This window comes from Lathyrus oleraceus, chromosome 5 (assembly GCF_024323335.1).
Source record: "Lathyrus oleraceus cultivar Zhongwan6 chromosome 5, CAAS_Psat_ZW6_1.0, whole genome shotgun sequence".
Lineage (NCBI taxonomy): Eukaryota > Viridiplantae > Streptophyta > Magnoliopsida > Fabales > Fabaceae > Lathyrus > Lathyrus oleraceus.
Genome location: NC_066583.1, coordinates 100,026,451 through 100,098,539, shown reverse-complemented (window position 1 = coordinate 100,098,539; position 72,089 = coordinate 100,026,451). Strand labels below are relative to the sequence as shown.

General features: G+C 36.4%; 3 protein-coding genes across 4 annotated transcripts; 1 reads left to right on the top strand and 2 right to left on the bottom strand.

Annotated features, from left to right (window-relative positions):
* Positions 1-3,202: 3,202 nt before the first annotated feature.
* On the bottom strand, positions 3,203-10,745 carry LOC127087926 (ATP-dependent zinc metalloprotease FTSH 4, mitochondrial). Of its 2 annotated transcripts, XM_051028845.1 has the most exons (8): positions 10,616-10,744; positions 10,425-10,497; positions 9,977-10,064; positions 9,485-9,748; positions 7,592-7,834; positions 7,358-7,482; positions 4,655-5,131; positions 3,203-4,363 (listed from the first exon to the last, which is right to left on the bottom strand). In XM_051028845.1, the coding sequence occupies exons 2-8, from the start codon at positions 10,449-10,451 to the stop codon at positions 3,467-3,469; spliced, it is 2,121 nt and encodes a 706-aa protein (XP_050884802.1). In that variant the 5' UTR covers positions 10,452-10,497; positions 10,616-10,744; the 3' UTR covers positions 3,203-3,466. The 2 variants fall into 2 exon arrangements, with proteins under 2 accessions (XP_050884802.1, XP_050884801.1); XM_051028844.1 differs by having other exon boundaries at positions 10,425-10,745.
* A 27,135-nt stretch (positions 10,746-37,880) lies between these two features.
* On the top strand, positions 37,881-52,321 carry LOC127078994 (uncharacterized). The gene is made up of 5 exons (XM_051019412.1): positions 37,881-38,179; positions 38,297-38,479; positions 38,556-38,666; positions 38,739-38,788; positions 51,870-52,321. Exons 1-5 carry the CDS (start codon positions 38,028-38,030, stop codon positions 52,319-52,321), a joined length of 948 nt encoding a protein of 315 aa, XP_050875369.1. The 5' UTR covers positions 37,881-38,027.
* Positions 52,322-53,273: 952 nt separating this feature from the next.
* On the bottom strand, positions 53,274-65,731 carry LOC127078993 (uncharacterized). Its single transcript, XM_051019411.1, has 2 exons — positions 64,805-65,731; positions 53,274-53,375 (listed from the first exon to the last, which is right to left on the bottom strand). The coding sequence occupies exons 1-2, from the start codon at positions 65,729-65,731 to the stop codon at positions 53,274-53,276; spliced, it is 1,029 nt and encodes a 342-aa protein (XP_050875368.1).
* Between the last annotated feature and the right edge of the window lie 6,358 nt (positions 65,732-72,089).

Sequence of the window (72,089 nt, the reverse complement as noted above, 5' to 3'; positions counted from 1 at the left end):
CGCTCCTAACATTATGGTCTCGCATCTCTATATAGTATGTGTGATTTAAAGGTTATATATCACATTATTATTCTTGTCTAAATCCCTAGTAATCATCATTCTAGAAGAAGAAAGGGACATGGGAAAAGGAGAAATTCAATTCCTTTGTTGATTCACGTTGATGACATGTCAAAGATGATAAATATGAACTTGTAAGGAAAGTTTCAAAGAAGGTTACTCAGAAAAAGAAGAAAGTGTGAAGAAATGGGGACGAGTGAGTGAGATTTGGCTATTTGTGAAGCAAAGTTCCTATGTCATGTAGGTTATCATTTCCTGACAATAAATTCATGTTTATTGGCAATAGGCAGGGCATTTATGGTCTATAATCAACATATTCACTTTATATAAGGGCTCATAATGTATGTGTCATCCAAAGACATGCTCATCATGACAAGGCATTTAATGTTTCATGTGTTTCCCGTGTTTGACGCTTGAGGGACTCTCCCTCCAAGTCTCGCTTGAGGGACTAGCCCTTCAAGCCTTTCTTAATGGAATCTACCTCCAAGCCTTGCTTTATGGACTCGTACTTCAAGCTTCGCTTTAGGAACTCATCCTTCAAGCCTCGCCTGAGATTCAATTCCCTAAACTTCATTTAAAAGGGACTTTAATTCGTCCAAGTTGATCATTTCTCCCTTCCCAAAACTCATACTTAAGGGGTTATGGACTCGAATAATTGCATTAGGCCTTAGAGGATAACACTCCATAATTTGATCAGCCTAAGGAAGTTATGAAAGGATCATAAGGGGAAACTAGTGAGGGAAGACTTGGTTCTCCCGACTACAACCTAAGTTTTCCTACTAGAGCTTGGGCCGCCTGATATCCATGTTCATTGCTAGTCAACTGCTCCCAAACATGGCAGATGAGGTGTCCACAACAGGTCTGATTTTATCAAAGTTGCAAAGGATCAAACCACTTCTTCAATCCAGAAGGAAGAAAATGTCTCCCTATTAGAAGCTAAGGGGAAATTGTTTCTTTCCATGATTTGGTCCATAGATCGTATTTATAAATAACCCAACCCTTAGGGTTGGGAGGATCATTCAGGAACTTCACAAATTGAGGTACATGACTCTTTTAATGTCTCTTATGTAATAGGATTATGTCACCTTATTGTATTTCCTGTAAGAACATAAAGAAATAGAGGTTCTTGATTGATATCTTCTCCAAATATAAAGAATCAAACACTTGAATCATATGAATATTATCTATAAAAAAAAAGCAACACATAGTATCTTTTTAAAGGTCGAATAATGCAAGAAGAAGGAAAATTTTCGATATTGTTCGCTCAAATATATGTGCAGCATTTGAATGGTCCATTAGTTGTGCTAAATACTATGTTACCTTCATTGAAGATCACTCTAGAAAGGTGTGGTGTATCTGTTAAATGAAAAAAGTTTTTAAAGTTTTCAAAGAGTTTCCTACTTTTGTTGAATGAGCATCGGAAAGAAAGTTGAAATGTTTGATAGATTATAATGGTACAAACTACATGGATCCATTTGAGGATTATTGTAATACCCATAGACTTATACATGATAAAGTACCTCCCAAAATTCCTCTTATGAATACTTTATCTAAACGGATGAATAAAACAATTGCAGAAAAAGGTAAAAGCGTGATTTCTCATTCTAACTCCTAAAGTTATTTTAGGGTGAGCTAATAATAATTGTATTTGATTTGATCAATTTTTCTCCATCAAGACCTTTAAATAGAGATGTACTATAATAAGTACGGTTTGAAAGGAAAACCTCTTACGGTCACTTAAGAGTCTTTGGGCGAAAGGCATTTGCCCATATTCCAAAATATGAAAGAGTGAAGCTTTATGTTAAGTTAAAAGACTCATATACAGTGGTCCACTAAGAGATAAACTTGGATTTCGACTATGAAATATGGTTTGAAACAAATTCTAAGATAATGGTATAGAAAGTTTGATCTATAAACATAAGTTAACAAAGAAGTCAACTTACTACCGTGTGTTTTTGAAGAATTATGAAAATGATATCATACTTTTGTTTTATGTTGATAATATGATGATTGTTGGAAGAAAAAAAAAGATAGATGAACTTAAGAAAGGTTTAAGCAAATATTTTGCTAAAAAAGATCTGGGTGTCGTGAAGAAGATTCTATAATATTATTAGAGATCATCTTAGAATGTTGTGGATGTCATAAGAAACGGTCTGAATTAGACCAGATATTATATGTTGTTAGAATTATGAGTATAGTCCTATCAAACACATGACAAGAGCAATGAAATATTCTACTCCCTATCAAATGAGAGGAAGAATCAAAAAGTGCTTGTGTTTTGGCATTGGAAATGCATTGCTCAGCAGGTATGCAGATTTATTTTAGTGGGGTTGTTTTCATGGCAATCAAAATTTTAGAAGTGTGTTGCATTGTCAAATCAAATTGAATCAAATATAAGTATTAGTTTGATTTTTAAAACTACTTTCACAAATTCAATTTATTTTTCAAAAACATATTTATGTTTGGATCGATTTGGTTAACAGTTTGCACTAAAAATCAGTTTTTGTTTCGACCAATTTTAAAATCAAATTTCCCTCAAACTTGTTTCAACTAAAAATTTTCCTCAAACTTGTTTCGACTAAAACTCAGTTTTCAATCCAACAACTTCTTAACCGTTTTTGAAATCAATAACTATTCGTCGACGACAAATACTTGAATTTCGACAGACATTTCCTAAAATTACATAGCTCAACAAAGCTGAATTGAATTAATAAGTAACAATTATGAAACATTAATGCTAAAAAAATGTAAAATAAGTTTCAAATTTCAATATGCAAAGTCAAAATTGAGTAATTGCATAATATGTATTCATTGTAAACATGTTGTGAATTGTGACAACCAAAACACCATCCATGTAGCTGAGAACTTCATGTTTCAATTAAATTTGTAATTAACTAAAGTTAATGTGACCATCTAAATCAAATGGGTGATTCCGAAATTAACAAAATAACACAATTAGTGTCCTGTAGATAAAGAAAAAGGAAGAGAGGAATATAAAAAAGAATGGTTGGTTCTAACCAAGTAAATTAGTTCTGAAAATTATTATCTTATCTAAAGCATTTATACTGACCGCAAATTAGTTCTGAAAATCTTAAACATGTGTCCTTCATTATCCCTCACACGAGAATAAATATGAGAAAAATAGTAACGTGAAAGTTTGAGAAAGATAAAAATATAATTGCAGTTTTGACGGAAAATTCTATATAAAAGTAAACAAGACAATTATTAAAAACATTAATGGGAACTCCTACGAGATATTTCAACTCACTAAAATATGGGGTCAGCCTGTGACCCTGAATACACAAGTTGAGTTCCATGGACTGAAGTGGAACCCACAAAAACACCGAATAAATTACTATCTGCACATATTAATCCGGTAGTGATTATTTAGCATCGCCAGTCTTCTGCGCTAAGATCCTACTGGGGCAACTCCTTGAGCCTTTGCAGCAGCAGAAGCTGCAGCTGCAGCGGCCGCGGCAGCCGCAGCAGCTGCTGGATTGGGCCGTGAATTTCCCTGAGCTTCAACTACGCGTGACTGCGGTTGTTGCTTCTGGGATTTGACCTTTGCAAGTAATTCATTTATCTGACTTCCTGTAAGTGTCTCCTGCTCCAGAAGAGCATTTGCAAGTGCGTGAAGCTCCTTTTCGTGGGTGGTTAGGATAGTTTTTGCATTGTTGTAAGCTCTTTCCAGTAAGTTCTTCACTTCTTTCTCAATAAGCAGCCTAGTTTCTGAGCTCATACTTCTCCCATTATCATAGTAATTGTGAGTGACAGGACCAACTTCAGTACTCATGCCATATTTTGTAACCATTTCCCTGGCCAAAGAAGTTGCCTGTGAAAGATCTGAGGAGGCACCAGAAGTAACTTCACTTTCTCCAAATATTAGCTCTTCGGCAACCCGGCCTCCCATACAAACATCAAGCCTAGCAAGCATCTGTTTACGAGAGTGACTAGTCTGATCCTTGTCCGGCAGTTGAGAAACCATGCCAAGAGCCATCCCGCGAGGAACTATAGTTGCCTTGTGAACAGGAAGCGCACCATCAGTGTGAACTGCTACCAAGGCATGGCCACCCTCATGAAAAGCAGTAGTCTTTCTTGACTCCTCAGATATAACAGCTGACTTACGTTCACTTCCCATCATGATCTTGTCCCGTGCAAACTCTAAATCATGCATGCTCACGGCTTTGGAGCCATTCATTGCAGCCCTGAGGGCAGCAACATTAACCAAATTTGCAAGGTCAGCACCAGAGAAACCAGGTGTACACCGAGCAATGATCATCAGATCAACATCATCCGCTTTCAGAACCTGCATCGTATTGGTAAAGAATCACACAAGCACACCCGTTAGAAGTTGCCTTCTAAGTTCTAAGTAGTCCATATTTGACGCAGCCTTACTATATTTCACAATTGTCCCCATAAGTAAATTTAAAAAAACTCAATAAAAATGGACATAATTGAAAAAGTATCACAGATTGTCATGGCTTAAGGAAATCATACTACACAATTTTTTGCACCAATATAGTGCACGGCTGCACACACTGCACATATGCCTCAAAATTCTTAAGACATGTGAGATTCCAGAAGAGCAAAAGCATACCTTTGACATGTGAGATTCCATAATCTGTCGCCGTCCTTCTACATCTGGATTGGGAACAACGACATGGCGATCAAAACGCCCAGGTCTCACCAGAGCCTTATCGAGTGACTCAGGAAAATTAGTAGCACCAATTACAATTATGCCTTCGTTTTGTTTGAATCCATCTAACTCAACAAGCATTTGATTTAAAGTCATCTTCATGTACATTTGGTCCTTTGGATTTCGACTTCCGCCAATAGCATCAATCTCATCAATAAAGATTATACAAGGCGACCTCTTTTTCGCAGCAGTAAAAAGATCTCTCACCCTTCGTGCACCAACACCAACAAACATCTCTTCAAATTCACTTCCACTGCATGAGAAGAAAGGAACCCCAGCCTCTCCAGCAATGGCTCTTGCCAACATTGTTTTTCCAGTGCCAGGCGGGCCAACAAGCAAAACACCTTTTGGGAGTTTGCCACCAAGACGAGTAAAGCGCTGTGCCAACGGAAAAGAGTTATCTAAATACAGTACAGAATAGTACAGGCTAGAATGTGACCAAGAAAAAAGTATATATAATATCACTCAAAAAGAAAATGAGATGTGATATCAAGAGAGTCACACAAAATTTAAGTTCTACATAGAGCACTGACAATTTTAAGCATTATGTTAAACATCTCACGCGAACTTTTTGTCAAATTCTAATGATAAAAATATTGGCCACCAATGTAAACAGCAGGAACTGAACCAGATGAGAAACAGAGAATAAGTGTCTGCTGAAGTAAATCTCAAACCCACTATTTCAGTTTGTTCCACGACATACTATGTCAAGTAGCCGGTTAAAACACCAGCAGGAACTGCATATAATAGTGTTAGAAAAACAGAGAATAATTTTCCAATGACAACTACAATTAGGCAGATCCTCAAGGGTCTGCACGCCTTCCAGCCAAAGGCACTTGATTCTCTACCTAATAGTGCTACTTATGGCAAACCGCAGATTATGTTATAAACATGGTAAATGGCATTGCAACCAATGGCAAAAGCATGTAAGATAGAATAAGTAAATGCACACAAATTTGGACAAAAATGCAACAGAAGAAAAAGACTAAGTAACATGCTAGAACTGGTAGAAAATTATAGGGCAGAAAAAAATGCAAACCAACTAAACATAAGAATGAAAGAGGATAAAAACAGAATTGATTTCGAAGATGATTACCATACAGAATTAGGAAAAGAGAGAAAATGACAGCATAAAAAAGAAAAAAGAGAACAGAAAGAATTAATGTAAAAAAGATATAAACAAGAACTAAAAGAAAAGAGAGCAGGAATACATAAGGTGAAACAAACAAGTATATAATTAATTAGCATACTACGAGGGAAGAAAGCGACAGCAGCATCATTTGAGAGTTTGGTAGAGTTAATTTCAGGGTTGAGTTTTAACCACTGGGGCCTGGGTTTCTAGGTCAGGATATGTGACCCAATCCCCTTCTCTCTTTTTTTTATCCACAGCCACCGCTTGGGGTGAACAAATGGTCGGGAACCAGTCGAATCCAGCTAAAAATTCCTAACCCAAAGCAAACCATGGAACGAATTTAGCATCCATTTCCATCCAATGAAGTGAATGGGTAAGGAGGGTAGTGGTTTGGACAGAGTGCAGGTTTGACGGGTGGGTAGCATTATCAGTTTACGATATAAAAGGAAGAGGAAAAATAAAGCAGTACAAGTTTGAAGGTTAAAAAGGAGGTTGTCTCAAGTGGCTATATGACTGTGCACCAATTGCTTGAAGTCCCAGTTTGTTGCGGTGGTGCTATTTTCTAGCTGAAAGAGTATAAAAAAACATGGCTTAACAATGAAGAGTCGAGGAGGAAGATGATGCTCGTGACAGTGGTTGATGAATGACGACTTGAAGTGCATGGAAGGTGGATAGTTGGACTGGAGTTCTGTTTGAAAATGGAAGATTCTTCAAAATCAAAGATCATCGAAATGATAAATTTATAAGAGTATCTATTTTTGTTACTAATTCCCAACTCCCAAAATGAATGGGTTACAGGCTGTATTTTTCAACTACAGTGAAACACTTTTCGTATATTTTCTAATTTGTAATGCTTGACACAGTACACCGACTGTGTTTCTGCCATGACAAACGATCCACCTGTTAAGATAGTTTTTTTACTCTGTTTTCACGGTTATTGGGCTGTGTCCTATTTTTGTCCAGTTCAAGCCACCACCAACCTCTCATATTTATTGGCAACAAGCTATATTTCTGCTAACTAACTCAGTTTGACTAATCTAACAGTCACACACCAACAGCTACCACACTATATTAGGCATATTTCAATATTGAGTTAGAATATTGAAAGTTACAAACCAAGTAATTAATGAAAAATGACCAGGAAGCACATCAAAAACTTAAGGCAAAGAGTATATTCAATTTGTTGAGAAATTATTATCCAGAGCAATAGAACTGATTTCTCAGCAAATTTTACTATTTACCGCTTGTATTAAAATGGCATATTTCTCATCGACAAAAGCATTAGCACTATTTCATAACATTGCATCAACATCTTCACGCCCCAAAGAACAACAAATTTCATGTGGCGTCATATAAAAGTAACCAACAAGATTGAAATAGCTTAGGACACATCTCAATCAAATAACTATTTCATGCTCAAGTGCGAGAAACGCATGCAAGAGAGAACATGGATTTGTGCCAGAAAACTCTACCTTAGGATCTCTTAGATAATGAACAATTTCTTCAAGTTCAGCCTTTGCCTCATCCACACCTTTCACATCGCTAAATTTAGTACTTGTCTCCACACTGGGCTGCACTTCTTCATTCATACCAAGACCTAAAAAAATGAAAAGTATTATAGAAAAAATAGAGAATGTGCCCATCAAATTCAGATTGAACATTGAATTAAACTGAGAGGTTTGTAAGTTACAATGACACAGCAATACCTTTACTAATTCCTTTATCCTCAATGAGAGCTCCTACACCAGAAATCAAGAGGAAGGCCACGGCAACAGATCTAATTGTACGCCATAGCTGTTCCTTGAAATTTCCACCTTCTGATGCAGCAACCATATGAATAGGAGCAGTTGCAGTTCCAAGAATTCCATCTTTTGTAGTTTTACCCACATTTCTAAGAGCAGCAAGGCCACCTATACTACTTTCTTCCTCTCTCACGGAATTGGAAATACCTGAAAATTTAGATACCACGGGTTATAACATGTAGTCTGTAAAATATGCAAAAGAAAGGAATGTTCAAATAGCTGATTGAAAAGAATAAGAATAACAAATTTCGACAAATGCACAATAGTAATGCCAACTTTTGAATTCTGCAGACCCCAACATAGATCTATATAAGATTTTGGATTCCGTCCATCCATCATTTATTTATCCCATCCATGAAAAGCAAGTTTTATGAAATTATCCTTGTTGCTATCACTATATGAAAGGTGAAAAGAGGTACCATGATTGCGACTGAAGGTTTGCAGCATTAGAACAAAGACAAAAGTATGACTCTCTTGTTCATAATGACTAATAGAGTAGGATATTAATCAAACATCATAATTCCCAACAAAAGGTTATGATCAATGCTACAATGGCTTGTTGCCATTGGGCAATAAGCAAATGAAACAACTTTACCATATACACAATGACTTTCACTGGTTTTGGGGGAAAACAAGATCTAGGACCAAAACATATATCAATTAGTTTACTATTGCTCCATAAGTCCCTTACTATATTAGTACTCATTGAAAAAAAATTGTCCATCAATAAAATTCTCATTTTAAATTACTAGATGCATTTTTTAAACATAACCCTAATTAATATTTACTAATATGAAAATTCAATATTGAATTCAATAAGTACTCATTGGAAAAAAATTGTCCATATATAAAATTCTCATTTTAAATTACTAGATGCATTTTTTAAACATAACCCTAATTAATACACTAATATGAAAAGTCAATATTGAATACGTATATACTCAAAGAACAGTTGGAATATGAAAAGTCAATATTATACCAAAAGGACAATTTAGTAATACTCCCGCATAACATGGACGCAATAACTAGACTACCAATTTTTCTTAATATATGTGAAATTTGTATTGGGGCTTGTTATTAGGGACGGAGGGAGTATTTCAAAAAAATATTGATGTCATAATTTTATCCAAAAATTTGTGCTAACATGATTCCCTCAAAATATAAATCACCAGAAAGTTAGCAGCAAATGAGAGAAGAAAGTTAAGTAGTAATATTCAAATCATTAAAAAGATGATTGCCAAGTGAATTTTTTTAGCAATGTTTAACTTCAAATCATGACACTCAGCAAGTTTAGTTTGTATTTTGTGGCACAACCGTGATTAGACAGAGTAGCAATTAACTCAGCTTTCCAATCAAATTATAAACACTTCAAGCATTTGTTTGATTTATTGGTCGAGAGAAAATTAGAAACTTGCTAAAAAGTCCATTAAATCCCATTTTTAAACAACCAATTGAAATTAGAAATCATTTGAATACCGCAAGATTTCTTTTAAGTTGAAAACAGTCTTCATTGAATACCCCACAAGATTTCTGTACTCAATTTTAAAAGTCTAGAAAATAATAATTGAATAACGTTGACCTACTATAAATTAAACAAAAGTCTTGAATGAATGAATGAATACCACTAGACGTTTTCATTATAAAACTGTTTTAAAATCCTTCCAAGTCTTAATTGGATACACCCCTTTAATTCCCTGAACAAGGATAGAAGGCCCGCAAAATATTGGTCAAACAGAGAAAAGGCAAAGCATGGTCACATGATAACGCACTCAAGTGAAATGAGAACCAAAAAGTCACCTCTTCGCAAAGTCTTGAGTAATTCACTTTCATCCAGCCTATCAACTTTTACCAATGCTTTAACATATTCAGCAAGTGCCGACGAATTTGTATGCAGAGATGGCTGACTTTCAAATGCTCTAATCACGGATTCAGGATCATTTCTACGGTAAAGTTCTTTTAGATAAGAGGCTTCCTCGGCTTCAGATGAATCACGCAGTCGTCGGGCCAGATTTCCAAGATAGCTGGATCGGGATCTTTCCTGGGAGAAGAAAAGCCCATTCCCTACATAAATTTGAAAGTGAGTGCAACAAACAATAGCTAAAGCCGATAATACTTTCCTATTTACTTAAAACCCAATTGCAAACAGCAAGTATAACTAATTCAAATAATTATTTTAGCTAAACCACAAAGTGAGTCAATTCAGAAAAACAAGAGTGTCTGTAAACAAGAGAAACATAAACAGAAACTTATATTTTAGAAACATAAGATGAGGGAACAAAAGCTTCTTACTTGAACATCCATCAAACTTATTACGAGATAAATAGCTTCTACTCAATATATCTTTGACCTTTCCAAATTCTGATTGACGCCTATCAACCTGCAAAAATAAATCATATGACACATAAAAGTAATACGAGAAAAACCAAAACCTTTAGCACACTTTCAATTCAAAACAAAACAAGCCTAAACCTAAATGCTCAGATAGCCTGATTAGCATACATGTAATCTTAACCCTAAGCAATCTTATATATAGGGTACGTTTGAATTGGATTATTGAAACTTATCTACAGCTTATAACTTAAACAAAAACAATTATCTCCAGCTATAGAAATAATTTATACATATGCTAAAAACTGCAAATTAAATTGTTTATCCAAACTGCAAATTAGGGTTTCCCAAACGATAAGAAAGGGAAAATTGATTGTATGAATCGAAATTGATTGATTGAACAACTGACCTGTGTTATCAAACGCCTCCAAGCCATGTGACCTTAATAACAGGTTAAAAGAATCGAATCTGTTGCGATGAATCTGTGGAGCAGAGCAAAACGACTGGGATTAACGGCGTTTTGGATATGAAATGAAAGATCAAACGAATTATCTTCGTTCTCAGCACCGAAACAACATTGTTAGCGTTAACAGGTTAAACCTTGTGAAGCTTTTGTTCTTGTTTTCTGCACTCGCTCGCTCGTTCGGTTTCGCACTTTTCTTGTTTTCTTGCGAGATTGGTGTTTCAGTAAAACATGGTCAGAATTTAGAGACCTACGCGGAAATGGATTGTGTAAGGTATACATATTTTCAACTATTCTAGTCGTTGGATCAATCTCACCATTCACAAAATGCCACGTGTTTTTTATTCAAGAGAAATAATATATTTTAATTTAATTAAATAAATAAATAATTCTTTCCATATACAAGCACTAAACTTTATTTTTTTCTTTTTTGAAATTTTGACTTAATCGTAAAATCATGTGCATAGTTGTTATTGTAGGAGAATAGCCATCCAAGGCGCAGCGGAATTTAAAATTTTTCTCCATTAGTGATCCTTACGAATGAGCATGATCAGTGATAGAATCGTTACCTCTTGTGGCGATTCAAACCTTTGGTGCAGATCTCTGATAATGATTGAATCCTTTGAAGCAAATCCACGGGGCGATCACGAACGTTGAATGGCGATCACGAACGTTGAATGATGACAACGTCTCTACTCAGTCCACACGAACGGATTCCTTCAATCGCAGTGCTAGCGGTTTGTGAATGAAGGCTTTGAGTGAGGGAAAGAGAGATACGAAATTCCAACTCTTCAGTTGTGTTGTATTCCCTTACAAAGCTTCTGCACAAGAGCTCTATTTATAGAACCACTTGTGTGGGCTTCAAGCCAAAAAGCCCACTTAAGTGCATTTTGGCCTATATCTCATAATATGCCAAAATCACTTAAGTATTTGGTACCTTACCATATTTCGTATTCAGCTTAAGTACACCGTACCTTACGATGTTCCTTAATTATTCTATCTCTCATCAATCCGTCCTTTGTGTGTGACCCTATAGGTTTTCGCGACGCTGGCAATTATATTAAATCACGCATTTAACATAATAAACAGTGAGCGGTATCTAGCAACACATCACTGCTACCCAAGTCACGAAAATGTCATGTGATCTGACAAAACCTCCTGTGATAATAATTATGTGTATAATTACCCATTTGCCCTTATGTCTATATTGAACACAAGGTATATACCATGTCACCCTTGTCCAGTTCAATATTAGGCCCATAGACATTTATCCTGTTAAGCAGGATTGGCAAATTCCATCTAGGACACTCATGTCCCTCAGCATGCTTCGTGGAGTACCCATCAACTGTCTTTATGGTTATCCAGTTACGGACAACGTTGGATCAGCAATAAAGCACTCGACTCTACATCTAGGATCCATAGTGGTTTCAGGTCGAAGAGTGGTATACACTATTATCACCATGAGAATAACTTATGACACTTTGCATAACTTTCTATATAGTATTCTCATAGCGGGTCAATCCAGTATGAATATTACTCTTAATATTCATACCTATGTTTAAGACTTGATAACTCTTTATCCATGATCCATGAGACGTGATCATCAGTCTACAAACATAATAGTCTCCATGCTTTAATGTTATCCCATTTCATAATAAAGCTTGACTACGGACACTTTAAGAATAGTGTCCTTATGTTTAATGTGATCTCATGATTAAGTCATACTTGATACATTAAATGGACTATTTATTCCAGGGACTTTATTAAACAAACATAATAAAGAAAAATGCATTTTATTATTAATAAATAATTCGATACAAGTACCAAAAGTATTGGCCTCTAGGGCATACACCAACAATCTCCCACTAGCACTAGAGCCAATTAGACATATCCCTAATGCCCATAGATCTAGTATGGCCATCATGCTTCTGCTGCGCAAGAGGCTTTGTCAGTGGGTCAGCAATATTGTCGAGTGTAGGTACTCTACATATTTTCACATCTCCTCTATCTATTATCTCTCGAATGAGGTGATAACGCCTAAGTATGTGTTTGGATCGTTGGTGAGATCTAGGCTCCTTAGCTTGTGCGATAGCACCATTGTTATCACAATAGAGACCAATGGGATCCACAATGCTAGGAACTATGTCAAGTTCACTAACGAACTTTTTGATCCAAACAGCTTCCTTTGCTGCACTTGAGGCAGCAATATACTCGGCCTCGGTTGTAGAATCAGCAACTGTATCTTGCTTTGAACTTTTCCAGCTCACAGCGCCACCGTTTAAGCAAAACACATAACCAGATTGCGATCTAAAGTCATCCTTGTCTGTCTGGAAGCTAGCATCGGTGTAACCAATTACAGCCAATTCTTCCTGACCTCCATATATCAAGAATGAGTCCTTAGTCCTTCTCAAGTACTTAAGGATATTCTTAACAGCTACCCAATGGGCATCACCAGGATCAGATTGGTATTTACTCGTTGCACTTAAAGCATACGAGACATCTGGTCGAGTACATAACATGGCATACATGATAGATCCTATTGCAGATGCATATGGAATCTTATTCATGCGTTCCCTTTCTTCCTTAGTTGAAGGGGATTGTGTTTTTGATAGACACATGCCATGTTGCATAGGTATGAATCCTTTCTTGGAATCATGCATATTAAAGCGTCTCAACACTTTGTCTATGTATGTACTCTGACTTAGGCCAAGCAATTTTTGTGATCTATCTCTATAGATTCTGATTCCTAATATATAGGCTGCTTCACCTAGGTCCTTCATAGAAAAGCATTTCCCCAACCAAGTCTTTACTTGTTGCAGGGTAGGGACATCGTTTCCAATGAGTAATATGTCATCTACATATAATACCAGGAACACGATCATGCTCCCACTAACCTTCTTGTAGACACGAGGCTCATCTTCGTTCTTAATGAATCCATATTGTTTTACCGTTTCATCAAAACGAAGATTCCAGCTTCTGGAAGCTTGCTTCAATCCATAGATTGATCTTTGTAGCTTACATATCTTATGGGCTTCTTCTGGTATGTCAAATCCTTCAGGCTGTGTCATGTACACATCCTCAAGAAGATTCCCATTAAGGAAAGCAGTTTTGACATCCATTTGCCATATTTCATAATCATGATATGCAGCGATAGCAAGTAAAATTCGAATAGATTTAAGCATTGCAACTGGTGAAAAGGTTTCATCATAGTCAACACCATGAATTTGTTTATATCCTTTTGCAACCAGTCTTGCCTTATAGGTATGTACCTTACCATCCATGTCAGTCTTCTTTTTGAAGACCCACTTGCATCCTATAGGATTAACTCCTACAGGAGGCTCTACCAAGTTCCAAACTTGGTTCGTGTACATGGAATCTATTTCGGATTTCATGGCCTCTAGCCACTTCTCAGACTCAGGACCAGTTATGGCCTCTTGGTAGGTCACAGGCTCATCTTGATCCATGAGTAATACATCACCTTGATCTGTTATGAGATATCCATATCTTTCAGGTAGGTGACGTATCCTGCTTGACCTACGCTGGTCTTGTTCTACTTGAGCAGGTTGTTCTTCCACAACTACTTGTGTTTCCTGCTCTAATTCCTCCATAGGTGTATCAATGCTTTGCGATTCTTGAATTTCTTCAAGCTCTACTTTCCTCCCACTGGTTCCTTTGGAAATAAAATCCTTTTCTAGGAAAACTCCAGTTCGAGCGACAAACACTTTGCCCTCAGAAGGATTGTAGAAGTAATATCCTCTTGTTTCTTTAGGATACCCCATAAATAAGCATTGGTCAGATTTGGGCTCAAGCTTAGTTGAAATTTGTCGTTTCACATAAACTTCGCAACCCCAAATCTTCATGTAAGACATATGTGGTCTCTTACCACTCCATATCTCATATGGTGTTTTATCAACCTTTTTGGATGGAACACGGTTAAGTGTGTAAGCTGCTGTCAATAGCGCATGTCCCCAAAGGAGTTTGGAAGATCGGCGTGACTCATCATGGATCGGACCATGTCCAACAGGGTTCGATTTCTTCTCTCAGATACACCATTCCATTGGGGTGTTCCAGGAGGAGTAAGTTGGGATAGTATCCCACACTCTTTTAGATGGTCATCAAACTCTAGGCTTAAATACTCACCACCTCGATCTGATCGAAGAGTTTTAATATTTTTACCTAGTTGGTTTTGTACTTCATTCTTGAATTCCTTGAACTTTTCAAAGGACTCTGATTTGTGTTTCATTAAATACACATAACCATATCTACTGAAATCATCAGTAAATGTGATGAAGTATTGAAAACCTCCTCTGGCTGGTATGTTCAGTGGTCCGCATACATCAGTATGTATGAGGGCCAAAAGATCATTAGCTCTTTCACCTTGATCTGTGAATGGGGACTTTGTCATCTTTCCAATTAAACAAGATCTGCATGTCTCATATGATTCATAATCAAAAGAGTCCAAGAGTCCATCTTTATGGAGTTTGGAAATGCGTTTCTCATTTATGTGGCCTAACCGACAATGCCAAAGGTAAGTTGGATTTAACTCATTTGGTTTCATCCTTTTAGTATTAATGTTATAAATAGGCATTTCAAGATCAAGGACATATAGTCCATTGTTCATCTGTGCAGTAGCATAGAATATATCATTCAAATAAATTGAGCAACAATTATTCTTTATTATAAATGAAAAACCAAACTTGTCCAAACAAGAAACGGAAATAATATTCCTGCTAATTGCAGGTACATAATAACAGTTCTCTAACTGAATTATTAAACCACTAGGTAAAGTCAATCCATAAGTTCCTACGGCTAAAGCAGCAACCTTTGCTCCATTGCCAACTCGTAGGTCGACTTCACCTTTTGCCAATTTTCTACTCCTTTTTAGTCCCTGCACATTTGTACAAATGTGAGAACCACATCCAGTATCTAATACCCATGTCACAGAAGTAGATAAATTAATTTCAATAACAAAAATACCTGAAGTTGAAGTCTCTACTCCATTCTTCTTATCTTCCAGGTACTTTGGGCAGTTTCTCTTCCAGTGTCCGGTTTTACCGCAATGGAAGCAGGTGCCTGCTTTTGCTATGCCTCCACTAGGCTTCAAAGTAGCAACGGTGGGTTTGGGTTTGACAACTTCCTTGCCTTTCCCTTTATCACCCTGCTTGATGGGCCTTTTATTCTGTCTCTTTCCATTTCCGATCATCAGAATGGACTTCCCTTTTGACTTCAGATTCTGCTCAGCCGTTCTTAACATGGCTAGCAGCTCAGGAAGCGATTTGTCCATATCATTCATATTGAAATTTAGGACAAACTGACTGAATCTATCTGGCAACGATTGCAAGATCAAATCAGTCGCAAGTTCCTTTCCGAGGGGAAAACCCAGTCTGTCAAGGTTTTCCACATACCCAATCATCTTGAGTACATGGGGACCTATAGAGGCTCCCTCAGCTAACTTGCCTTGAAAAAGGGCTTTTGAAACTTCAAACCTCTCATGTCTTGCTTGCTCTTGATAGAGCAGCTTCAGGTGTTCGATCATATCGAATGCTGACATGTTCTCATGTTGCTTTTGCAATTCTGAGTTCATGGTAGCTAGCATGAGACAAGCAGTTTCATTGGCATCATCGACATGCTTCTTATAAGCATCTCTTTCTGCCTTAGGTGCAGAACTAGGAGGTTCCTCTTCAGGAACAGGTGTCTCCAAGACATACAGCTTTTTATCATGTTTGAGGATAATCCTCAGGTTTCGGTGCCAATCCAGAAAATTTGTCCCAGACAATTTTTCCTTGTCAAGGATCGATCGCAAAATGTTGTTAGAGGTGTTTGTTGTCATGGTAATCTACATAAGAAATAATGAAAATATAAGTATCATTGGCATATTTAATTAGGCCTTTAATTAAACATGCTCCCACTATTTTACTCAAAACAAATGACCCTCATCATCTGATTCGGAAAATCCCGTTGGAAGATTTTCTAGTGGGTTGAGATCCATATTTCACTTCGTTCTAAGTCCGCGTAGGCGGATTACACAAAACTAGGTTATTTAGGTAGGAACTCCTTCCAATTGTATCTCATACAACTCTCGAAAATTTCAATTGGGTGAATAACTCCTTATTCCAATCCATCATATGGATTATTCCCAACTCTTGCTTCTAAACATATATATAATCTTATTATAATTTGTTTAGTTAAGTTTGACCCATTGTTTTAACAGTTGGATATTACAATTATCCCATTGCACCTTACTAATATATAGATCATGCACCTCGCGTAGGCGAAACCTACATTATCCATTACTAGTCTTGATGAGTGTTAAAACTTGGAAAGCATAAACTTAATATTTAATTTGAGGGAATTGCAATTTTTCTGATCTCACCGGCTTGTTTATCATATAAACCGTCTCTCACATGCATCAACATACATTCACATGCATCAACATACATACAAACAAAAATGAAACAGTTATGGCCCCTAGCGCAATTGTTCTCCCAAGCCAATGAGAGAACCTAAGCTAACCTACAACGATCTAAGCTTCTCCAAGCAAGATCTTCAAGGTTGTCCTCCTTTGGCACTGACTTCTTTGCTTTCTTCATATCATTACATTACATGAAAGAAACTCGTTTTACATACGAGGGAGTGAGATGAGAAAAGAAGTTACATTTGGGAGATTAAGAGAGAGGCACGACACGCAGGTCGTATTTTAAAATCCAAAACAAAATAAAGGAAAACTAAGGCCATAACCGATCACCACAAGACAATAATAAACACTTTATTATTATTATTAATTCCTTTAATTAATAAAATCAAATTAAATTTCGACGACCGATCACACTACGCAGAGTTAGCGGGGGGTCCGCTGCCCGGTCAGTGGACGGTGGTTCCGCTGACCGTTCAGCGGACAGGGGTCAAGGGGGCAGCGCCCCTTGCGGGGTCGAAGGGGCAGCGCCCCTGCTCGAAAATTTTAATGAACAATTCATTTAAAATTGACGTCGTTTTTCGTATCAACACTTGATACTTCAAAACACTTTTTCTAGCCGAACGGGTGAATTTTTCCTTGCGTTAACCGGTTAACCATATGCGTTAACCGGTTAACACTGTTTGAAAACATTTAGAAAACTCTTTTCTGCCTTGCGTTAACCGGTTAACCAAATGCGTTAACCGGTTAACACTGTTTGAAAATCTCAAAAATTTTATTTCGCATTCCGTTAACCGGTTAACCATATGCGTTAACCGGTTAACACTGTTCCAAAAATTAAAAAAAAAAATTATTTCGTATTACGTTAACCGGTTAACCATACGCGTTAACCGGTTAACACTGTTCGGAAAAGTGTTTAGGACGCACAACTCTTGTGCAATCAAACCCCAATCGCATAACTCTCTAACAACACAACCCTTGTGTCATCACTAACCCTGATGCACCAATTTCAGACCGTCAAACACATCTCGATTGTTAATTCAGTATGATTGATCAACATGTCATTGCTTCACCATACTAATGTCGGATCAAGAAGCAAATGACCATTGATCGCTCAAAGGAAAACAATCATCGAGGGTTTGAATGAATGAAACAAGAACACTATATCATATATAATGTATTTTGCATCAGGATTACATATATCACATATATGTAACTTGATCGATCTCAATTTAACCTTTGATTCATTCTGTCTTTAATCATATTATTACAGAACAAAAACAGTTATCAGATTCATGGTTTCGTAAGTGGCTCTGATACCACTGTAGGAGAATAGCCATCCAAGGCGCAGCGGAATTTAAAATTTTTCTCTATTAGTGATCCTTACGAATGAGCATGATCAGTGATAGAATCGTTACCTCTTGTGGCGATTCAAACCTTTGGTGCAGATCTCTGATAATGATCGAATCCTTTGAAGCAAATCCACGGGGCGATCACGAACGTTGAATGATGACAACGTCTCTACTCAGTCCACACGAACGGATTCCTTCAATCGCAGTGCTAGCTGTTTGTGAATGAAGGCTTTGAGTGAGGGAAAGAGAGATACGAAATTCCAACTCTTCAGTTGTGTTGTATTCCCTTACAAAGCTTCTGCACAAGAGCTCTATTTATAGAACCACTTGTGTGGGCTTCAAGCCAAAAAGCCCACTTAAGTGCATTTTGGCCTATATCTCATAATATGCCAAAATCACTTAAGTATTTGGTACCTTACCATATTTCGTATTCAGCTTAAGTACACCGTACCTTACGATGTTCCTTAATTATTCTATCTCTCATCAATCCGTCCTTTGTGTGTGACCCTATAGGTTTTCGCGACGCTGGCAATTATATTAAATCACGCATTTAACATAATAAACAGTGAGCGGTATCTAGCAACACATCACTGCTACCCAAGTCACGAAAATGTCATGTGATCTGACAAAACCTCATGTGATAATAATTATGTGTATAATTACCCCTTTGCCCTTATGTCTATATTGAACACAAGGTATAGACCATGTCACCCTTGTCCAGTTCAATATTGGGCCCATAGACATTTATCCTGTTAAGCAAGATTGACAAATTCCATCTAGGACACTCATGTCCCTCAGCATGCTTCGTGGAGTACCCATCAACTGTCTTTATGGTTATCCAGTTACGGACAACGTTGGATAAGCAATAAAGCACTCGACTCTACATCTAGGATCCATAGTGGTTTCAGGTCGAAGAGTGGTATACACTATTATCACCATGAGAATAACTTATGACACTTTGCATAACTTTCTATATAGTATTCTCATAGCGGGTCAATCCAGTATGAATATTACTCTTAATATTCATACCTATGTTTAAGACTTGATAACTCTTTATCCATGATCCATGAGACGTGATCATCAGTCTACAAACATAATAGTCTCCATGCTTTAATGTTATCCCATTTCATAATAAAGCTTGACTACGGACACTTTAAGAATAGTGTCCTTATGTTTAATGTGATCTCATGATTAAGTCATACTTGATACATTAAATGGACTATCTATTCCAGGGACTTTATTAAACAAACATAATAAAGAAAAATGCCTTTTATTATTAATAAATAATTCGATACAAGTACCAAAAGTATTGGCCTCTAGGGCTTACACCAACAGTTATCATAAAATTAGTTTTAAATTTTAATTATAAATACGTAATGTAGGACTTAGAGAATTGAGGCATACATCCTTAAAATAGTTGTTATGATTAAATTATCAATAATCTTAGAACTACATAACGAACGAATATAAAAAATTGAGACGGACGATCCAGACCACTAAGTATCACGAGAGCCTTATAGTCTCGTGAGAGGTCTTATTCGGCTCGATTATGGAGCATTGACGTATTAAAATGAAGAGTACATTGAATTATCTCGCGGTCGCTGACCACGTATCATATGAGACGTAACATATTCTCACACACTCCGAAGACACTCACCATCCATATTTGACTTATGGGGATAACACCTTGGGCATTATCATCATCGTCGTAGACATACCTCGCCCCTCTTCTTCATATGATGGCTTTAAGGGCGACGAATATACTCCTTTTAGAAACTTCTTAAGTGGAAGAATAAACAAGTACCCACATTTACAAAGAGCTCCATAAACTATTGGAGATAGAGACTTACAGTGGAATAACATATCCAAATGAACATGTGGAACTCGTATATTTCCTATTGAATTTTAGAGGGGGGAAAGGCTCAAAGAAGTGTAAAATATTTGTTTTTACCTTCAAGTTCGATATCATGGCATGGTTATGGGGTTTGAGAAACAAAGCCATTAACACATGGGAGAACTCTACATGTGGTTCACTGCACATTTCATAAAATATGAAGGCATCCAAAATCACTAGAGAGCTTAGGCTAAATAAGGCACAAAAAGGGCAAACATTTGCGGTTATATATATATATATATATATATATATATATATATATATATATATATATATGGAGAGAGATATTTAACCAAGAAATCATTTTTGTTAAGAGCGTCGATGACGAGATGAAGAAATATCTGCTAAGACTTAGGGCTTCAATTTGGATCTAAGTTCGTCAAAAGCATCAGGATTAGGGGCCTAAAAACCTTTAATAGACTGCTAGCAATGACATGAAAGTGTATAAAGTATGAAGAAAAGTTGGTCGCAAGCAAGGAATTTTATGAAGAAGTATCAAAAGGGATGAGGTTATCAATAAAGCAATTGAAGAACCAACACGAAACATAAAACGGACAAGCAAATGGGAGAGGATAAAGGATAATTGATTCGGTTGCGAAAAATAGAGGTAGTAGATTGCTCCTTTATAAGTATCAAGATTACACACTCTTTAATACTTGTAGGGAACATATTCAACATGAATGCATCAATGTTGAATTCCACAAAGAAGAAGTGAAGAGTCCCAAACAGATCCATGAATATCCCAACATTGAAAAGTACATATGTTGTTATTTCCACTTGAGAAACAACCACAACACCGAGGGTTGTGCAACTAGGTTTTATAATAAATTTTAGGGCATGTTTAGGGACATAATGTTATGAGAAGGAAGCCCACAGAAGAAAATAGGAGAAGTGATCCACATGGCCAATGAAGATAAACAATTTGACAACAAAGAAAAAAAACAGAATTGTTGGTGGTATATACTGTAGTTTGAGGATTTTTTACTTAAAGGAAAACTCTACATATAACGACAAACATCTAGGAAAACGTATTCCAATATGGGGAAGACCTTCCCATCAATATGGGGATGCATCTAAAAGGGACGACAGGGCGCGGACAAAGCAAAAATACATGTGAAGACCAATGACAAAGGGAATGGGCCTTGGCTCCTCAAAGAATAACATAATTCAGATAAGGGAAAGTTCAAGAACAAAGATAATGGGCAATTACTTCTCAAAGAAAAAGTAAAATTCGAGGAAAAGGCATCAAACACATTAGCGTTAACCTGAAAAATGTATGGCTTGAGCTTAAAACTGAGGTAGGTGGGTCAAAAGGACGTCGTAAGATCAAGGATGACGATTGTAAGATGGAGAAGTAATTAGGTTCTAACATTAAATAATACTTGTTTTCTAGATTTTGACTTTGCATTTATGTTTCAGTTCAATCACACATTTCTTTATGGATGATAAGGGGTATATATATCGCTTATTATGTGTTTTTATCAATAGGAATTATGCTTTATTTCTTTGTTTTATTCCTCTTTTACAACTTTTTGATATGGTTTTATATTTTCAACTAATAAGGAGTGTCAAGAGTCGAAGCGGAACAAAAAAGGGACAGAAAAATGCAAGAAGAGGAGTCCCATAATACATAAAACCCAAGACCAACACAGTTGGGTTGTGTAAGCTGACATAGGTCGTGTTGGCACCAGTTCCCTTCCCATATGAAAAAGTCGAGCACAACACGGGAAAATCGTGTTCCCTGATAAGGTGGTCGTGCAAGGATGTAGCAACAACAAGTGAATTGAAGCGGCATTGTTGGTGACTTGATCAAGCTTTGGTCAAGGTTTTTGGAGGTTCTATAGTCAATAATAAACATAGGGTTTATGGGATTTGATTTATCATCTCTTGTATTAATACTTTTGCAAAGTAATATTTATTATATTAATATCTGAACTCGAATTCGAATTGAGGGCAGACGTACCCATGATGAGGTCGATTGGGGAACTGCCTAAACAAATCCTTGCGTACTCGTTCTCTCTCTCTCTCTCTCTCTCTCTCTCTCTTATTGGTGACTTGATCAAGCTTTGGTCAAGGTTTTTGGAGGTTCTATAGTCAATAATAAACATAGGGTTTGTGGGATTTAATTTATCATCTCTTGTATTGATACTTTTGCAAAGTAATATTTATTATATTAATATCTCAACTCGAATTCGAATTGAGGACAGACGTACCCATGATGAGGTCGATTGAGGAACTGCCTAAATAAATCCTTACGTACTCGCTCTCTCTCTCTCTCTCTCTCTCTCTCTCTCTCTCTCCATCTCTATCTATCTATCTATCTATCTATCTATCTATCTATCTATTTATCTATCTATCTCGTTTATTTTTCGATTCATAAATTGTTAATTACTTTGATCTCTTGATCAACATTGTTTGGATAATAACTTTTGAAATCTTTGATAAATTGTGTTGGTGTAGTAATCACTTACCATTTGGCAGTGATTGGTTATTAAGAACTATAAACACTATACTAATATCCAAACTTTGTTGATTGCACGCAAAGTGTTTGATGAATTATGGCAACTAGTCTTTTGTGTGTTGTTGACATTGGAGATAGATAGTTACTATAATAGAGTATTCAAATTAGTGCTTGAAGTATTGATAAATAAACTTGTGGATTATTATCATACCATTGGTACTCATACGTATATCTGAGTTTTTCATAGAAGGTTCGGTTAGACAATTTTGGATCCCGAAAATATTTTAAACTTGCTTTCACATCATAAATTTTTCTAAATCAAAGTTTTGAATAAAATTTTAATTTGGGATCTATTCACCCCCCCCCCCCCCCTTCCCCCTCTAGATATAGGTATATCGTCTAACATTATTCTGATAGGATACGAAGATGCATCTTCGTAAACCCTATACGGAGATGCATCTCCGGAATAATAAACATGTAAAATGCCTCAAGAGTGGTATGTATGGTGTATGTTTAAAAATATTACGGAGATGCATCCCTGGATCCGTTAATGTTTTGATTTTAGATAAGGTGCGTTCGAAGATGCATGTCTGAAATCTGAGGGGCATTTTGGATTTTCCATAGGATGTTTTTCCATCCCATATGGGTGGGATAAGAAATTCCCTTTAATAACATCCCCAATCACCGATGTGTTTCCTTTTCGTAACATCTGTCAACAACAACAACAACAACAACAACAATATCAACAAGGTCGATACCTCTCAATTGAACCAAACAGACCCATAAAATAAATATTTTTAGTGGAAATTTGCTTCAGATGAATTAGGGTTTTGTCCTCTCCCTCTATAAAGTAAATCATACTTGTCATTACTAGAGATTTCTTTGTTTCAAAATAAATTGTTTAACCAAACCACAATTCATTACTTTTGGATTTCAACGGAAGATTGGTTAGCAAGCGATAGATTTCGATTTCAACACAAAGATAGGGTTAGCAAGCCATCAATGATTTCGACGGAATATAGCTTTAGTAAGTCGTCAATTTCAATGGTTTCAATGCAATATAATAGGGTTACCAAGCGATTGATTTCGATGATTTCAACAGAAGATAGGGTTAGAAAGCGATCGATGATTTCAATAGAAGATAGGTTTAGCGACATTCCTAACTCAATTCTATGTCACATACTCTCTTTTCTCCCAACCAAAATAGCCGCCCGCACAAGCATCCTCTCAAAGAGGTGGAAACCAATATGGCTTTCTGAAGGAGAATTGCGATCCAAAACGCAGGGAAAATTAAAAATTTCTCCTTTAGTGATCCTTATGAATGAGCATGATCAGTGGTAAAAATCGTTACCTCTTGTGGCGATTGAAACCTTTGATGCAGATATAAGGAGTGATCACGAACGTTGAATGGTGACAACGCCTCTACTCAATCCACACAAACAAATTCCTTCAATCTCAGTGTTAGCTGCTACGAATAAAGGCTTTGAGTGTGTGTGTGTGTGTGTGTGTGTGTGTGTGTGTGTGTGTGTGTGTGTATGTGTGTGTGTGAGAGAGAGAGAGAAACGAAATTTCATCTAATCAAATGCTTCTGCACAAGGGTTCTATTTATAGAACCACTTGTGTGGGTTGCAATATAAAAATCTCACTTAAGTGTATGTGGCCTATATCTTATGATATAACAAAATCACTTAAGTGCGTGGTACTTTACCATATTTCGTATTCTACTTAAGTGCATCGTACCTTACAATGTTATACAATTCACTTAAGTGCATCGTACCTTACGATGTTCCTTATTTACTCTATCTCTCATCAATCCGTCCTTTTGTGTGTGACCCTGTAGGTTTTCGCGACATTGGTAATTATATTAAATCACGTATTTAACATAATAAATAATGAACAATATATAGCAACACATCACTATTACCCAAGACACGAAAATATCATGTGATCTGACAAATCCTTTTGTGATAATACTTATGTGTATAATTATACTTTTGTCCTTATGTCTATATTGAAAAAAAGGCATAAACCATGTCATCCTTGTCCAATTTAATATTGGGTCCTTAGACATTCATCCTGTTACGCAAGATGAGCAAATTCCATTTAGGTCACTCATGTCACTTAGTATGCTTCGTGGAGTACCCATCAACTGTCTTTATGGTCATCCAGTTACAGATAATGTTTGATCAGCAATAAGGCACTCGAATCTACATCTAGGGTCCATAATGGTTTCAGGTCGAAGGGCGGTATCACCATGAGAATAACTTATGACACTTTGCATAACATTCTATATAGTATTCTCATAGCGGGTCAATCCAGTATAAATATTACTCATAATATTCATACCTATGTTTAAGACTTGATAACTCCTTATCCATGATCCATGAGATGTGATCATCAGTCTATATACATAATAGTCTTAATGCTTTAATATTATCCCACTTCACAACAAAACTCGACTACAGATACTTTAAGAACAGTGTACTTATGTTTAATGGGATCTCATGATTAAGTCACACTTGATACATTAAATGGACTAGCTATTTTATGGACTTTATTAAATAAGCATAATAAAGAAAATTGTATTTTATTATTAATAAATAATTCTATACAAGTACCAAAAGTATTGGCCTCTAGGGCTTACACCAACACTTTCTGTCACTAGTTTGGATTTCATTCCGAGAATCACCCCTGAACCATATTATATAATTCGTCATTCTATCTCATGACATCAAGTTGCCAATACTATCATTTCGTCTAAGTTGTGATTTTGATTACAAACCTAACAAACCTGAAGTTTTAGACTCGGTTATTATGGCAACAATACAAAAAAGAGTTTAAACCCTAGAACTTAACATGTTGCGTTGCCGTTTAGAGATGAAATTGGTTTCTAACATTTTCAGTTCTAACACTCTTACTGCTCTCGAGCTTAAAAACCTATATATTGTGAAAGACCTTAGATGATATCATTTTCCATTGTCATAACTATATGATCAACTTTTTCTTAGCCCTTCCCATTTTAGAGGAATTGAAAACAAATGATATAAATGTGTACGATAAGGCACAACCATGAGGACTGGATACTAAAAGTGCTTTAACATACTCCCAAACTTCAGTATTTAATCATTCATAATCACTCATGAGGTTGGTTTCATTATTTTATTTTATTTTTTTAAATCTACTATACATATCTTAGTTGACTTTGTTTTTACTTCAACATTGTCTAGGAAATAGAAAATAATAAGGGAATTGATGAGAAGAATTGGGAGGACACAAAGATGGTTCCAAAATGTCTTTCATCTCAACTCGAAACTTGTTTGTTTGGATATTGGATAGGCAAAAAGTGTGAGCTTCAATTTGTTGAATATATCATGTGAAATTCAAAAGTATTAAGTACCATGACAATCCAATGCTCGTCTTCATTAGATTTAAATGTAAAGTATCAAATATTATAAAAATTATCTCTATGTCCAAAGGACTGTAAACTTATATTTGATTGATTCATGTCCAAGAACTCTTACCTTATTTTGTCCTCTATGTGGATTACATTTATTATATAGACTTTTTTATATGCAATTTAAATTCATTTTACTTCCTCACATTTCTTACTTTTTATTTTTTATATTTATTATTTTCATCCCTATCATTTTCTTGCAATTGTTTTAAGTTTGTTGTAACTGGTGCTATTTTGTTAGATACTTCGATAAAGGTGAGAAAATGCCCTAGTTTTTCGGCAAAGGTGAGAGAATGCCCTAGTTTTCCTTGTCTATGTAATGGACCAAACAACCATATAATAAAAATATCTCACTTGATTCTAAGCTACAATACATTCACATTCACTTGCATGCCCTCCTTTATATTAATGGAGAAGACAAATAAAGCTTTCTAATGGGACAAAACCAATGTCTAATGGAATGAGATCCCCTTATTTGATAATTTTAGGGTACAATTACACTCTTTTGTCTCTCGAATTAATTGTACCAAATTTAAATTGGTGTAATAAAAATGAAAAAGGATAAATGTGCATTCATAAAAAATAAAAATAAAAATAATGTTTTTTTTAATAAAATAAAATAATTGCTTGTTTAATTTTCTTTTGACATAAGTGATTATGTTTTAGATTTCCATTTATTCATTCAAGATTTAGAGTTTATGGCCATAATTCTTAAGCTTCAATTGTGTGAATTATATTTTCATGTACTACTAGTTCTTGGACTCGTGCGATGTACATAAAGTTAGTTATTAATGATTAATATTTTTAAGAATTAATTACAACTTTGATCTTCTATTTTACTTTTTTTTTAGATTTTGATCCCCATTTTAAAAAAACACTTGTTTGGTCACTCTTTTAAGTTTTTGTGTTGGATTTTAGTTCCATAAAAATCAAAATCCAACACAAAACTTATAAAGGATCAAAATGATGATTTTTAAAATGGAGGATCAAAACAAAACAAAAAAGACAAACTAAATGATCAAAATTCAACACAAAACTTAAAAAGGACAAAAATTGTAATTTTTAAAATAGGGGATCAAAACCAAAACAAAAACAAAATATGGATCAAAACCAAAACAAAAACAAAATATGGATCAAAATTATAATTAAGCTTTTAATTTATGCATCAATTTATGTAGAATTCATAATTATGAAACCATGTTAAGATTTTTTTGATTTCCAAGGCTGATTTTAATCTCTTAAAACCTCCAAATTATGTGTCTTAACTCTTCTATTTTTTACTTTATTATCATCACATGCAATTGAAATTCAAAAATGATTTTTTTCTTCTAACAAAAAAATTTATTACATACGAAGCCACTCACTCATATGAGTGTGTGGGTAAGTGCCTCCACTAAAAATTTAAGACTCTCAAAAATAGTATTTTATAATATATTATTATAATACTTAAATATTCTATAGTAAATAAATATTATAAATTAATCCTTAAATTTTGTTTTCACTTCACCATCACGATATCTAAATATAATATATTTAAAACAATATAATATATATATGACTTATGTTGATACTAATCTAATACTCTATGTTGCAATAGACTATGAGTTTATTTATATTTTATAATATGCTAAATTTATTTTTTCAAAAAATATGTTATCATATTTATTTATTTAGGTAATAAATATTTTATATTAAAGAGTAGTTTATTATATTTAAATATATAATTATAGATTGTTGGTAATTTTTAAAAAATATTATAACAAAGTGACATAATGATGAGAATTAATTTACTAAACATAAAATTATTTTTACACTAAAAACACGTATACTTTAAAGTGAATACTTCTCTTAGAACTTTATTGAATTTTGGTACCTTCCTCTAATAAAATAATAAAATTTAATGATATATTATATTATATTTTATTTTATTTTATTTTATTTTAAAAAATGATATTGAAAAAAAATTACACTAAAAATATCGATCCATAACCAAAATTCATGGGTATCAAAGAATTTATCTATCTTAAATATATATTTATTATTATATTACCCCCTGCATAATAGATAGTTAGAACTTAAAATCAATCCTTAATCATTGCTGAAAGGATCTCTAGTTTCCCTTTATTACTTTTTTGACCGTATATTCTTGTATATTGTTTCACGTAACCATTTTTTGATGTTGTCGGGAACTGCAATGATGTTAATTAAATTTTTCAATTATCTACTAGTCAAATTTGTTTTTTAAAATTATTAGCAATTTGTGTGTCTAATATATGTAAAACGTATATGCAAGTCACGTTCATTACCATATTTTCCACATCAGCTTGAGATAGAAAGAATTCTCATAAGGAAAAAAAAACGTATAAGGGATCTAAAACACAATCCTCTATTTCTTACCTAATTATTACAATTACACCATAAGGATTAGGGATTTGAAATATACTTTTGAGAGATCTATTACCAAATATCACTAGTATATCAATACTAAAGGAAGAATAATTAGAGAATATGTTGTTTTTCACCATGATGCTTTATGTGTAAGCATTGTTAGAATAAATCTCAAAGAAACTCAGATTGGATCCAAACTCGTTATGTTATAAAGGCTATAAGCAACTAGCTAATTTAATGGATTCCCATATAAAGATCTTCACTTGCACATAATTTTTTTTTGAAATTAAAATCAATTTCAAAATTCATGGACTACCAAAGGATGATTTCATACCAAAATTATTGTCTTACTCATTGAAAGTTAAATTTACTAGGTTGAGTTATTTGAAATCCAAGTCATTTAAAACATGGCAAGATAATTCTTGATGACAATTTGACACTCAAACTTGATTTTCCAAGCTTAGCTTATAATACTCTCAATCAACTATAAATGAATTATATTGTGTATCTTAATTCAAATATTCCTACCTTATTAGTTTTGGGTCAACATGATCAACATGGCCCATCAGCTTCCTCAACCCAACCTTGTTTTGTCGGAAGAGTTATAATTCAGAGTGCGCTCTATCGGATTTGGGTTATAACCCGATCTACTCTTGATGACCCGACCCAATAGATGGTACGTCTACACAACTCCTTAAACATGAGTCGTGTATGGGGGAAATATTTTCTTAAGACCTGCCAAGAGATCAAAGATGTTCAAGAACTTTAAGGTCAATGAATCTTTTTTTCACTACATACACGTAAGGAATAATCAATATCATTCTATTTACTCGTGTTTCTAAAAAACGAACGAAAGATTAGTTTTGCGCTTAAGTATTGCAACTAAGGATGTTCAAAACCAAACCAACCCAATAGAAAACCGCAAACCAAACCAAACCAAACCGAAACCGCAAAAAACCGCATTTGGTTCGGATTCGTTTGGGTCATTTTTTTAACAAAACCGCACGGTTTGGTTTGGTTTGCGGTTTGTATTTTGCAAACCGAACTAAACCAAACCAAATCGCATTATGTTACAGCCCAAATTTTACTTATCTCACATCCAACCAAAACATCAAACCTAGTATGCCTTAACCTTACAATTACAAACGATTTTCTCTTACTCACGCTTAGGGTTTCAATTTTAACCTTCTTAAATCTCTCATAATAGTATCACACATTCTTCTCGTCTTCTTTTCCATGTAGGTTTCGCCTATTCTACTCTAATAAGTCATCTCTTATGTTATTTCTTTTTCATCTTTTATGTTACTATTTTCTCTTTTAATTACATTTTTATCGCACCTTCACTACAACAAACAAGACCTTAGACAGCGCTTTTTTTAGCCTTAGACAGCGCTTTAAAGCGCTGTCTAAACCTCTGCTGCTAAAGGTTTAGACAGCGCTTTTTTAAATCTTAAAAGCGCTGTCTAAGCCCCCCCCCCCCCTTAGACAGCGCTTTGGCCAAAAACGCTTTATAAGACCCTCTTATTTTAAATTTTTTAGGTATACCTTAGACAGCGCTTTTGAAAAGCGCTGTCTAAGCCCCACCCCTTAGACAGCGCTTTGGCCAAAAGCGCTTTCTAAGACCCTCCTATTTTAATTTTTTAGGTATACCTTAGACAGCGCTTTTCAAAAAGCGCTGTCTAAGCCCCCCCGTAGACAGCGCTTTTCCCTAAAGCGCTTTCTAATCCCCCCCTTAGACAGCGCTTTTTACAAAAGCGCTGTCTAAGGTATACGAAATGTTTTGAAGCTTTTGTTTTAAACCACATTTTTTCCAGGTTTATAAACCAGAATTTCTACCTGTTTTCAACCAGATTTTGACAGACAATTATCACATTTTATATATGTCATTTTGGCCTTTTTTCTACCAATTTTTGGCATCTCTTATGTTCTTTTTTTCATCTTCTCTAATCTCTCATCTCATATATTTTTTATGTTTTATTAGAATGTCTTCGATATTATTTTATGCTACTATTTATATATGTTTTTTATTCCACTTTTGTCTAATCTAATTTTTTGTATATTGAATGAAATATTTTTGTCTAAATATGATGAGTTTTGATGTTATTTAGTCATGTATGAATGACTAAATATAAAGTTATGTTGTTCTCTTTAGGTGTATGTATGACACAATAAAAATATTATAAAAAACCGAACCAACCCAAACCGCATTGGTTTGGTTTGGTTTGGTTTTATTTCTAAAAGTCAACTGAACCAAACCAAACCACATGTTTTTTTCTCTTGCGGTTCGGATGATTTTTATCGCCAAAACCGCCCAAACCGCACCGCGAACACCCCTTTGCAACATTCAAAAATACCACTGAATAACTTAGCATTTAAAAAATACCAAATTATCTTAACGAATTAAATCTTAACTTAGTGTTATTTTACTTGTTTTAATTTTTATTTTCTCTTGTCATATGAATATTATTGATAACTCTTTGCACTCACTAATTAACTTAATTGAATGCATAATTTATGAAAAAATAAACAAAATCAATCTTTGTGAGAATGTTATATATTTATCACTTTATTACTTGTTTCGCTAAGGGGAAATGCATGATAGCTTGTTGATTACTTGACCATAAAATATGTTATTTATTTTAATTTTTCATTGATGTTTGCTTACTTGACACTCTAAGTTGCTTGAAAATAAAGAATGCTACTCAAATAAGCAACCACAAAAATATATTGCTTACCACTAAAATATTATTTTTCCTGAAAAAGTAAATTCATTTTGACACATAAAGTTATTATTTTTCTTTAGAATTAATATTTAAAATTTAATCAAAATTTAAAGTAAATAAAATAATATAATTTGACGGGATCAATTTTGGATTGCTTATTTATAATCATCATTAGAGTAAAAGTATTTGAAATTGCTTATAAACTTTAATACAATATGACAATTTGGACCCACAAAATTTGACTCAAGCAACAAAAGACAATTCTTTTGTTAGAGATTAAGTGTACTTGCACATACACATCAATTTTAAGCATCATTGCGAGAGTTTGATAGATGGGAAATTGACCCCCTACAGTCAATATTTGGCTGCAATCACATAGTTAAAATATTTATAGTTGGTTGATCTTAATTACACGGTTCATAAAAATAAATTTATTTTTTATTTATAATTTAAAGTTAAATTAGAACCGTTAGATTTTGGTCAGATGGTCAAAGATGATTGACTGCAGGGTCTATTGACCGTAGCAAATAACAGTTTAGCGTTTATTATTATTTTTTTATATTTAATATTTTAGTTAATTGAGATTTTTTTTCTTTCTTGCTTTTTTTTTTATGTTTTTAAAATCTAAAATTGTTGTTGTGTTGTGCGTTCTACATTTGTAGTAGTTTGTTAATAACTTTCTTAGTATTATTGATTGTATTTATTGTTTTGTTAAATATAACAATCTATTTCTTATCTTTGAATATTATTATTTTGATTCAACGCAAGCGTTCAAATACAATCTTTATGAAGGTAAATATTAAAGGGGTTGTTATGTGAAAAATGAGTTTCAGAGAATTTTAGAGAATTTCAAAAAGATGAGAAATGATAGTGGGAGGTAACTTTTATCTAATATTGCTCGAATGTTGGATCTTTTATGTTGTTTTTGTTTTTAGTTACCTAATGAAGTCAATGAAGTTGTAACGATGATAAGTTTCAGAGAATTTGTAGGCAGCGATGGTAATAAATAACAACATTAGATCCACCACCAAAAAGAAATTTAAATAAGAAAATATCCAAGAAAAATCAGTTAAAAGAAGGTGTTATAACACATGTTCCATAGTAAGAAGTAGGGTATGACCCAGAGCACGAACATGATCAATTGCAAAAAGAAACTCTATTTTAGGTTATATTTAGTTATTTAGTATTTGGAGATTAATTAATGAAACTCTATGAGAATCACACATTTAATGATTAATAAAGCTTATTAAGTTGAATTACTTACTCAATGAAGGATTGTTATGATGACATTTAGTTCTATGTTACTTTAAAAGACATATTTGATCTAGAGTCAATAAAGATTTGATATATGAGCATGTTTGACGAAGAGTTTCATGGAGGCTAGTGTTCGCTTCTTAATTTCATGTGGAAGGTTGATATAAAATAAGCAAAAACATGATTTAAAACTCTAAAAAACTAATGAATTTGTGCATGTCTCATATGCAAGCTTAATCCATCTGAGCTCAACAAAAATTAATACTCTTACTCAAATTTTGCTCGCATGTGCAAGCTTACCATGTCTGATATGTGAGTTGAGTATATTGAGATATTAGATATAATTCAAGTTGAGTTGTGTGGTTCAAGTCCAAAGTTTATTAGGATTTAAGATTTCTTACTTAGTTTGCTATTTTACTTAGTAGTCAAATCACTTAGATGTATATAAATAAACACTTTATAATTCAGTTTTATCATTCAATTAAATAATGCATGCCTTATTTCCTTATTCTCTCTTTCTCTCCTCACTAAAAGTGTCTCACGCACTAATAAATTGACATCTAGAGCCCTGGTTAGATTCTTGATTGTGTTTTCAAGAATTCCACGTCAGAGATCATGTTTTCAGGATCGTGGGTTATTGTTGATCAATCGATGCTAAGATGAATGGTAGCATAAATTTACCAAACTCTCTTCAAACTCTTGACGACAAGAATTGGCTTCAATGGAGAAAACATATGCAATCTCTATTTGGTTTTCATGAAACCCCCTAAGGGGTTACTAATGGTGTTCTTGCAGTTGGTGAAGATGCAACGACGCACATATAACTTCTCATAAGGATGCCAAGAAGAGGATTCACTACGCCAAAAATGACTTTTAACAGCGCATCTTAGACAACGCTTTTAAAAGAAAGCGCCGTCTAAGGTTAAAATTAAAATAAAACACGGAAAATGTTCCAAAAAAATAATGAAAGCGCTGTCTAAGGGGGGGGGGGGGGTCTTAGACAGCGCTTTCTAAAAGCGCTGTCTAAGACCCCCCCTTAGACAGCGCTTTTAGAAAGCGCTTTTAAATATAGACCTTAGTCAGCGCTTTTGATAAAGCGCTGTCTAAAGTCTTTAAATTAAAAAAAATATTAAAACCAAAAGCGCTGTCTAAGGGGGGGTTTAGAAAGCGCTTTTGGAAAGCGCTGTCTAAGGCATACCTTAGAAAGCGCTTTCCACAAAAGCGTTGTCTAAGGTCTAATTAAAATAAAATTTCAGACTCCATCAGTTCCTCATCTCTGTTCTTTTGTTTTCCCTCCTGCGAAACCCTATCAGTTCCTCTTCTCTAGCTAAACCACAAAACGCCATAAATTCCTCTTGAAACCTAACCCTAAGCTCCAATCAAGCCAAACTGTTGAAGCTCGTGCACGTTGAATCGAAGGTTGCAGCGCAAGGAGATCACTTGAATACGGTACGTTCTGCTCTAATGCTCTTCCTCTTCTTCCATCTTTTGAACTTGTTGTGATGAATGGGGGATTGGTTTTAGGAACATCATTGGCACACATATTGAAGATGTTTCCTGTTGGGATATTGGGTGTGTTGCTTTTGTTTGCTGGTATTGAACTTGCTATGTGTGCTAGAGATATGAATAGTAAAGAAGATTCATTTGTGGCACTTATTTGTACTGCTGTTTCATTGGTTGGATCAAGTGCTGCTCTTGGATTTTTGGTTGGAATGATTGTTTATGGGATGCTTAAGCTAAGGAATTGGAGTAATGATAAACCACTTTCTACCATTTGGAATCAGAAAAGTCCAAACTAAATTTGAAGAAAAAATTAAGTGTTTATTTATGTGTGTGTACAGATTCTTAGTGCAAGTGAGCTAGTGTGTATGGTTTTCATAATAGGTTGATTTCTTGAAATTTGTTTCTCTTTGTTGTTATGTGAGAAACTTTAGGGGTTCTAGTTGTAGGACTCTTTATTTGTATCTGTAAAAAGTGTTTAGAGCAGTAGGAACTTTATGGTTGGCATTTGCTCTATGTAGCTTATGTATGCTATCGCATACCTAATGTTTATACTCTATAATAATATAAAGAATTTGATTTAGTTGATAGAAGATTTTACATTTTTTTGTTGTTGAATGGATGTTTCTTTGGTCCAAGAAATCAGTGTCACTCAACATGATATAATGAATGTAATGGTTAATGAATGTAATAGTTAGTAATTTTTAACTATTAGTGATTTGGAGGTTATTAGTTCAATTAAAAGTTAGGAAAGTTTGGTTATTTATGCTTGAATTGGTAGTTAGCATTGTTAACTAAGTTGTTAGAAATTTGAACTGTTTGATATGTTAATTGGATGGCTAACTTATTAGATAACTCGAATTAGTGTAGGTTAATTGTTATTTAAAAAGTTAACAAAATAAGAGTTACGCCTTTTGTTGCTAGTTGTTAGTTAAAGTTTGAACTTAGTTAGTGTTACTCATTAGGGATCATGTTAGTTTTGTGAGTTAAATAGTTAGTAGGAAGTTGGTTTGGTTTTATGTTGAAGTGTCATGCTAGTAGATGCTTAAACTATTGTGAAACATGCTAGTTAGCTCAAATGTGTTGAAAATGTAATGGAATAATTAACAGTTTGTGCCTTGATTCAATTAGAAGCGCCATGCTAGCAGTGTTGATGATAATATGCCATTGGTGTTTTTATTGGTGGTGGTAATTGCTAGGTAGAAATGCTTGACTATTGTTAGCAATACTAAGTTAGTTTCATTCTAAAGGAACAAGATTTCTCCCATAAAATGATTGAACGAACTCTAATATAGTTATAGGTATAGTTATAGGTATATTGTAATAGAAAAAGTTTGATTCTTGTAATATAAAAAGTTTGATACTACCTTAGTTATGTATTTTCGTCTGGATTAATTGTTTACTTTAATAAGTAGGAAAACCATGGATAAAACATGGATCTGTGCCGATCGAATGACCAAAGAGTACGAGAGTGGGGTTTTGGAATTCGTTAAGTATGCTGTTCAACACGCTGAAAGTCCGGATTTTTGCAAGTTGATCTTACTAGGGTGGGGTACAAAGATGAACCTTTTATTCTAGCATCTCAAGCTAAACAAGTGTTCTATGTGAATGACCCGAAGAGTACAAAATGGTCTATAGTGCTTTTCTCTAACAAAGTGACTGATGATAGCGGTGTCGATCAATGTGATATTGATGTTGAGAATGAGTCATGCATTAGACGGAATGAGTTGAATAGAAATGATGAAGTTGAGGATCTTATACCGGATGAGTCATATATAAGAAACGATCATAATGAGGGAATTTGGATCAATTCATCCGTACGCATTGCTAAGAAACAAGTGATTAATATTCCAACAAAGAAAAGAAAGAGATGTTAGTGACTTAGGTAAATTATCCATGGTTTCTTTATTTATTTTTTTCAATTGTTTTGATTATAAGTTATATGTGATAATGCATGATTTCATTATATTTTTGTTTTCAATTGCTTTGATTATAAGTTATATCTGATAATGCATGATTTCTTTATTTTTTTGTTTTCAATTGCTTTGATTATAAGTTATATTTGATATTTGATGGTTTCCTTGGTTTATTACAGGTTAGACATGGCTGATGACCAACATGAGGAAGTTAGTAAAAAAGTATCCGCGGAAGAAGAAATTCGAAGAGGCATCACAGTAATGAGAAGGGTGGTCCAAGGAAGATCTCGAGGCATCATACTAGATGTCTATTGGAACAACCAGGGACAGCTTATAGAACCTAATGGGCATACCTTAACTAGTTTTATCGGTGCACTAGTAAGGAATGAAATTCCCATTACATGTGATGATTGGAGAAACAAAGAGCTGAATGAGTCCAAAGAAAAAATTTGGAGTGAGATAAAGGTACAATCATTTGGCCCTTAATTATACGGTATCAATTATGTTTTTTCAATTACCGATACTAACTATCAATCTGTATGTTTTTCTTAGCGATGTTTTAACATCGAAGAAGAAAGAAGAGGTTTTTGTATGAAATTGGCCGGAAAGCTTCTAAGAGGGTTTCAGACATTTTTATCATCCAAGTTCCTTAAGGATGCGGATGGTAATTTTGTGGATGCGGAGCTTCCTAAAAAATATGAAAGTTTGATATCGGCTGAAGAATGGGAAGCTTTCAAATCCAAAAGACAAGACCCGGTTTTTCAAAGAATAAGTGCTACAAATCGGGAAAGAGCATCAAGTCCCGCATATCCGTACCGAAAAGGACGTGTCGGATATGGACGCTTAGAACAATCCATGGTAAGTATTTATAAATTGCGATAACAAATTTGTTCATCATATATTAGTTTTATCTGATCAAATTGTATGACTTAATGTGTAGCTGCAGAAGGAGGAAAGTTCAGAAACATCTCTTCCTGCACATGTTTTGTGGAAGGAAGCCCGTGTGGGCAAATCTGGAGTTCCTCAAGAAGAAGTTTTACACGTATACCAGAAATGTGTAAGTATAACATTTTTTCATTAATTGAATAACATTTTTATACACAAATATTTGACAAGTATACGGTATTCATCTGATTTTTCAGGAGGAGCTATCTCAGTCTTTATCTCCCGATGATACTAAGGGCATACTTAGTCGGGCATTAGATGTCCCTGAGTATTCTGGTCGGGTGAGGGGTAAGGGATTTGGAGTCACTCCGACCTCCCTGAGTATTAAAAAGGAAAGGCTCCTAGTAATCGGGAGCTTCATGCAAGATTGGAAGCCATGCAAGCTGAGCTTGATGCATTGAGGAGAGAAAGAGAGGCTAGCGCCTCAACAGTATACAGAGATGCTTCGGACAAAAACAGTATCAACTGTACCTTTCAGCCGAACATTCCAGAGGTAATTACATATAATTGTCTTAAATTGAACTATTTGCTTAAATTATGTATTTGACATATATACACATTAACGATTTCTTGTTATTATTGGTTTTAGGGCATTTCCCATTGTCAGCTGTATTTGTCGTCACCATACTATCGGATGGTTGGCAAGGGAAAAGTGCATAACGTTAGCGGAGTATTACTCCACACTAGAGAGCTCCCTGCTGGATGTTTGAAGGTATCAGTTGATATTGCAGTTGAGCCGAATACAGCATTACCATATCCTAGCGATGATTCGGATGCAACAACGGTGCACGAAGCAGTAGGTTCGTTTGTTGCATGGCCGACAAACCTCATATGCGTAGGATATGAGGTATGCTTAAAACTTATGTTAACTTTAATGTTTATATTCAAAGTTTAAAATTTATGCTTAAAATTTTACTTACATATTTTCCTTGGTTATGTTAAATAGACTCCCACAAAATCCAAATCAAAAGATAATGCGATTCCACGGTATACCGAGTCCACGGTTTCAAGAAAAGAGGTAATATACAATTATATGACATATATTCATGGAAGTTGTTACATTCTTAATTTGATCTAACTATTTATATGACATGTAGCTTCAAGAAAATGAGGTTAGCAATGCCTCCGCACAACAAAAAAAGGAGGTTAGCAACGCCTCCGCACGGGTAAAAAGTTCTGGTGCTAAGAAGACCGTAGCTAGGAAAAAAACTACCACCAAGTATAGGTCGTGCCTCAGGACATTTCTAGAGATGACCGATATACCGACCGGAGGTGTTCGGACCCTACATATGGAGGTAGGGATTTTCGGCTTTGATTACGACCAAATGATTGGTAATGAAGACTTCATGCAAGTTTTTAGTCATGAAGAAATCGGCGTCAACGTTGTCAATACATATATTAGGTAAATCCGGTCTACTTTGTTTTATTAATTAAACAACTTATGTTAATGATGTTTACTTTATGTTAATCCGGTTTACTTTATGTTTCAAAAGAGGTGTTAATGATGTTTTTATATTAGGTTTTTGTATGACAAATTGATGCGCCCCAATGGTTTGGACGTGTCATTCGGATTCTTAGCACCCGCGACCGTCAACTTAGTTTTAATCTTAAATAGACCGGATACCGTGACGGAGTACGTTCTTCGGATCCTCATGGACAATAAAGATGCGGAGAAGTTGTTTTTTATACCGTTTAATACCGGGTTAGCATTTCATTCTAAATTCATCTATTATAATTATTTTCCAAGTTACCATCTAACATTTGCCTAATCATTACAGTGGACATTGGTTGTTGCTCGCAATCAATCCTATCCGAGAAATTGTGTATTATCTTGACTCGTTAGGAAATGATTGGACAACATACCCGGATATGAAGGTCCTAATTGACACGTAAGTGAGAATGTTCAAAAATTTTCTTAGTTTATGTGAATTGTTTTAATTGCTTCATTTTTATTTTATTAGCGTCCTACAAGCTTTTCGGGCCCAACGAGTTATCCAAACCTCAAGGAGGGGCGCCAACTCCATTACATGGATTAAAGTGGCGGTATATTTTTAATTACCACATTTTTTATTATATTAGTGATGATGTAACACCCCGATAATAATAAAATAATTATTTGAATTGAGTTAATAATTTAATTATTAATTTAATTAAATAATTGGAAATTTTATTATTATTATTATTTTTGAATTATTATTTTTTTGGAATAATAATTATTATTTGGAATATATAAGTTGGAATAATGAAAAGTCCCAATTTTTGGAAAAAGGTTTTTCACGTGAAAAGGAAAAAGGAGACAGAACGTGGAAAAGGGCAAAAAGAGAAACAGAAGAAGCGATCGTGAAAGAGGCAGAGCAAGGGCTGAAGGGTGAAGAGAGCAGAGCTTGAAGCTTGAGATTCGTCGATTAATCAGGTAAGGGGGGTTTATCTCGATTAATGGGTATTATGGGATGATATGTGATGGGTAGTAATAAGCTGTTAATTTGACCCTAATTGGGATTTGTTGATGTTGAAAATGATGTTGGATAAACTGTGTTAAAGACTGTAATTGAACCCGTAAATGAGTGTGTCGTAATTTACTGGACGTAGAGCTTTTTACGGAATTGGATTCGGAGGTCCGGAAGTCCTCCAACAGCGGAAAATGCGGAGAATTCTGCTTTCTGCTGTGTGTTAGCGCAGGAACAGCTTTCTGTCTTGCGTTAACCGGTTAACCCAGGGTGTTAACCGGTTAACACTGTGTTGAATTGTGAAAATGTACTGTTTTGTCTGCGTTAACCGGTTAACCCAGGGCGTTAACCGGTTAACACTGTTGTGATTTGTGAATATTGCTGTTTGTGCTGCGTTAACCGGTTAACCCAGGGTGTTAACCGGTTAACACTGTTAAGTTTTGAGACAGTAAGCGTGTTGTGCTGCGTTAACCGGTTAACCCAGGGCGTTAACCGGTTAACGCTGTAGCAGAATGGAAAAATTGTCGTTTAAATGTTGTGTACCTATCTGAGGATTGGTCTATGTTGGCCTATGGTGTAATAGGGATTAATTCCCACTGTTTTAAGCAGTATATGGATTAGTGGAATGTACTAATATTGTGGTTGTTGTTTGGCATAATCTGACATGCTTATGTGATGAAATATTGATGATGTATAATGATGTGCATGATGCTGTGAATGTATATATATTATACATGCATGTGTGAATGGACTGTTGTATGGCTTAGAGTGTGAGCTTGTGTCCGTTATGAATTGTTGTTGGTGCTGTATTGCTAGATGATTAGCGTGTATAGCATAGCCTTTGGGGCTGTAGCTAATTCCCATGGTGAGGAATTAGTGAGTGAACCATTGTGGGTTTGTTGTTGATGTTTGCATACTAGATGATTAGTGTGCATAGTCTAGCCTTCGGGGCTGTAGCTAATTCCCATGGTGAGGAATTAGTGAGTGAGTCACTAGGTCTCAAATGAGTGGGACTAGTGAGCTTAGTAGCCGTATCTGGAGGGATCGGTGAGCTTGAACTATATGTTCAAGGATAGTCGGTACCGCATGTGTAGAGTCTCATTGCATAAAAATATGTATGGCGTATAATATGAATGGATGTGTTCCAATATTATACGTGTGTTGTGTTGTTGTTAAGTATGATTTGAGATTATACTGGTATTGTATATTGATGTTGAGTATGATGTTTAAGCCAATGAGCTATTACTGAATGTGTATTGCAATTAGGGTGATTGATGTGTTAATTACTTGGCATTACATGTTGTTTTATAATGCTTATTATATTGATTGAGGAACTCACCCTTACAACTATTTTTCAGGTAATGAGAAATGAGTTGAGTAGAAGCAAATGCTTGGAGTCTAGTGTAGTCTCCCTAGTGGGTCATGCTCTGATAGATGTAACATCGGGCGGAAACACTTTGATTGTTATTGTTGTTGTTGTTGAACTAAATTACATGTGATGTTACATGTTTTGCATGATTGAGTTGATCTCTATCCGCTGCGTAATTGTGCAAATACTTTATATTTAAATTAAATAAAAGAGCATGACTGTTATATTGTTTAAATGGTGTGGAATGTTGTGTGACACCCTTGGTGCACTATTACTCTGATTATATGTTTATTATTTTAATTAATTTTTGGGGTATTTTAGAAGGGTGTTACATTAGTGGTATCAGAGCATAGTCGGTCGTGTCGAGTCGTAATTATTCTGTTTTCCCTGTACGGGATAGGTGTTGTGTAACCCTATCAGTACTTATTGTTTTAGTTGTTGGGTTTTCAGAATAGAGATGGCTGGAAGAGGTAGAGATGATGCTGCGATTGCTGAGGCTCTGGGTATGCTGGCTGGAGTACTTGGAGGGAATCCAAATGTTGTAGGAATGGGAGCTGCTCGTCAACTGAGTGAGTTCCAGAAGAACAATCCTCCAATGTTCAAGGGAGCATACGATCCAGATGGTGCTCAGAAGTGGTTGAAGGAGATCGAGAGGATCTTCAGAGTAAATGAGTGTGCTGATAACCAGGAGGTCAGGTTCGGTACACATATGCTGTCAGAGGAAGCTGATGATTGGTGGGTTGCTACCCGCACTGAGTTGGAATCTGTTGGGAATACTGAGATCACTTGGGCTGTGTTCAGGGAAAGGTTCCTGAGAAAGTATTTTCCAGAAGATGTCAGAGGAAAGAAAGAGATAGAGTTTTTGGAATTGAAGCAGGGTAACAGGTCGGTTACTGAGTATGCTGCGAAGTTCACCGAACTGTCAAAGTACTATACTCCCTATAATGAGGCTGCTGGAGAATTTTCGAAATGTGTGAAGTTTGAGAACGGGTTGCGTCCTGAGATCAAACAAGCTATTGGATATCAGAGGATCAGGGTGTTTTCTGACTTGGTTGACTGTTGCAGAATTTTTGAACAGGATTCCAAGGCTAGAGCAGAGAGCTATCAGCAGAGGGTTGATAGGAAGGGTAAGAATCAGATGGATCGTGGAAAACCGTATACAGCTGGCAAAGGTTTTCAGAAGCAGAGTGGGATGAAGAGGCCTAGTGGGGGAGACTCTAGTGCTCCTGCTAAGTGTTATAGATGTGGTCGGGCTGGACATCGTGTTCATGAGTGTACCAGTGCTGAGATGAAGTGTTTCAAGTGTGGGAAAGGTGGTCACTTGGCTGCAGAGTGCCGATTGAAGACTGTAACTTGTTTCAACTGTGGAGAGTTGGGTCATATCAGTCCCCAGTGTCCTAAGCCGAAGAAGGAGAATCAGTCAGGAGGCAAGGTTTTTGCTCTATCAGGTTCTGAGACTTCTGCAGATGATCGTTTGATCAGAGGTACGTGTTATATTAATGGCTTTCCTCTTATAGCTATTATTGACACAGGTGCTACTCATTCTTTTATATCTGTGGATTGTGCTGTGAAGCTTAAGTTAGAGATATCTGAGATGCGTGGAAGTATGGTGATTGATACTCCTGCAAAGGGTTCAGTGACTACTACTTCGGTTTGTTTGAGTTGTCCTTTGAATATTTTTGGTAGAGATTTTGGGATAGACCTTGTGTGTCTTCCATTGGTGCAGATTGACGTTATCTTGGGTATGAACTGGTTGGTGTTTAACCGAGTTTATATCAACTGTTTTGATAAGACGGTGATATTTCCTGAGATTGAGGAAGGGCAGAGTCTGTTTCTATCAGCCAGGCAGGTGAATGAGGAAGTGGCAGATGGGGCAGAGTTGTTTATGCTGTTGGCAACTTTAGAGGCTAAAGATAAACTGGTGATTCGTGATATAGCAGTGGTGTGTGATTTTCCTGATGTGTTTCCGGAAGAAGTGAATGAGTTACCGCCAGAGCGTGAAGTTGAGTTCTCGATTGAATTGGTACCTGGTACTAGACCGATATCGATGGCTCCGTACCGTATGTCTGCTGTTGAGTTAGCTGAATTGAAAAGTCAGTTGGAAGATTTGTTGGATAAGAAGTTTATTCGTCCAAGTGTGTCACCGTGGGGTGCACCAGTGTTGTTGGTTAAGAAGAAGGAAGGTACTATGAGGTTGTGTGTAGACTACAGGCAACTGAATAAAGTGACGATCAAGAATCGGTATCCTTTGCCGAGGATTGATGATTTGATGGATCAGTTGGTTGGTGCGAGTGTGTTCAGCAAGATAGATTTGAGATCTGGGTATCATCAGATACGTGTGAAAACTGAGGATATTCAGAAGACTGCTTTCAGAACGAGGTATGGACATTATGAGTATTCTGTAATGCCTTTTGGTGTGACTAATGCGCCTGGAGTATTTATGGAGTACATGAATAGGATTTTCCATCCGTACTTGGATCAGTTTGTTGTGGTGTTTATTGATGACATTTTGGTGTATTCGAAATCTGAAGAAGAGCATGCTGAGCATTTGAGAGTGGTTTTAGGAGTGCTGCGAGAAAAGCAGTTATTTGCTAAACTGTCTAAGTGTGAATTTTGGTTAGGAGAAGTTAGTTTTCTTGGTCATGTGATTTCAAGAGGTGGTGTTGCTGTTGATCCTTCTAAGATAGAAGCGGTATCTAAGTGGGAAGCTCCGAAGTCTGTTGCTGAGATTCGAAGTTTCCTTGGTTTGGCTGGTTATTATAGGAAGTTCATTGAGGGATTTTCTAAGTTGGCGTTACCGTTGACGATGTTGACTAGAAAGGGGCAAGCGTTTGTTTGGGACTCAAAATGTGAAGAAGGTTTCCAAGAGCTAAAGAGAAGGTTGACTACTGCTCCTATTTTGACGTTACCGAGTTCGTCGGAACCATTTGAAGTTTACTGTGATGCTTCATTGTTGGGTTTGGGTGGTGTGTTGATGCAGAATAAGCAGGTTATAGCTTATGCTTCGAGACAGCTGAGGGTTCATGAAAGGAACTATCCGACGCACGATTTAGAGTTGGCAGCTGTAGTGTTTGTTTTGAAGTTGTGGAGGCATTACTTGTATGGATCAAGATTTGAGGTTTTCAGTGACCATAAGAGTTTAAAGTATTTGTTTGATCAGAAAGAGCTGAATATGAGACAGAGGAGATGGTTAGAATTTCTGAAGGATTATGACTTTGGTTTGAATTACCATCCGGGTAAGGCAAATGTAGTGGCTGATGCGTTGAGTCGGAAATCATTACATATGTCCATGTTAATGGTTAAGGAATTGGATTTAATTGAGCAGTTTAGAGACTTGAGTTTGGTGTGTGAGAGTACTCACAACAGTGTTAAATTGGGAATGTTGAAGTTAACGAGTGGTATTCTGGAGGAGATCAGAGAGGGTCAGAAATCCGATATGCTTTTGGTTGATAAGTTGACTTTAGTGAATCAAGGTCGAGGTGGTGAATTCAGAGTTGATGAGAATGGTGTTTTGAAATTTGGTAGTCGGGTGTGTATTCCGAATGTTATTGAGCTTAAGAAGAGTATTCTTGAGGAGGGACATCGTAGTGGCTTAAGTATTCATCCTGGAGCTACGAAGATGTATCATGATTTGAAGAAGTTATTTTGGTGGCCGGGAATGAAAAGAGAAATTGCGAGTTTTGTTTATTCTTGTTTGACTTGTCAGAAGTCAAAGATTGAGCATCAGAAGCCGTCTGGACTAATGCAACCGTTGGCTATTCCAGAGTGGAAGTGGGACAGTATCAGTATGGATTTTGTTTCTGGTTTACCGAGGACAAGTAAGAATTTTGAAGCCATTTGGGTGATCGTGGACAGATTGACGAAGTCGGCTCATTTCATTCCGATCAGAATGGATTATCCGTTAGAGAGATTAGCCGAGTTGTATATTGAGAAGATTGTAAGCTTGCATGGTATTCCGTCGAGTATTGTTTCGGACAGAGATCCTAGATTTACATCGAAGTTCTGGGAGGGTTTGCAGAAGGCTTTGGGAACTAAACTGAGATTGAGTTCTGCATATCACCCGCAGACTGATGGTCAGACTGAGAGGACGATTCAGTCACTGGAGGATCTTTTGAGAGCTTGTGTTTTAGAAAAAGGAGGTGCTTGGGATTGTTATTTGCCTTTGATTGAGTTCACCTACAACAATAGTTTTCATTCGAGCATTGGTATGGCACCGTTTGAAGCTTTGTATGGTAGGAGATGTCGGACACCTTTATGTTGGCATGAGTCCGGTGAGAGTGCTGTGGTTGGACCGGAGATTGTTCAACAAACTACGGAAAAGATTAAGATGATTCAGGAGAAGATGAGAATTGCTCAGAGTCGTCAGAAGAGTTATCACGATAAGAGGAGGAAGTCACTTGAGTTCCAAGAGGGAGATCATGTGTTTCTTCGCGTCACTCCGATAACTGGTGTTGGTCGAGCTTTGAAGTCGAAGAAGTTGACACCTCGATTTATTGGTCCTTATCAGATTTTGGAGAGGATAGGAGAAGTAGCCTATCGTATCGCCTTACCGCCGTCGCTTGCGAATTTGCATGAAGTTTTTCATGTGTCTCAGTTGAGGAGGTACATTCATGATCCATCGCATGTAGTCCAAATAGATGATGTACAGGTGAGAGATAACCTGACTGTTGAAACATCACCTATGAGGATCGAGGATCGAGAGTTGAAGCAGTTGCGGGGTAAAGAGATTGCCTTGGTGAAGGTAGCTTGGGGAGGACCAGCAGGTGGCAACGTGACTTGGGAACTGGAGAGTAAGATGAAGGAGTCTTACCCAGAGTTGTTCGCTTGAGGTATGTTTTCGAGGACGAAAACTCTTTTAGTGGGGGAGAGTTGTAACACCCCGATAATAATAAAATAATTATTTGAATTGAGTTAATAATTTAATTATTAATTTAATTAAATAATTGGAAATTTTATTATTATTATTATTTTTGAATTATTATTTTTTTGGAATAATAATTATTATTTGGAATATATAAGTTGGAATAATGAAAAGTCCCAATTTTTGGAAAAAGGTTTTTCACGTGAAAAGGAAAAAGGAGACAGAACGTGGAAAAGGGCAAAAAGAGAAACAGAAGAAGCGATCGTGAAAGAGGCAGAGCAAGGGCTGAAGGGTGAAGAGAGCAGAGCTTGAAGCTTGAGATTCGTCGATTAATCAGGTAAGGGGGGTTTATCTCGATTAATGGGTATTATGGGATGATATGTGATGGGTAGTAATAAGCTGTTAATTTGACCCTAATTGGGATTTGTTGATGTTGAAAATGATGTTGGATAAACTGTGTTAAAGACTGTAATTGAACCCGTAAATGAGTGTGTCGTAATTTACTGGACGTAGAGCTTTTTACGGAATTGGATTCGGAGGTCCGGAAGTCCTCCAACAGCGGAAAATGCGGAGAATTCTGCTTTCTGCTGTGTGTTAGCGCAGGAACAGCTTTCTGTCTTGCGTTAACCGGTTAACCCAGGGTGTTAACCGGTTAACACTGTGTTGAATTGTGAAAATGTACTGTTTTGTCTGCGTTAACCGGTTAACCCAGGGCGTTAACCGGTTAACACTGTTGTGATTTGTGAATATTGCTGTTTGTGCTGCGTTAACCGGTTAACCCAGGGTGTTAACCGGTTAACACTGTTAAGTTTTGAGACAGTAAGCGTGTTGTGCTGCGTTAACGGTTAACCCAGGGCGTTAACCGGTTAACGCTGTAGCAGAATGGAAAAATTGTCGTTTAAATGTTGTGTACCTATCTGAGGATTGGTCTATGTTGGCCTATGGTGTAATAGGGATTAATTCCCACTGTTTTAAGCAGTATATGGATTAGTGGAATGTACTAATATTGTGGTTGTTGTTTGGCATAATCTGACATGCTTATGTGATGAAATATTGATGATGTATAATGATGTGCATGATGCTGTGAATGTATATATATTATACATGCATGTGTGAATGGACTGTTGTATGGCTTAGAGTGTGAGCTTGTGTCCGTTATGAATTGTTGTTGGTGCTGTATTGCTAGATGATTAGCGTGTATAGCATAGCCTTTGGGGCTGTAGCTAATTCCCATGGTGAGGAATTAGTGAGTGAACCATTGTGGGTTTGTTGTTGATGTTTGCATACTAGATGATTAGTGTGCATAGTCTAGCCTTCGGGGCTGTAGCTAATTCCCATGGTGAGGAATTAGTGAGTGAGTCACTAGGTCTCAAATGAGTGGGACTAGTGAGCTTAGTAGCCGTATCTGGAGGGATCGGTGAGCTTGAACTATATGTTCAAGGATAGTCGGTACCGCATGTGTAGAGTCTCATTGCATAAAAATATGTATGGCGTATAATATGAATGGATGTGTTCCAATATTATACGTGTGTTGTGTTGTTGTTAAGTATGATTTGAGATTATACTGGTATTGTATATTGATGTTGAGTATGATGTTTAAGCCAATGAGCTATTACTGAATGTGTATTGCAATTAGGGTGATTGATGTGTTAATTACTTGGCATTACATGTTGTTTTATAATGCTTATTATATTGATTGAGGAACTCACCCTTACAACTATTTTTCAGGTAATGAGAAATGAGTTGAGTAGAAGCAAATGCTTGGAGTCTAGTGTAGTCTCCCTAGTGGGTCATGCTCTGATAGATGTAACATCGGGCGGAAACACTTTGATTGTTATTGTTGTTGTTGTTGAACTAAATTACATGTGATGTTACATGTTTTGCATGATTGAGTTGATCTCTATCCGCTGCGTAATTGTGCAAATACTTTATATTTAAATTAAATAAAAGAGCATGACTGTTATATTGTTTAAATGGTGTGGAATGTTGTGTGACACCCTTGGTGCACTATTACTCTGATTATATGTTTATTATTTTAATTAATTTTTGGGGTATTTTAGAAGGGTGTTACAGATGACACTTGATAAAACTTAGGATTTATAATCCATATTTTTTTTTTCATATGTAGTGTCCTCAACAACGTAATCAAATAGATTGCGGGTATTTCATGTTGAGGTTTATGCGAGATACTCTTGCTTTGGGCCAATTAAAGATTCCCATCGATGTATGTATTTCTAACTTATGAGTTATTTTTATATTTACACATATCTCATATAATTAAATAGTTGGAATTAATTCAAAATATGTTATATTATTATGTAGTACTTTGAGGAATTCAAGTGTGCATTTTATACAAAGGATCAAGTGGACGAAATCAAAGAGGAGTGGTGTCAATTCATGTTAGAGCTCAATGTTTGTTCATAAATTTGTGTAATTAATGTGTACATTTGTAGTATATGTAATGACTTGTAAATGTGTACATAAATTTGTATATATTTTGATACATTTAAGGCAAAATTGGTTTGAATTGGTATATATATATATATATTTGTTAGCCAAAAATTGGTAGAAAAAAGGCCAAAATGACATATATAAAATGTGATAATTGTCTGTCAAAATCTGGTTGAAAACAGGTAGAAATTCTGGTTTATAAACCTGGAAAAAATGTGGTTTAAAACAAAAGCTTCAAAAATTTTCGTATACCTTAGACATCGCTTTTGTAAAAAGCGCTGTCTAAGGGGGGGATTAGAAAGCGCTTTAGGGAAAATTTCGCTACACGTTCGCTACACGCTCGCCTAGCGAAGCTGACAGACAACAGAAAATTTCGGGCTTCATTCTGAGCCCATTAGGTCATGAAAAAGAGCATTATAAATACCAGCACTTCAGTAATGAAAGGGAGAACGAAAAAGGACGAAAGGAGAACCCTAGCAAGCAAACCCTCGCGCTCACAGACGGAAAACCCTGGAGGCTAACCCTGAGAATTCCGAGAAACCCTGAAGGAAAAGCCGGCGGCAGCAAGGTCACTTCCGCTCAATTCGATCCGGTCGGCCAATTCAAGGTTACAATTGCTATTACTACCTTATGTTCTTAATTTGCATATGGCATTATGATTAAATTTATGAAAATATCTTAAGTTTGTCATGTGAATTGTAGTGTGCACTTGAATACCTTAAATGATTAACCATATAATTGCTGTAATGAAAGCCATAAGGCATAAAATTGGTTGAAATTATACTGATATCAAAACCAGAATCCGCAGTCGCTCGCTAGCACGTCGCTAAGCGAGCATGAAGCGAGTATTCGCTAAGCCTTCGCTAGGCGAGGCAGGCGCGAACCTGACAGTAGCCGACTTTTCTATTCTGATTTTTCACTCATGTTTTATCATAGCCAGGCATTGTTTATCTGATCATATTACTGTTGTGATTTCTTTTGCGGTGTAATCCTCGATTGCACCCTGATTTGGTATTCTAACCCGTTTGCTGAATGTTGCAAAGGTTCACACACCCCAGGAAAAGATTGTTGTTTAGGTCTTCCACTTTATTTGTGGGATACCCTTGTGAAGAGCTGCCCTAAATTGCTTAATTAATTTTAATGTATTAATTTTAATGTATTATTTTTAATGTATTGACTTTAATGTGGAGATTCACCCTAATTACCTAATTAACTTTAAAACATGGCCTCTAAATATGTGATCTTGGACCTCTCTTTTGCCCTACGGTATTACGGTATAACGGTCATGTCCCGCGAATGTAGGGATACACTTAGCAACGGCCCTTCGGTTAAATCATCATAAAATAAATCATGGTCCCTCGGATGTTGCCTTCGAAAATACGATTTTGTCCCTCGATGACCCTTCGGTGTAGCCTACGGTTAAATGATGATCGTCCCTTCGAATGCTAAGGTATCCTTACAACTGTTGCCTTCAATGACCTATCGATGACCCTACGATGACCCTTTTACATCCAAAGGATAAAACTACTTACTTCTCAATAGTAAGGACAGTTTTACCCTCATAAGGATAGGAAACGTTCATAACGACCTTAGGAAGGTATAACTCTCAATTGCTGGATCATAACCTAAAACATTTTCCACCCCTCACACTTTGCAAATCCTAGAAAATCACCACTTGGTATACGTTCATACTAGAATCATTACCAAGTTACATTTTTCTAAACCGTTTTCAAAATCAAGCGAGATAAATACTTTGTATACATTCATACGAGAATCATTACAAAGTTAAACTCTCTTTTCGAAATATTTTTAACAATTCACCAACACTTTTCAAACAAAAATATAAGTGATCCAGCAATTAAGAGCCCATGGATAACCATGGATACAAAGGGTGCTAATACCTTCCCTTTGTATAATGTACCTCCCGAACCCAAAATCTATTGAGGTCTTTCCTGTTCTTTTCCACCTTTCCTTATTGGATAAAAGAAAAGTCGGTGGCGACTCTTGCTATCCGCGACATTGCGATAAAAAGCAAAACACACCAAGTCAGTTCACCGTATGACAGTGGGGTCACTTGGCCAAGCATTATTAGTACAGGAAAGATAATGGATCGACAAAAGGAAAAGACGAAGGAGTGAACCTTGCACGTCAAGATTCAGATGATTCTGATGATATGGTGGTTACGACTACAGTTACAGATGACCATGTTGAATCCAAGATCTGGTTCATCTACTCAGGCTGCTCAAATCACATGACTGCTCGAAAAGTATGGTTAGTAGATTTTAACGAGTCAAAGAAAAGCAAGGTCAAACTTGCTGATAATAGCTCGTTGCAATCTGAAGATACTGACAACATAGTTATGTTAGAACAAGATTTGGTTCTGCATCTATACCTTTGAGTTTGATGATAACAATGTAGTATTTATGTGAGATTAATTTTAGTACTCTATTGGTCTATTAGTGTGTAGCTTTAACAACCAGTTCTGTTTCTGAGTTTATAATGTGCAACGTCATCAGTTTTTGAATATTTGTTCTGAAATTCACTTATGCATTAAATCACTCTTGAGAAGTTATGAAAGAAGCTATGTTTCTGCTGCAATGTTCTTTCCGTTTTGCGCTGATTCACTCATGAGAAGTTTTGAAAGACTTTATGTTGTTGCTACAAATGTTCTTTCTACTTATACGTTGATTCACTCCTGAGAAGTTCTGGAAAGACCTTATGTTATTGTTGCAATGATCTCTCCGCTTCTGCTTCTGGATGTCACTCTGATTATCAAGCTTCTGAAGAATGACAACTTTTTGAAGTTTTTTTTCTTAGCTTAAGACTCTGAAGATCTCAAGCCAAACAATGACGATGTCAAGGTTCTGACTGAAGATTCTGAAGTTTTGTTACTCAACTGAAGACTCTGAAGATCTCAAGCCAGACGCTGACGTGATCAAGGTTTTGACTGAAGATTCTGGTTTCAGCTTTGTATTTCTTCTTTTCATGCTTCATCAACTTTTCATCAAAATCTAATGAGTTTGAAAATAAGATCAAAGTGGGTACATAATACAAATCAAATATTGCTTCCACTACCTGAAAACATTGGCGAGGGACAATACTATTCTTCACACCTGTCACTAATCCATTAGTGGATAACTACTTTTTAGTATCCCGGATTTGCCTTCCAACAGTCTCTTTCTTATGCTATATAAGTAGGACTTAGAGACTTAAAGAAAATACCAATGTTGTTAAAACATTTTTACAAGACTGTTTCTAAGTGAAAAGCTATTAAATATATGCATATTTTTTTTAAGTAATTATATTTTATTTGTGTAAAATTTGCTTGTGTAGAAGCAACTTGTAACACAAAAAGTTGTATTCAAACTTGTTTGTTTGTATTTCCTTAAGGAGACTAAGTTGTAGTCAGATCCTTGAGAAGACAAAGAAATCGTTCTTTGTGATTTCCTTGAGGAGGCTAAGTTGTAGTCGGATCCTTGAGAAAACAAAGAAAGGTGTTCTTTGTGATTTATGTAATATGTTTGGTTATAGTGGATTAAGTCGTTGTGTATAAGGTTAAATCACCTTGGCGGGTGGATTGGAGTAGCTTTAATTTCAAGCGAACCAGGATAAAAATCCTTGCGTATTTATCTCTTTATTCTTTTGATTGTGTGGAGTTTTTGAGTTGGTAAAAAGCTTTTGTTTTTGAAACCCAATTCACCCCCCCTCTCATTTCTCATTTTTTTCACACATTCAATTGGCATCAGAGCTCTGGTTCTAATTGTGATAAAGTTTTATCAATACTTCACCGTGTTCAGTATCGATCCAATTTGTGTGTGAGAAACAATGGTCGTTGCTAACAACATCGAGAAAGACCACTACAACGCTAAACCACTAGTCTTTGATGGTGAAAATTTTGATTACTAGAAAGAAATAATCAAAAGTTTCTTTCTGGGATATGATGTTGAACCCTGGGATCTTTTAGTCGATGGCTACATTCACCCAATAAATGTTGAAGGAAACAAAGTAGTAAGAAGTGCTATGACAAATCAACAAAAGAAGGATTTCAAGAATCATCATAAGGCTAAAACGATATTGCTTAATGATATCTCTTATATTGAGTATGAGAATATAACAAATAAAAACTTTGTTAAGTCTATCTTTGATTCTTTGAGAATAACTCATGAAGGGAATGCTCAAGTTAAGGAGACAAAGGCTTTGGTCTTAATCCAGAAATATGAGGCATTCAGAATGGAAGACGATGAAACCATTGAGACTATGTTCTCAAGATTTCAGATGCTTGTCGCAAGACTCAGGTTTTTAGACAAATGGTATTCTACGACTGACCATGTCAAGAAAATTATCAGAAGTATCCCCAAAAAATGGAGACCTAAGGTAAATTCCTTGAAGTTGGAAAAGGACTTGAACATTATTTAGTCTTGAAGAACTTGTTAGTTCTTTGAGAAGCCATGAGATAGAACTCGAGGAAGATGAACCTCAAAAGCGAGGTAATTTTTTTACCTTGAAGTCCAAGCCTAAGAAGACAAGGGCTTATCAAGCTGAGGAAGAATCAGAAGATTCAGATAAAGACTCAGAAGATGATGATGAGTTGTCTTTGATTTCCAAGAGGGTCAACAGACTCTAGAGGCACATGCAGTATGGACAAGGAAAGTTCAGAGGAGCTATAAGGACTACTGGTCATTCTAAATCTTCTTCTGGACCAAAAAAGCAAGGTTCTAGTAAAGAGGTTGTCTTTTATATGTTCAAGAAGCCATGTCACTATAATAATGAGTGTCATAAGCTGAAGAAGGACAAAAGGCCTAAGAAAAAGTTTTCTAAAGGCCATAAGGGGCTTATGGCTACAAGGGACGACTCAGAACCAAAAGAAGAAGACTCTGATGAGGAACATGTCAGTGTTGCATTGATGGCAACTACAACGGATCCTAAAAGTTCTAAAGAACCAGAAGATAAGATGTTGTCAGAATCAGAATCAAACTCCAATTTTGAAGAGGTCTTTTCTAAACTATCTCATTCTTATTTAGAGTCATGTTTGTCTGAAATGTTGGATAAGTACCAAAGTCTTCAAAGTAGGTACAAGAACCTTAAACAAGTCCAAGTGTTACTTCCGAAACTCGTAGTGAGCTTGAGAAGGATATTTCTTCCCAAAGAAAAAAAACATTTTCTTTGGAAAGTAACAACTCTGCTTTGAAAAGCAAAATTTCAAAATTAGAGGAAGAAATAATCTCAAAAGCTTCTAGTACTGATTGCATCATCAGATATGACAGATCATTCCAGTACTTTCTGTCTAAAAGCATAAACAAAATCAAAATGGCTTCCATGATCTATAGAGTTAGCAGAAATGGTAAGAAAGGTCTAGGTTGTATATAAACTAGAAAACCTGACGAAAGTCGTAAGGTAAAACTGAAACCTCTCTATGAGCATTTCGTGCCTGCTGGTACTCAGCTTGACTGTTATGCACAGACATAGGAACCTGCACAGACGCGAAAGAAGAACTCAATTTTGAAACCTAAGTATCATGCACAAATTCCCCTTGATTATCCCGCTTCACAAAAATCCAAGGTTGTAAAAGGCTCTGGGGGAACTAACAAAAGAGGATCCAGAAAGTGGGTACCTAAGGATAAGATCATCTATGTTGCAAATATCTTTAGCAGCTCAGTTGAGACACTAATCATGGTATCTGGATAGTGGATGCTCGCGACACAGGATGGGCAAAAGGCATATGTTCCAAGATTTAAAACTTAAGCTTGGAGGCTTCGTTGGTTTCTGAGGAAACCAGAAAGGGAAGATCATTGGCTCTGGAACCATTAGTAATGGTAAACTCCCTTATATTACTAATGTCCTTTTGGTCGATGGTTTGATGCATAACTTATTATCTATCAGACAACTTAGTGGCAATGGTTATGATATCATTTTTAATCAAAAATCGTGTAAGGTTGTTAGTCGGAAAGACCGCACAGTCCTTTTTAACGGAAAGAGGAAGAGCAACATTTATAAAACCAGACTTTCTGATCTTAAGGATCAAAATTTAAAATGCTTAATGTTTGTTAATGAGGAGAAATGGGTATGGCATAAATGTTTGGGCCATGCTAGCACGAGAAGGATTTCTCAGCTAAATAAGCTTGGATTAGTCTGATGCTTACCCAACCTGAATTTCGCTTCAGATGCTATTTGTGAAGCATGTCAGAAAGACAAGTTTTGTAAAACTTCTTTCGAAGTGAAAACTGTTGTTTCTACCTTTAGACCGTTAGAGCTTCTACACATTGATTTGTTTGGGCCAGTGAAAACCACCTCTATTAGTGGTAAGAAGTATGGATTGGTCATAGTTGATGACTACAGTTGTTGGACATGGGTAAAGTTCTTGAAATACAAGGATGAGTCACATTCTATGTTCTTTACCTTCTGCTCACTAGTTCAAACAGGGTTGGATTTCAAAATAGTCAGAGTCAGAAGTAATCATGTTGGCGGATTTGAAAATAAAAACTTTGAAAATGTTTTTTATGCAAATGGCATTTTCCATGATTTCTCATGTCCTAAAAACTCCATAGCAAAATAGGGTTGTAGAAAGGAAGAATAGGACTTTGCAAGAAATGGCCCGCACCATGATCCAAGAGGCTGATATGGCTAAGCATTTATGGGCAGAGGCAGTTACACACAACATGTTATATTCAGAACAAGATTTCTATTAAACCTATTATGGATAAGACTCCTTGTGAATTGTGGAAGAACAGAAAGCCTGACATTTCTTATTTCCATCCTTTTGGCTGTGATTACTTTATGTTAAACACTAAAGAGAATCTTGGCAAGTTTGATTCTAAGGCACATAAGTGCTTATTGTTAGAATATTGTGAACACTCAAAAGGCTAAAGAATCTTTAACACCGAGACACGAATTGTGAAGGAATCAATCCATGTTAGATTCAATGATAAGCTTGACCCTTAAAAGTAAAATCTAGTTGAGAAATATGCATATATGAAGATCAATTTTTCAGAATCCACGAATAAATATTCTGGAGATAAAGACTCAGAAGAAAAAGCTAAGGAAGTTAAAGCAAACGACTCACAAGAGACTCAACCAGGAACTCTCGTTGGTCCAACTCATCAAAAGAAGAGTAAACTAGGAACTTCTCATTCTGACAAATTGATTATGGGAGATGAAGACGCACGAGTCAGAACTCGATCTTCATTCAAACCTTCTGAAGAAACTATTTTGGGTTTGGTATCTTTGATATAGCCCATATCTATTTATTAAGCTCTTTTTGATAATGAATGGATTTTGGCTATGCAATAGGAACCAAATCAATTCACCAGAAACACTATTTGGGATATTATTCAGAAACCAAAGGGTGTCCATATCATTGAAACTAGATGGGTGTTCAGAAACAAGCTCAATGAGAAATGTGAAGTCGTCAGAAACAAGGTTCGACTGGTAGCACATGGTTATAGTCAGCAAGAAGGTATAAACTATCCATAAACCTTTGCGCCAATTGTCAGGTTAGAGTATATTTGTCTTTAGTTTTGTTTGTAGTAAATCCTAACATCATTATGTATCAGATGGATGTTAAAAGTGCATTTTTGAATGGATACATTTCTGAAAAAGTGTATGTGCACCAACCCTCTGGTTTTGAAAGTTCTCAAAACCTTGATTTTGTTTTCAAACTCAATAGGTCATTATATGGTCTAAAACAAGCTCTCAGATCTTGGTATTAAAGACTAAGTAACTTCCTTTTGGAAAATGATTTTACTAGAGGAAAAGTGGACACAATGCTCTTTTGGAAAACCTTTAAGAATGATATTATGGTTGTGAAAATTTATGTTCATGATATTATATTTGGTATTGCTAATGCTTCGTTGTTCAAAGATTTTGCTAGGTTAATGCAAGCAGAATTTGAAATGAGTCTGATGCGAGAACTTAGGTTATTTTTGGGAATTCAAATTGATCAACATTTATAAGGAATGTGAAGGAGAAGAGTGATCCCAAATGCAGCGGAATTTAAAATTTTCTCCTTTAGTGATCCTTATGAATGGGCATGATCAGTGATAGAATCGTTACCTCTTGTGACGATTGAAACCTTTGATGCATATCTACGGAGCGATCACGAACGTTGAACGATGACAACGCCTCTACTCAGTCCATATGAACGGATTCCTTCAATCTCAGTGCTAGCTGCTACAAATGAAGGCTTTGAGTGTGTGTGTGTGTGTGTGTGTGTGTGTGTGTGTGTGTGTGTGTGTGTGTGAGAGAGAGAGAGAAATGAAATTGCAACTGCACAAATGCTTTTGCACAAGGGTTCTATTTATAGAACCACTTGTGTAGGTTGCAAGCTAAATAAGCCCAATTAAGTGTATGTGGCTCATATCTTATAATATGCCAAAATCACTTAAGTGCGTGCTACCTTACCATATTTCGTATTCTACTTAAGTACACCGTACCTTACGATGTTCTATAATTCACTTAAGTGCACCGTACCTTACGGTGTTCCTTAGTTACTCTATCTCTCATCAATCCGTCATTTTGTGTGTGACCCTGTAGGTTTTCGTGCCATTGGCAATTATATTAAATCACGTATTTAACATAATAAACAGTGAGGTGTATTTAACAACACGTGAATGCTACCCAAGACACGAAAAAGTCATGTGATCCGACAAATCCTTTTGTGATAATACTTATGTGTATAATTACCCTTTTACCCTTATGTCTATATTGAACACAAGGCATAGACCGTGTCATCCTTGTCCAGTTCAATATTGGGCCCGTAGACATTTATCCTGTTATACAGGATGGGCAAATTCCATCTAGGTCACTCATGTCCCTTAGCATGCTTCGTGGAGTACCCATCAACTATCTTTATTGTCATCCAGTTACGGACAACTTTTGATCAACAATAAGGCACTCGACTCTACATTTAGGGTCCATAGTGATTTCAGGTCGAAGGGTGCTATACACCATTATCACCATGAGAATAACTTATGACACTTTGCATAACATTCTATATAGTATTCTCATAGCGGGTCAATCCAGTATAAATATTACTCTTAATATTCATACCTATGTTTAAGACTTGATAACTCCTTATCCATGACCCATGAGATGTGATCATCAGTCTATATACATAATAGTCTTAATGCTTTAATGTTATCCCACTTCACAATAAAGCTCGACTACGGATACTTTAAGAATAGTGTCCTTATGTTTAATGTGATCTCATGATTAAGTCACACTTGATACATTAAATGGACTAGCTATTCTAGGGACTCTATTAAACTAACATAATAAAGAAAAAGCCTTTTACTATTAATAAATAATTTGATACAAGTACCAAAAGTATTGGCCTCTAGGGCTTACACCAACAATCTCCCACTAGCACTATAGCCAATCAGGCATACCCCTAATGCCCCTAGATCTAGTATGGCCATCATGCTTCTGCTGCACAAGAGGCTTTGTCAGTGGGTAAGCAATATTATCAAGTGTAGGTACTTTGCATATTTTCACATCTCCCCTATCTATTATCTCTTGAATGAGGTGATAACGCATAAGTATGTGTTTGGATCGTTGGTGAGATCTAGGCTCCTTAGCTCGTGCGATAGCACCATTGTTATCACAATAGAGACCAACGAGATCCACAATGCTAGGAACTATGTCAAGTTCACTACTGAACTTTTTGATCCAAACACCTACCTTTGCTGCACTTGAGGCAGCAATATACACGGTCTCGATTGTAGAATCAGCAAGTGCATTTTGCTTTGAACTTTTCCAGCTCACAGTGCCACCGTTTAAGCAAAACACATAACCAGATTGTTATCTAAAGTCATCCTTATCTGTCTGGAAGCTAGCATCAGTGTATCCAATTTCAACAAGCTCTTCCTGACCTCCATATATCAAGAATGAGTCCTTAGTCCTTCTCAAATACTTAAGGATATTCTTGACAACTACCCAATGAGCATCACCGGGATCAGATTGGTACCTACTCGTTGCACTTAAAGCATACGAGACATCTGGTCTAGTACATAACATGGCATACATGATAGATCCTATTGCAGATGCATATGGAATCTTATTCATGCGATCCCTTTCTTCCTTAGTTAAAGGGGATTGTGTTTTTGATAGACACAGCCATGTTGCATAGGTATGAATCCTTTCTTGGAATCATGCATATTAAAGCGTCTTAGGACTTTGTCTATGTATGTACTCTGACTTAGGCCAAGCAGTTTTTATGATCTATCTCTATAGATCCTGATTCCTAATATATAGGCTGTTTCACCCAGGTCCTTCATAGAAAAGCATTTCCCCAACCAAGACTTTACTTGTTGTAGGGTAGGGACATCGTTTCCGATGAGTAATATGTCATCTACATATAATACCAGGAAGATGGTCATGCTCCCACTAACCTTCTTATAGACACAAGGCTCATCTTCATTCTTGATGAATCCATATTATTTTACTGTTTCATCAAAACAAAGATTCCAGCTTTTGGAAGCTTGCTTCAATCCATAGATTGATCTTTGTAACTTACATATCTTTTGGGCTTCTTCTGGTATGTCAAATCCTTCAGGTTGTGTCATGTACACATCCTCAAGAAGATTCCCATTAAGGAAAGCAATTTTAGCATCCATTTGTCGTATTTCATAATCATGATATGCAGCGATAGCAAGCAAAATCCGAACAGATTTAAGCATTGCAACTGGTGAAAAGGTTTCATCATAGTCAACCGCATGAATTTATTTATATCCTTTTGCAACCAGTCTTGCCTTATAGGTATATACCTTACCATCCATGTCAGTCTTCTTTTTGAAGACCCACTTGCATCCTATAGGGTTAACTTCTACAGGAGGCTCTACCAAGGTCCAAACCTGGTTTATGTACATGGAATCCATTTCATATTTCATGGCTTCTAGCCACTTATAAGACTCGGGATGAATTATGGCCTTTTGGTAGGTCATAGGGTCATCTTGATCCATGAGTAATACATCACCTTGATCAGTTATGAGACATTCATATATCTCATGTAGGTGATGTATCATGCTTAACCTACGCTGGTCTTGTTCTACTTGAGCAGGTTGCTCTTTCACAACTACTTATGTTTCCTACTCTAATTCCTCCATAGGTGTATCAATTCTTTGTGATTCTTGAATTTCTTCAAGCTCTACTTTCCTCCCATTGATTCCTTTGGAAATAAAATCCTTTTCTAGGAAAACTCTATTTCGAGTGACAAACACTTTGCCCTCAGAAGGATTGTAGAAGTAATACCATCTTGTTTCTTTAGGATATCCCACAAATAAGCATTTGTCAGATTTGGGCTCAAGCTTAGTTGAAATTTGTCGTTTCACATAAACTTCGTAACCCCAAATCTTCATGTAAGACAAATGTGGTTTCTTACCACTCCATATCTCATATGGTGTCTTCTCAACCTTTTTGGACGGAACACAGTTAAGTGTGTAAGGTGTTGTCAATAGTGCATGTCCCCAAAAGGAGTTTGGAAGATCGGCGTGACTCATCATGGATTGGACCATGTCTAACAGGGCTCGATTTCTTCTCTCAGATACACCATTCCATTGGGGTGTTCCAGGAGGAGTAAGTTGGGATAGGATCCCACACTCTTTTAGATGGTCATCAAACTCTAGGCTTAAATACTCACCACCTCGATCTGATCAAAGAATTTTAATATTCTTACCTAGTTAGTTTTGTACTTCATTATTGAGTTCCTTGAACTTTTCAAAGGACTTTGATTTGTGTTTCATTAAATACACATAACCATATCTACTGAAATCATCATTAAATGTGATGAAATACTGAAAACCTCAGTGGTCCACATACATCAGTATGTATGAGGGCCAAAAGATAATTAGCTCTTTCACCTTTTCCTGTGAATGGAGACTTTGTCATCTTTCCAATCAAACAAGATCTGCATGTCTCATATGATTCATAATCAAAAGAGCCATAGTCCATCTTTATGGAGTTTGGAAATGTGTTTCTCATTTATGTGGCCTAATCGACAATGCCAAAGGTAAGTTGGATTTAACTCATTAGGTTTCATCCTTTTAGTATTAATGTTATAAATAGGCATTTCAAGATCAAGGACATATAGTCCATTGTTCATTTGTGCAGTAGCATAGAATATATCATTTAAATAAATTGAACAACAATTGTTCTTTATTATAAATAAAAAACCAAACTTGTCCAAACAAGAAACGGAAATAATATTCCTGCTAATTGCAGGTACATAATAACAGTTCTCTAACTGAATTATTAAACCACTAGGCAAAGCCAATACATAAGTTCATACGATTAAAGCAACAACCTTTGCTCCATTGCCAACTCGTAGGTCAACTTCACCTTTTTCCAAATCTCTACTCCTTTTTAGCCCCTGAACATTGGTACAATGTGAGAACCGCATCCAGTATCTAATACCCATGATGCAGAAGTAGATAAATTAATTTCAATAACAAAAATACCTGAAGTTGAAGTCTCTACTCCATTCTTCTTATCTTCCAGGTACTTTGGGCAGTTTCTCTTCTAGTGTCCGGTCTTACCGCAATGGAAGCAGGTGCCTTCCTTTGCTATGCCTCCACTAGGCTTCAAAGCATCAACAATGGGTTTGGGTTTGGCAACTTCCTTGCCTTTCCTTTTATCACCCTTCTTGGTGGGTCTTTTGTTCTGTCTCTTTCCATTTCCGATCATCAAAATGGACTTCCCTTTTGACTTTAGATTCTGCTCAGCAATTCTTAACATGGCTAGCAGTTCAGGAAGAGATTTGTTCATATCATTCATATTGAAATTTAGGATAAATTCACTGAATCTATCTGACAATGATTGCAAGATCAAATCTGAAATTCTGGTATCAGATATAAGATGTCGAAGGTAATGTCACGACACTAATATCTGTTAATACACAATGGATAAATAAACAGAATTGTAAAGCAAATCACACAAGCAATTGTTAACCCAGTTCGGTGCAACTCACATACGTCTGGGGGCTACCAAGCCAGGAAGGAAATCCACTAAAATAGAATTAGTTCAAAGACTATCCTTACACTTCAACAAGTTACCGTCTTTCTCACCTAATCTCTACCCGTGCAACTTCTACCTAAGCACTCTTAGATATGAGAACCCACTCACTTCCCTTACAATCACACACCCGTGATTTTAAACAACAATCCTTGTGAAAAGAAAATACTTTTCAATTACAAACTCTTGATTTTACTTCACAGTTTCAATCAAGAAGACACACTCTTGATCATGCTTCAAAGCTTTGATCAAGAAGACAAATCAGTCCAATTCAACCATCAATGGATGACTTGAATGACCTACAGACACAAACCCTAGCTCTCTCTCTAAATTTCGCTCAGTCTTGGTTGTGTGTTCAAACAGGTTTTCTAAGCCCCTTTTTATAGAAGCAATCTGCTGGGCTTGGACATCTTGAAAACCCTAAATCTATTTTCCAATAAAATCTTTTTATAACAGTTGTATAGATCTCCTTGGAAAATAATCAAATCTGGTTGTAATCCCTGATTGAATGCGCCAGCTAGCCATATCTTCAATCAACCAATGATTGCCATTAATTGTGCAATCACAAAACACCAGACATTCATACTGAATGTTCTGTGTACAGGATGTCATGACATCGGGTCTGACATCCTAGAAAAGTCCTGCATAATCCAATTTCCTTTTATAGCAGGTACAACCATATCAGATACCATGACATTGTGTATGTCATCTGAAACAATCCTGCATGAACATGTCTTCCATATAAGCTCCAGCAGGTACAACCAATATCAGAAGCCTTGTCATTGTATGTGGCATTCTGAAACAGTCCTGCTTGCATATGTTCTTTAACTCCAGCAGGTACATATGATATCTTATGTTAAGACATCACATATGACATCTTGTGAACACTCTTTGTTTTACCAAAATTGCTGCCAATACTAAGAATCAACAAACTCCCCCTTTGGCAAATTTTGGCTAAAACATATATCTGTCCTTTTTGTTCACAAGGCAAACTATCAGCAGTTAAACAACATAACAGAAGTTTAATCAACAGCAGAAGCAAAACAATTACTAGCTATGGCTACTAGTAATACACACATGCACAATGGTACTTCTCCTCCCCATAAATTTGTGCAACAACAACAGAATTACTAGTTATGGATGCAACTAGTAAGACACACAAATGCACAATGCACCAGGATACTTCTTCTCCCTCTAAATCTGTGCATTCATCAAATAACAGCTACTGTAACTCCAACACCTGTACCAGCCAGAATGTCATACTGACATCTGCTTCAACATCAGCACATGTGCATCTCTTTCAGTAATAGTTGTACTTCTGTTCAGCCACATCCAACTTCCATATCAAGCACTTGTCCCCCTTTTTAGTCAAAATTGACCAAAGGTGACCAATCAGACAAAATAAATGTCTATCAGCCTAGCAGAGAAAGTTAAAATTGATGTTATAACATTAAGCATGTTAAAACAGAATATTCAGGAAGTACACAACATCATTATACACAACAGAAAGCTGAGATAATGAACAAATTCAAGGAACTTTTTAAGAGCCCTACAAATTACATAACAGGCATCAAAAGGACTGCCACAAAATACAAAAACAGTAAAAACATCAGCCTTCCAAACAACACCAGCTTCCACCAAACTTTCCAGCACACCTCTCAGTCTTCAATTCAGCCAGGAACCATTAATCAGAAGTGGAGGTATCACTTGTATCTTCTCTTGCACCTTCAGAGTCTTCTGATCTTCCAGAGCTGCCACTGGATTGAGATATTGCATTTGGATCCTTACCAGCCTTCTCTATTTCTTCCCTTTCCAGGCTACAGATGAGAACTTCTAAAGCTTCTTTTCTAGCCTTTGCCACCCTTATGCCATTGTCCAATTCTTTGCAAGTCTCTTTTAGTTGGTCAATCAAGCTTCCTTTTGAAGTAGACTCTCTTCTGGCAGATGTCATGACATCATTGACATGGCTTCCCTCGAACAGTTTATAATGTATGGACAAAGGGGTTTTTCTTCTGCTTGGGATGAAGGAAAATTGCGGTCCAAAACGCAGTGGAATTTCTCCTTTAGAGATCCTTACGAATGATCATGATCAGTGATAGAATATTTACCTCTTGTGATGATCGAAACCTTTGGTGCAGATCTCTTGTGACGATCAAAACCTTTGATGCAAATCCTCGAAGCGATCACGAACGTTGAACGATGACAACGTCTCTACTCAGTCCACACGAACGGGTTCCTTCAATCTCAGTGCTAGCTGGTACGAATGAAGGCTTTGAGTGAGAGAGAGTGAGAGAAAACGAAAAATAATGCAACCGCAAATTTTTGCTTCTGCACAAGGGTTCTATTTATAGAACCACTTGTGTGGGCTTCAAGCTAAAAGCCCACTTAAGTGTATTTTGGCCCATATCTTATAATATGCCCAAAATCACTTAAGCTCATGGTACCTTACCATATTTCGTATTCTACTCAAGTACATCGTACCTTACGATGCTCTATAACTCACTTAAGGGCACCGTACCTTACGGTATTCCTTAGTTACTCTATCTCTCATCAATCCGTCCTTTGTGTGTGACCCTGTAGGTTTTCGTGACGTTGACAATTATATTAAATCACACATTTAACATAATAAACAGTGAGCGGTATCTAGCAACACATCACTGCTACCCAAGACACGAAAATGTCATGTGATCTGACAATTCCTTCTGTGATAATACTTATGTGTATAATTACCCTTTTGCCCTTATGTCTATATTGAACACAAGGCATAGACCGTGTCATCCTTGTCCAGTTCAATATTGGGCCCATAGACATTTATCCTGTTATGCAGGATGGGCAAATTCCATCTAGGTCACTCATGTCCCTCAGCATGCTTTGTGGAGTACCCATCAACTGTCTTTATGGTTATCCAGTTACGGACAACGTTGGATCAGCAATAAAGCACTCGACTCTACATCTAGGATCCATAGTGGTTTCAGGTCGAAGAGTGGAATACACTATTATCACCATGAGAATAACTTATGACACCTTGCATAACTTTCTATATAGTATTCTCATAGCGGGTCAATCCGGTATAAATATTACTCCTAATATTCATACCTATGTTTAAGACTTGATAACTCTTTATCCATGATCCATGAGATGTGATCATCAGTCTACAAACATAATAGTCTTAATGCTTTAATGTTATCCCACTTCACACTAAAGCTCAACTACGGATACTTTAGGAATAGTGTCCTTATGTTTAATGTGTTCTCATGATTAAGTCACACTTAATACATTAAACGGACTATCTATTCCAGGGACTTTATTAATGAACCATAATAAAGAGAATGCCTTTTATTATTCGATACAAGTACCAAAATGTATTGGCCTCTAGGGCTTACACCAACATGGGATGTCACTTGTACTCAGAATCCCTGGTTGCTGGCTTAGGATAATGCCACAGATAAGGGAGGGGAAGGCAATGGGGAGTTTTACAGCATTTGTAGAAGCATGTCTAATGGTTTGATCAAATATGAACTTGCCAAAATCATAGTTAACCCTTATTCTAATTGCATGAATGATTCTTCCAAGATTAATGGAGATGGTAGAGGCATGATTAGTAGGAATCCAATTAGCTGAGCCAATCTTGTGCAATATGGCATATTTAACACTGAGTTTTACAGCTGATAAGTGATTTCTGCTAGGCTATTCCTTAACTTGGCCAGCTGTGATAACTCTACAGACCTCATTGTCTGTGGTCTCTAGGTCTACTCCTCCATTTGTTCCTCTTCCTAGGAACTTGTTGATGACACTTGGTGAGAATTTCACGCATTTTCCCCTTACAAACACCTTGCAAAAATCCCTGTTGTTCTTTTCATGAATATCCTCAGGGATATTAACAATAAACTCTTTTACCAACCCCTCATAGCATTGGGGTAGGGTCACCACAGTCTTCATGAGTCCAGCATTCTTGATCAGCTCAATTATCTCCTTTACTTCTATAGCTTCTTGTCCAAGCTCTCTTTCAATGGCTACTCTTCTATGAATGACATATTTCCACTTTGCTGCTCCATCTTTCATGTGAAAGGAGATTTTGTCAAGATGTACACCAGTAGCAGCAACAGTCTTGCCAGGAGATTTCTGACCAGCCTGCCTTTTTGCAGGGGAGATGTCTGGGACATCGTCTTTAACATCCTCCTCAGAATCAGAGCTGTCTCTTTCTTTTCTTTTTCCAACCTCAACCTTGCTCCAGGGTTTTGATGGTCCTACTCCTGCAGTCTTTTTCACTCTAGCAGCTCTCATTTTAGCCATACTTTTTCCTTTCTTAGTTCTCAGTTTCTCAGCTACGCTAGGTTTAACCAGATGAACCAAAGGATCTTCCTCTCCTTCAGTGCTTTCTTCCTCCAGATCAATAATATTTTCTTGAGGCACATTTTGTTTCTTGCTAGGTAGGGTTTTACCTAGAGAGCAAAGCCCTTCAGCAGCCACCTCCTTTTCTGATCTAGATGAATCATCATCTTTATCTGCATGGGGTTCTCCCTCAGGGGAGGGTTCCCTTCTGGACAAAGGGGTAGAAACTCCTTCAAGTTTATGTCCTTCACTCAGAATTCTCGTAACCAGTCTCCTTATAGCACGATCGGTGTAGTACATGTCTTTAGGAAGAGAGGAGTTACCAGAGGTATTACCTTGCTTATCTCCAACCTTGGAGGAAGTACCAGTGGTGTCACCCGGTATCATGCACAGAGGAGTGACGTCCATTATGTCTTCATCTACAAACTCCATAGATGGAGTCTTTGCATGTTGGGAGGATTTGGTACCAGATGATGATGGATGTTGAGACATGTTGTAGGACTTTTGAGGAAGGTTTCTTTGCCCTAGCTGAGCTTTTCTTAGAAATTGAATGGAAATGGCAGTTGTTGAGTTTAGGTAGCGTGTGCTAAGGGAATAGATACTGTTTTCAAAACTTGGGAATGATTTATCATTAATGGGGCTCTTTCTTTTAAAAGGGCAGACATTATTTTTATTTCTTTTATTTTTTCTTTTTAATTGCCATAATTTCTCAAGAGTCCAAATCCCTAATTTTCCTCCCTCATATTCAGTTTTACCCAAATTTCTTGCAAGCTTGTCTGCTAGTTCCAGTCCAAGCTTTAGACTTCTAAATTTGTCTTCCACAAATTTTCTAATGGAGTGATAATAGCTAGAACAGTACTTTGTCCATCTATGTTGAGTCTGATTTTTGGACCTGGCTTCAGCATTCAGGAAGTCATAATACAATGTTATGACATCGTGTGTGACATTGTATGCAATCAGTAATAGGTTCATCCAACCCAATTGAGCCCTACTGCTATCATCTTCTGTACCTTTCACAGGTGTCATCCAAATCTTCTCAATATTGTCCTTGGCCTTTTTGTACAGAGTCCTTTATGGCTTAGTCTCAACAGTTCCATTCTCCCTGTGACTGGTCAAATGTCCACCTATTTGGTCTAATCTCTCAGGTTTTTGAGCCATCATAACCTTTTCTCCTCTGAGCTTCTGGTGTGACATCTTTGTATGGCATTTTCCCCAGCCTTGTTTTGCATCACTCTTGAGAGTATCTGTTCTCAACCAATACTTTAAGGGACAATCCAGTTGAGAGCTCCATATGTAGCAATTGTCTTTGGTCCTGATTCCTCTCATAATTACTTCACTCTTTATGTCCAGGATTAGACATTCAGTCTTGGTGAAGTTAACATTCAGACCTTGATCGCATAGTTGGCTGATGCTTATGAGGTTTGCAGTTAAGCCTTTGACTAGTAGAACTTTGTCAAGTTTAGGTACTCCAACGCAATCAAGCTTACTTGTTCCCTTGATTTCACCTTTTGCTCCATTTCCAAAGGTTACATGACTTATAGTATGGTGATACAAATCAGTTAGCAGATCTTGGTTTCCAGTCATGTGTCTGGAGCATCCACTATCAAAGTACCATTCTTCTTTGGCCGAGATTCTAAGGGGAATGTGAGCTATCAGACTTGTGACATTAGTCTTAGGGACCCATTGCTTTTTGATGATAGGCATGTTATGTTTGGGTCTGAATTGATGGTGATCCTGATGATGAGCAGACCTAGGATAGCCATACAGTTTATAGCAGAAAGGCTTTAGATGACCAAATTTCCCATAGTAATGGCATCTCCATCTTTGGTGTTTTCCTTTCAACTGTTTTCTCCATTGGTGATGTGACATATAGTGTGACATCACAGGTTGTTGAATGCACTTAAGTTTGGCTTGAGGTTTGACACCAGTGTCACTGCTCTCAGGTTTTGAGTTATTATACCCAATGCCAGATTTGTCTCCTGTTATTTGTCCAGTTTGAAGAATCTTGTCTAAGGAGTCAGACTCATTGCTTAACATCCTTACATACTTGGTCATCTCTTCTAATTTAGAATTTTGAAAGATGACTTTAGTCTTCAATTTTGAGATGGTTTTTGCATGGTCTGCCTTCTCACTTTCCAGCTGTGCTATCTTCTGATTTTCAGCTTGTGGATTTTTGTCTAGCTTGGCATTCAGAACCACTGCTTCTGTTTGTAGCTTGGAGATGGTTTCCAAGTATTCTATCTTCTCGTTCTCAAGTTGAGTAATTTCCTTCTTCTGGCTATCAACCTGTTTGCACAGCTGTACACTTTTGTGACACAACTTTCTGTAGGTAGAGGCCAATTCTTCAAAGGTAACTTCATCATCACTTGAGTCTTCATCATACCCCCATCTTCCTGTCAAAGCAGTCACAAGATTTGCAGCCTCTTCAGTATCACTCTCATCAGACCATGTGGCAGCAAGACTCATCTTCTGTTTCTTGAGGTAGGTACCACATTCAGTCTCGATGTGTCCATACCCATCACATTCATAGCACTGAACCTCTTTTTCTTCTTTGAGCTTCTACCTGCTCTTACTCTTCTTCCAGCATTGTTGGATTTACTGATGTCAGATGAGATGTTCTTGACATTTTCCTTTGATCTTACATCCATCTTTTTCAACAGTTTATTGAACTGCCTTCCCAACATAGCTACTTCATTGACAAGATCTTCATCACCCTCCCGACTCTTATCCTCTTCTGTGTTTGACATGAAGGTAATGCTCTTTGTTTTCCTTTCAACACCATCATTCAACCCTAACTCAAAGGTTTGGAGGGAACCAATTAGCTCATCTACCCTCATGTTGGAGATGTCTTGAGATTCTTCTATTGCAGTTACCTTCATAGCAAATCTCTTGGGGAGTGACCTGAGAATTTTTCTTACCAGTTTTTCATCTGTCATCTTTCCTCCCAGGGCTCCTGAGGCATTAGCAATTTCAAGGATACTCATGTGAAATTCATGAATATTCTCTTCTTCTTTCATCCTTAAGTTTTCAAACTTGGAGGTGAGTAGCTGTAGTCTAGACATCTTTACCCTGGATGTGCCTTCATGAGTGGTCTTGAGAATGTCCCAAGCATCTTTAGCTATTTCACAATTATTTACCAATCTGAAGATGTTCTTGTCCACTCCATTGAAGATGGAATTCAAAGCTTTAGAATTCCCAAGGGCTAGGTCATCCTCCTCCTTGGACTATTGTTCTTCAGGCTTTTTCTCAATAGTGGCTTCTCCTTCTTTAGTAACAATAGGATGCACTCAGCCTGTCAAGACAGCTTTTCAAGCCTTGTTATCAAGGGATTTTAAGAAAGCTACCATTCTTGGTTTCCAATAGTCATAGTTAGAACCATCCAAAATTGGTGGCCTATGAACAGATCCTCCATCCCTCTCCATTGTACCAGAAAGTATTCTCCCTAGATCTCACCCAGAGCCAGAGCAAGATGCCTGCTCTGATACCAATTGAAATTCTGGTATCAAATATAAGATGTCGAAGGTAATGTCACGACACTAATATCTGTTAATACATAATGGATAAATAAACAGAATTGTAAAGTAAATCACACAAGCAATTGTTAACCCAGTTCGGTGCAACTCACCTACGTCTGGGGGCTACCAAGCCAGGAAGGAAATCCACTAAAATAGAATTAGTTCAAAGACTATCCGTACACTTCAACAAGTTACAGTCTTTCTCACCTAATCTCTACCCGTGCAACTTCTACCTAAGCACTCTTAGATATGAGAACCCACTCACTTCCCTTACAATCACACACCCGTGATTTTAAACAACAATCCTTGTGAAAAGAAAATACTTTTCAATTACAAACTCTTGATTTTACTTCACAGTTTCAATCAAGAAGACACACTCTTGATCATGCTTCAAAGCTTTGATCAAGAAGACAAATCAGTCCAATTCAATCATCAATGGATGACTTGAATGACCTACAAACACAAACCCTATCTCTCTCTTTAAATTTCGCTCAGTCTTGGTTGTGTGTTCAAACAGGTTTTCTAAGCCCCTTTTTATAGAAGCAATCTGCTGGGCTTGGACATCTTGAAAACCCTAAATCTATTTTCCAATCAAATCTTTTTATAACAGCTGTATAGATCTCCTTGGAAAATAATCAAATCTGGTTGTAATCCCTGATTGAATGCGCCAGCTAGCCATATCTTCAATCAACCAATGATTGCCATTAATTGTGCAATCACAAAACACCAGACATTCATACTGAATATTCTGTGTACAGGATGTCATGACATCTGGGTCTGACATCCTAGAAAAGTCCTGCATAATCCAATTTCCTTTTATAGCAGGTACAGTCATATCAGATACCATGACATTGTGTATGTCATCTGAAACAATCATGCATGAACATGTCTTCCATATAAGCTCCAGCAGGTACAACCAATATCAAAAGCCTTGTCATTGTATGTGGCATTCTGAAACAATCCTGCTTGCATATGTTCTTTAACTCCAGCAGGTACATAGGATATCTTATGTTAAGACATCACATATGACATCTTGTGAACACTCATTGTTTTACCAAAATTGCTGCCAACACTAAGAATCAACAAAATCAGTCGTAAGTTCCTTTCCGAGGGGAAAACCCAACCTCTAAAGGATTTCCACATACCCAATCATCTTGAGCACATGAGCACCTACAGGGGCTCCCTCAGCTAACTTGCCTTGAAAAAGTGCTTTTGGAACTTCAAACCTTTCATGCCTTCCTTGCTCTTGATAGAGCATATTCAGGTGTTTGATCATATTGAACGCTGCCATGTTCTCATAATGCTTTTGCAACTCTGAGTTCATGGTAGCTAGCATGAGACAAGCTGTTTCATGGGCATCATCAACATGCTTCTTATAAGCATATCTTTCTGCCTTAGGTGTAGAACTAGGAGGTTCCTCTTCAGGAACAAGTTTCTCCAAGACATACAACTTTCTATCATGTTTAAGGATAATCCTCAAATTTCGGTGCCAATCCAGAAATTTTGTCCCAGACAATTTTTCCTTGTCAAGGATTGATCGCAAAATGTTGTTAGGGGTGTTTGTTGTCATGGTAATCTACATGAAAATAATGAAAATATAAGTATCAATAACATATTTAATTAGACCTTTAATCAAATATGCCCCCACTATTTTACTCAAAACAAATGACCCTCACTATTTGATTCAAAAAATCTCGTTGGAAGATTTTCTAGTAGGTCGAGATCCACATTTCACTTTATTTTAAGTATGTGTAGGCGGATTACACAAAACTAGGTTATTTAGGTAGGAACTCCTTCCAATTGTATCTAATACAACTCTCAAATATTTTAGTTGGGTGAATAACTCCTTATTCCAATCCATCACATGGATCATTTCCAACTCTTGCTTCTAAACATATATAATCTTATTATAATTTGTTTAGTCAAGTTTGACCCATTGTTTTAACAATTGGATACTAGTCTTGATGAGTGCTAAAACTTGGAAAGCATAAACTTAATATTTAATTTGAGGGAATTTTTAATTATTCTGATCTCATCGGCTTATTTATCATATAAATCATCTCTCACATGCATCAACATACATTCACATGCATTAACATACATAGTGAAATAGTTATGGCCCTTAGCGCAATTTTTCTCCCAAGCCAATGAGAGAACCTAAGTTAACCTAATAACGATCTAAGCTTCTCCAAACAAGATCTTCAAGGTTGTCCTCCTTTGATATTGAATTCTTCTCTTTCTTCATAACATTACATTACATAAAAGAAACTCGTTTTACATACGAGGGAGTTGTCGAAACGCGAAAAACAACCGGCGGAAAAAAAACACAGAGCCGCCTGTTGGTGTAAGCCCTAGAGGCCAATACTTTTGGTACTTGTATCGAATTATTTAAAGGCATTTTCTTTATTATGGTTGATTAATAAAGTCCCTGGAATAGATAGTTCGTTTAATGTATTAAGTGTGACTTAATCATGAGAACACATTAAACATAAGGACACTATTCTTAAAGTATCCGTAGTCGAGCTTTAATGTGAAGTGGGATAACATTAAAGCATTAAGACTATTATGCTTGTAGACTGATGATCACATCTCATGGATCATGGATAAAGAGTTATCAAGTCTTAAACATAGGTATGAATATTAGGAGTAATATTTATACCGGATTGACCCGCTATGAGAATACTATATAGAAAGTTATGCAAAGTGTCATAAGTTATTCTCATGGTGATAATAGTGTATACCACTCTTCGACCTGAAACCACTATGGATCCTAGATGTAGAGTTGAGTGCTTTATTACTGATCCAACGTTATCCGTAACTGGATGACCATAAAGACAGTTAATGGGTACTCCACGAAGCATGCTGAGGGACATGAGTGTCCTAGATGGAATTTGCCAATCCTGCGTAACAGGATAAATGTCTATGGGCCCAATATTGAACTGGACAAGGGTGACACGGTCTATACCTTGTGTTCAATATAGACATAAGGGCAAAGGGGTAATTATACACATAATTATTATCACAGGAGGTTTTGTCAGATCACATGACATTTTCGTGACTTGGGTAGCAGTGATGTGTTCCTAGATACCGCTCACTATTTATTATGTTAAATGCGTGATTTAATATAATTGCCAACGCCGCGAAAACCTATAGGGTCACACACAAAGGACGGATTGATGAGAGATAGAATAATTAAGGAACATCGTAAGGTACGGTGTACTTAAGTAGAATACGAAATATGGTAAGGTACCAAGTACTTAAGTGATTTTGGCATATTATGAGATATAGGCCAAAATGCACTTAAGTGGGCTTTTTGGCTTGAAGCCCACACAAGT

Coding starts and splice junctions, on each gene's coding strand:
- LOC127087926 (XM_051028844.1), bottom strand. CDS start 10,451: ATGGCTTGGAGGCGTTTGATAACACAG. Junction 10,065..10,424: donor GGAGGCGTTTGATAACACAG/GTCAGTTGTTCA, acceptor TTATTTTTGCAG/GTTGATAGGCGTCAATCAGA. Junction 4,364..4,654: donor TGGAATCTCACATGTCAAAG/GTATGCTTTTGC, acceptor AATACGATGCAG/GTTCTGAAAGCGGATGATGT.
- LOC127078994 (XM_051019412.1), top strand. CDS start 38,028: ATGACCGATATACCGACCGGAGGTGTTCGGACCCTACATATGGAGGTA. Junction 38,480..38,555: donor TTTATACCGTTTAATACCGG/GTTAGCATTTCA, acceptor TAATCATTACAG/TGGACATTGGTTGTTGCTCG. Junction 38,667..38,738: donor ATGAAGGTCCTAATTGACAC/GTAAGTGAGAAT, acceptor TTATTTTATTAG/CGTCCTACAAGCTTTTCGGG.
- LOC127078993 (XM_051019411.1), bottom strand. CDS start 65,731: ATGTCTCAACATCCATCATCATCTGGTACCAAATCCTCCCAACATGCA. Junction 53,376..64,804: donor CCCAATGCTATGAGGGGTTG/GTAAAAGAGTTT, acceptor GCGTCTGTGCAG/GTTCCTATGTCTGTGCATAA.